Below are 72,089 nucleotides of genomic sequence, written 5' to 3'. Positions count from 1 at the left end.
ACAGTTGTGATATTTGCATTCATTCGATTATGTCCGTCTAGAGAAAAAAAGGAAATGTGTCATTTCTTGACATTTGTGTTATTTGACAGAACATCGAACATTAACCACTGTTTTCGACGTTATTGTTTAAGATGTGTTATTTGTCAGATGGTATGATTATACTGATAAGTTGTTCTGAGATCTTTGGCCATGGACGTCATCACTGTAGAGAACTGGTTTCGTGGCGCTGCTTGACGGTTAGCAGAAAAGTTGCACTTATAGTGTAGCAGAAAATTGTGCAAACCTTAAGCACTATTTGATGCTGTGAATGTGCAAAATTATGCTACATATTGCCCGCGCACGTGAATTTTGATGTGCTTATTGCGAACAGTCTTCACGAAATAGACGAAAACACTGTTTTAGCAGAAAATCATGTACTTAGCAGCGCCTGCAGCTTTGGAGGCTTGGAAGATATGAGAGAAAAGAACACTGTTGTGCAAAAAATGGAAATCGCGGTTGGTACATTGCCACACGGCCAAGTTGACTATATAAACGTGATATTGTGATTTGTGTTATGAAAAGGTTTTTCATTTAAAATCCGAACTTGATTTTAGTTGGTTTCACTTTTATTTTTTCAGGAAACATTCTTGCACGATGGTTTTGATGACGGACGTCGTAAGTCACGACGACTAGATAAATAAATTCTGCTTTCTCGACAATTATGAAATAATTGCCCAATGTATAATATTTAATCGAAAGATGACATAATTCAGGGTATAGGCCTACACGAAATTGCGCAAGGCTGTTTTTATACTAACATTGCCATCTAGGCATTTTTCGGTTATTAACTTGACGTGCGGTTTACAATCAACAAAATCTTCCTTTACATTTTTGTCGACTCCGCTGAAGCCATTTGAGAAAGGAAAGCTGTGGCGGCTAATACTCTAATTTCACCAAGTTGGTCATTTGGGACTGTGCAAGCCTGATTCGTGACTTATCGTCAGCGGTCAAATCGCAGGATTTCAGAGACAAAATCTGAAGCTGTTTCATATCGGTCAGGAGAGACCATAAACGACGTGCTTCCGCAAGGGTGAAATTGCCAGACAGATCCAATTCGACAAGGTTGGGCATGTTACTTAGTGCCGCGGAAATGTACTTTATGTCAAACCTTTTCAATTTGCAGCAACTCAAGACCAGTTTGCCGAGAGCTTTGATTTGAGCTAAGTGTGACCATGAACGGCTCGAACCAGCAAGCATCTCATTGTAAGACAGATCCAATTCTTCAAGGTTGGGCAGATTACTCAGTGCCACGGCAATATGCTCCATATCGCGCGCTATCAAATTGCAGGAACGCAAACACAGTTTACGTATAGTTTTCAATTCTGCTAGGTGAGACCATAAGTCATCTGAGCCTCCAAGGGCCTGATTGCCAGTCAGATCCAATTCATCAAGGTTGGATATTTTACTCAGGGCCATAGTGATGTACCCCATGTCACCCACTGTCAAGTTGCAAGAGATAATTTTCAGTACCTGAATGTTTTTAATTTCCGAAAACTGAGACCATAAACCACCTGACGCAGAGAGAGTCGGATTGTGCGACAGATCCAACTCCACAAAGTCGGACATATTTTTCAGTGCCCTGGCGATGTGCTCAATGTGATCTCCCGTCAACTTGCAGTATCCCAAGTCCAGGTTTTGGAGATTCTTTATTTTCTTCAAATGAGATAATGCCTCACCATCGTAACGAAGCATATTGCTCGACAAGTCCAACGCAAGAAGGTTTGGCATATTACCTAGTGCCATGACAATGTGCTCTATGTTATCTTCTTCTAATGAGCATCCAGACAGGATGAGTTTCTTGATACTTCTCATATTTTCAAACTGGGACCATGAACCACATGAGCCAGTGAGATTCTTGTTGTAAGACAGATCCAATTCAACAAGGTTGGGCATATTACTCAGTGCCGCGGAAATGGGATCCATGTCATCCCACGTCAATTTGCAGGCACTCAAGCAGAGCTGCTGGATATTCTTCATTTTCGCCAGGCTAGACCATGAACTACATGAGCCAGCAAGAGTCTTGTTGCGAGACAGATCCAATTTAACGAGGTTAGTCAGATTACTCACCGCCATGGCAATGTGCTCCACGTCATCCCCTTTCAAATTGCAGGAAGAAAATTTTATTTCCCCGACATTTTTTAATGCCGCCAAGTGAGTCCACGAATCCCCTGAACCAGTAAGAGTCACATTGTCAGACAAATTCAAGTAAAGATTTGGAATGTGACTAAGTGCCCCAACAATGTTCTTCGTGTCGTTACTTGCGAAGTCGAAATTGTATAATTTCACATTCTTCAGCTGCGTTAATTCGTTCATGCGTAGAGAGGAAAATTCTAACACACAGTTCCTTTCAATGCGTTGACCAGTCGGATTTTTTACTAAGAGATCTACATTTAATTCCGAAAGATGTGTCATTTTGTTCACGTAGCATGCAAATTGTGCACCAAATCGCAGTAAGCTACTCTCTCGTGCTACCACGCTATGTATTTCCAGGCTGTGAACCTTTTCAAAGTAAGCGTTCTCGTCAGCCTTTGTGTGGTCAGTAACGTTTTTAAAGAAGTACATCAACGATGTGAAATAATCACTACTGAAATCTCTGATTGTGATTGTGTATGCCAAAACCGAATTGATTAACTGCAACGGTGGTAATGTCTGGGACTGACTCTCAAAGTAACAGTTTAGGGCTAATTGTAAGTTTCCATCGTGAAGAATTCCCGCATGTTCTACTTTATCTAACAAAAATTGCAAAATTGAGTTTGTACGGCGTCCATCTTTGTCACCGCAGCAAAAGCGCAGGAGATAATCAAATCCTACTGACTTACGGGTTTGATGAAAGAACTTTGCAAATTGTTCGTCATCTTTTTCACTAAAGTCTTCACTTTGGAAGAATTTGGCAGCACAGAATTCCTGGAATGTCTTATGAATGAAATAAACACTGTTACTCGTATCGAGGCTTTTTTTCTTCTGTACTCGCTGGCTGGTGAGGATGCCAGCTCGTATAGCCATACGAAGCACATCTGGATCAAAATCTTCCTCCCGAAATGAAAGCGTTTGATCAGATGCAAGAAGGCCACGCAGAGCAACCTTTCCAATCGCAATAATGAGCTTTGATATTTCTTCTGGAGATATCATTTTTATCTTTCGTTTGAATATGTATTTTAGTGCCTCATCGTACAAGCGTGACATTGTATCGGGGAGTTCGGAACTCACTCTCCATAACAAGCACATCAACAACAGTATCATGGGACTCCTTGCCAAATCGTACAGAACCTCCGAGGATTTTATCCTCTCAAGAAGCCCAGAAGCTCGGAAACTTTCTTCAGAGTAAAATTTGTGCACATATTCCTCAATGTCATCTTTGTTAAACCCCAAAACATTCACAAGAACAAAGGGCCTCTCAATCAAAGAGCCCTTTGCCAGTTTGTCATAGTGAGAGGGGCGAGTTGTTACAAGTACACTGCATTTGTCATACTCACCCTTTCGATTAAGCATTTTGAGAAGTGAACCGAATTTCGTCTCATCAAGTTCAGTGGTCTTGAATTCATCAAAACCATCCAACAGAAACAAAACTTCGTCAGGCCGGGTCGTAATGAAGGATTTCAACTCTTCTCTATCTATGTCCTTTTCATCTAATAACTGATCAAACACTGAGTCTATTACATCTGAATCCTGTGTCAGAGAATGCATTTTCAATACGAAAACTAACTTATATTTCTTCAGTACAGCGACAGAGCCACAAGCCCAATCGTAAGCAATTTTATCGAGAAGAGTCGTTTTACCTAGACCAGCCAATCCTCTCAAAATTGCCCGTATAATTGGATGACCATCTCTGGATTTGATTTCGAAAATATCCTCGTATGTTTCTACTTTTCCCTTTAAATCATAATCGCCCTTTTCTAATTGTAACTTAGTGTAGATGTCCATAATATGTTTTTTGTCATCATCCATCCATGGCATCATCTGCACGTAACTACCCGTATTTTGATAGATATATTTTAGCGTCTTCTCGCACTTATCTGCAGCAAGTTGGGCTGGATCAGGTCGAGCCTCGTGTAGTGAACTGAATCCTGATTGTTGTCCTCTCTCTGTGCTTGACTGACCCATTTCTGCAATGTAGAGTAATACAAGAAATTTGAAATATCAGTGACAGAAAGTTCTCGTTCCCTGTTGCAATCAGTTCATTCCGAATCAAATACTGATTTGAATTTTAATATTCTGATTTAAATAAACAAAAGCTGATTTTTGTTACAAAAAAAAAATCGCCAACCCTGTAGATTACTAATGAGCACTGATTACGCCAACGGTTCGGTGTGCCGTTATCTAGTCTTTAAAGGTAGTATCAAATGTTTGTTTACAACGTGCGCATACATAAAAATGTGGATAGTCGTAATTCCCAGGTGAATCCTGCTAAGGATACGAAAGATTATCGGACTCAACAATCGAACTGCGTGGGGATTTACCTTCTGAACCAGTAGGCATGTCAGTAAGCGGTATCCCTTGTTCACTGTCGTCTTCCTGGCTCCTTGATGAGCGACGCCGCCGCTCTACAAATACATTGAAGAAGTGAATTTCTATTTTGGTCAAGTTGCGATTAATTGGCTCCCTTTTAGTGATAAATAGTGAATGGATTTTTTTTGTTCACTTGGTTCTTTTGCTTTTCTGTGTGAGAATCACGTTGTGCTGAGTAACAAAAACACATTACATTTCATACCTTTTGTCTTCTGTTTTCGATGTCTACCAACGACATTATCTCCGATTAATAATCTCACTAGAGAGAGAAAGACAATAAACCATATAATTTAGATCAATGATTAAGGCCGACGTTAAAGTAAAATGTATCGCGTGTACATACCGCGTATTGATAATAAAGTGAAAATGTAAGGGATGGGGCTTTGTTTAATGAAATCGATTGTGATAGAGTTATTTATTCCATTCACTTTTACAGTAAAGAATATAATTCTTGGTTAATGATTTTCACTTTAAGATGACTGTAAAATCTAAACCGATAAACGCTCAGCCTGTTTGCAAATGGTAATCACTCCTGAAAGTCAGGCCCGTCGCCAGCCCTGAGCGTCGGGGGGGGGGGGGGGGGGCAAAGTACCAACTAGGGGGCCCACTACCTTTAAAATTCTAAAATACACACCATGTCTTTTGCCGTTGGCGGAGGGGGGGGGGGCAATTGCTCGCCCAGGCCCCCCTTGACGACGGGCCTGCTGAAAGTAAATATTCCAGCTATACCGGCTTTAAGTGTGGATCAGGGAAGGAGGAGGAGCAGCATTGTTCAACGTTTAAGGCGCTGACTTGGAAGGGTTGTGCCTCTTGGGAGCCTCGTGTTCTGAAGGGGCACTCAATGAGTTTTAACCCAAAACCAAAACCTACTTTTCGCTTCCCCAAAATTCTGACGGGATGGAATTGGCACAGGCCTTGAGCGAAAAGGAAGTTAAGACCATGTATGCGTGACCCTTCAAAATAATCATGACCTTTTTTGCTGGTCTCAGCCTAGTATCCTCTCAGCTCTGACTGACCGACCCAGCCTGACTCTGAGTTGTTACTTGCACTGGTCCTGCTGGACCAGCATTACGTAGCTTGATTAGTCATTGTACAAGCTAATCTTCATAATGTGTATTACACCCACACCGCTTGTTTGATGCTCTTTCATAGTACAGGCAAAATACTTCATTTGCATGATTTGCATAAATCCAAAATGGCCGCATATTTTAGGACTTTCGCACTGATTTGGTCATATTTCATATATTAGATAGCTTTTGAGGTATTTCAAACAACAATTTTAGTCCTTGTACATTGATTTACTCATTATTCTAGACCTTAGTTACTTTCAATATCCCTATGTTTCCCAAATTTGCGATATGCCGATAATAATTTGCGTAAATGCCATTTATTAATTTGCATAGATTAAAGTTAAAATATTGCCGTCCTGTGTGGACATGTCACAATTAAATTGTCCTGATAATCTTAGTTCAGTCATGTACACAGATACATTTCACACCATGGTGCATTGCTATAAGGTTCCTTAAAAAAGGGAAGAAATCCAAGTGGTGGAAATATGCCTAATTTGCATAAATTCAAAATGGCAACTAATTACATGATTTCTGATTTGGCCATAACTCTCGTCCTGAATTGCTTTTTGGGGTACTTTGAACAACCATTTGTCATTTGACATTGATTTCATCATCATTCCAGTTCTGGGTACCTTTTGAGATCCTTTGTTTCCTATGGGGTATAATGTTTTTGTTAGGTTTCTAGCTCTTGTCAAAGTTGGTATAAGTGTTGGAAAATGTGATATCCCTGTGTCGCAGAGCGAACCCTTGCGCCGCTCTACTCAGACCAAAAATCAAGGAAGAACTCAAGACCAGAGGATTCAAAATTAAATTATATATTACGGAAAAGAAATAACCAAAACCCGCAAAACTCAATTCGAAAATACGTGGGCGAGGGTTTTATATGGTCATTTAAAAAAACTCAGAAAATAAAAGGAATAATTTTAACAGTCCTGTGACACCCTGTGCATGAACTCATTTCAGGGACAAAAAAAAATCCCTACTTTAAATCCATTAGTACACTGCATAGGGATATCATATTTTGCAACACGTATGCCAACTTTGAGATGAGCCAAAAACCAAACAAAAAATATTGTACCCTATTTTTTGATATTTTGTAGAAAACATGTTGGGGTTTAATTTTCATCCAAGTTTGTCTCAATGTCGGGTGATCCACTAGATCAAATTCAAGGTCAAAGTAAAGGCCAAAATGTCATTATACTTAAAATAACCCCGACATGAAAAACAATGGTAACTTTCGATTTCTCATGGTGTAACCTTCCAAAAGAAATCAAGATTTTGTAGAAAACATGTTGGGGTTTAATTTTCATCCAAGTTTGTCTCAATGTCGGGTGATCCACTAGATCAAATTCAAGGTCAAAGTAAAGGCCAAAATGTCATTATACTTAAAATAACCCCGACATGAAAAACAATGGTAACTTTCGATTTCTCATGGTGTAACCTTCCAAAAGAAATCAAGATTAACAAATTTGGCTCACAGATTATAGAGATATGGTGATTTAAAAATGGCAGCAATGTCCATTTTTACCAAAATTGCCTGGGCGGTAGCGCGAAAACCGTTTGTCCGATGGCGCTAAAACTTAAAATTTCGGCTTTTTAGCCGAAATTTCCCCATAAACTAAATATGAACCAATTAGAAGAGGTTGGGGTTTAAAATGTAAAAGTTTTTGGGGGTGATTTGGCACTGAATGACCCCAATGTCAAATATCAAAATGTTGTTTAAAGTACCCCGAAAAGCAACTTAGGACGAGAGTTATTAGATAGTATATTATGTCGTATTTTTGGCCATTGCATTTTTCTTTGCTAAAGAAGAAATTTTTCTCATATTTGGATAGAGTTTACCTTCCTAAGCTGGAAATCCATTGGTAACATTTTTTACCCATCTACCATGTGGCGCGGCCGTCTTGGAAATCAAAATGGCCGCCATTTCGGGCCTAATTTGTATCTAACTTCGGACCTGATTGTCATGTGTTCATTTTGATGGCAAACCCCATGTTTTTGATACCAAGGAACCCGAGAAAATCATTGTTGATGGGGTATACTCCCAGTGGAGTACCCCATCAACAATGATTAACTTGGGTTCCTTGGTATCAAGAACATGCAGTTTGCCACCAAAATGGACTTCATACGACATACGCTAATTTTGAATATCCAATATGGCTGCCATCCATTTGGGATGCCTAAATGTGTTAATTGGAGTCCTTGGTATCAAATTAATGGGGTTTGCCAGCAATAGTGACTTCATACGACATTCAAGTCCAAATTTAATATGCAAATTAGTTCAAAATGGCGGCAATTATGAAATATCCAAGATGGCTGCCATCAATTGTGAGTACCCCGTCCACAGTGATTTACTTGAGTTCATTCAAAAACATGGACTTCATGGGACATTCAGGTGCAATGTTAATATAAATGAAATCCAAGATGGCGGCTATTTTGAAAAATCCAAGATGGCTGCCATCCATCTGAGATACATTATCAGCAATGGGTCATTAAGATTACTTGGTATCAAATGTATGGGGTTTGCCACCGAAATTGACTTCGTACGACATTCGAGTCCGAATTTATTATGCAAAAAAGCCGAAAATGGCGGCTATTTTGAAATATCCAAGATGGCTGCCATCTATTTGGAGTACATCGTAAACAATAATGTACTTGGGTTCCTTTGTATCAAAAACATGGGGTTTGCCATCAAAATGAACTTTATGTGACAATCAGGTCCGAAGTTACATGATACATAATTAGGCTCGAAATGGCGGTTATTTTTAAATCCAAGATGGCCGCCACATGGTAGCTGGGAAAAATGTCTCCAATGCATATCCGATCGACTTAGGGAGGTAAACTCTTTCCAAATATGGCAAAAATTCCTTCTTAAACAAAAAAAAATGCAAAAGTACATGAACATCATGTAATTAGCGGCCTTTTTAATTTATGCAAAATTAGGCATATTTCCACCACTTGGTTTTTTCACAACTTTTTAGGGACCTTATAGCAATGCACTGTCCTGTGAAATTTGTCTTGGATTATCAGGGAAAATTCAATTGGTACATGTCCACACATGGCATTCATTATTTTAACTTTAATTTAGGCAAATTGATATACGGCATTTATGCAAATTTATACGGCATTTGGAAAATTTCGGAAACATAGGGATTTGAAATTTACCTAGGACTATAATAATGAGTAAATCAATGTAAAAGGACTAAAACTGTCGTTTAAAGAATCTCCAAAATCTACCTAGTATGAGAAATATGACCAAATCAATGCGAAAGTCCTAACATATGCGGCCATTTTGGATTTATGCAAATAAGGCATATTTCCACCACCTGGATTTCTTAAGACTTTTAGTATGTCATTTTAGGGACCTTATAGAAATGCACTGTGATGAAAAAAAATTCGGTTGCAATTTGTTTGAGGTCAAACCTTATATTGCCTGTACTATCATGATACATGTGTAGGTAATGTCAAGTCTGCATGCAAATGGCTACAATATATATATTGTTTTCAATTATGTTACCACTACAGATTATTCTACAAATATATTTAGCCATTCAGGATCAATTGAATAGAATTCCGTACACACTAAAACTAGCATTACTAGGCTTGTTTCGTCTTGTTTCGTTGTTCGAAGAGAAAAACAGCCTTTCCAATAAACAAAATAAATTGAAACAAATTAAAATGAGTGGCCAGAAAACTTCGGGGCCACTACATTTTCGTATATTTTTTCCGTTGTGGTTTCCTGCCATAAAATATTAAAAGTTTGAGTGGCGATTATCCAGTCATACTCACATATTCCCAGAATTAGGGCCAAGGCAGCAACAATTCCAACGCCAATGCCTGTCCATTCTCCAGCAGTCAAACCAGATTCTGCAGGTGTAGGTTTGGCTTCGGTGGGCGAAGCTGAATCGGTTGTTATGTTGGATGATGTTGCCATTGCTGTTTATTGAGTGGCTCGCCGAACTACCAAAAAGGTTGACAAAATTAAATGAGAAACATTATTAAAATAGAAAAAAAGGAGACACTATGGACAATTCCTCAGAAAAAAAAACGAACACGACGTCACACCAGGACGGAACCGGCCAATTTAAGATCAATATTCTCAGGGAGCATATTCCTTTGCTAATGTACCGTACGAAAATGAAAAGTATGCCAAAACTATGTGGATTTTTTTTATAAAACCACCTTTCGGCCAAAATCATTTCCAGTCCTATCTTAACTTTGAGCTAGGTTTTCTTAATAAATAGGTAGGTACGCTTCGGGTAATCATCAATTAATTCAATTTGGTGCATGTGTTAGATGGAGGGGCAGGGCGGTGTTCCTTTGGCTCGATATCAATGATTTCCTCACTTTGGGTTTAAAATACAAATATCAACGAAATCTAACATTCCAATAATAACACAAATGTATGCGAAAACAAAGCTTATACCCTAAACACAATTCACGATTCCCATATTTAAAACACAACTTCAATAGCATTTCCTCGAACCAAAGCAAAAACCCGTAAACGCCATCAAAATCCGCATACCTTGCTATCATGTCACGTACAATATTAAATTACCACATTATCGACTTTGAAACACATTTCTGGCCAAGAAAGGTGAAAGAATCCATCTGGATCAAAAGGATTAATCCCTCACTGAATAGGGACTCTGGTTACTCATTATCACCTATCTACGCTCCAGTGATCTCGGGACAACAGACAGCAAGAAACTGAGTACACAATCACTTGGCTTGAGAAAGTCCACAGGAGTGGATGAAAGCTTGCCCACTAATCTTCAGGTTGGTAGAAGCTTAAACTACATGTTATGATCACCCCAACCGATGAAAGTTTTCTGTAATATTAAATTATATTCAAATGCACTTTAATAACTGTATCTTACCTTCAACTGACAGTGTATCTAACTTTGGCTGAAGAATCCTCGCCTGCGATGAATCCGTTGCAATTTTGAAAAGGTGCAGATAGAAATCTTGTATTTCGAAATGTGAATGGGAATGTGATGAATGCGAGGTTTTGTTTCCGGCAGTTACAATTTGTCTGAGAAGAATTAGCTGTTGAGGAAATAGGCCTGGTATTCAAGTGGTTATTGTTGGAATGCTTTGCCAGTGCCGTATACCTAGGGTGACCGTAAGGTCAGAGCCAAATTCTTTAAATGCACATCAAAAATCTGTCAGATTTATCAAAAATCTGCCAAATTCCCCAGAATTACTCGAAATACACTATAAACACTTAAAATCACATGCATGCAGATTGGTAGTATTGCTCTAATTAAGATTCATATTACATAATAAACAATCTAGTCACATAAAGATGTTGTGAAAGTATTGGAAAATTTCGGGCAAAACGCGGATCCGGCCACGACGAAGTCCGTTTCCCAGTGAACCTCAGAACCTAGACTAGCCAACCTGTCCCATTATGCAAAGGTTTGTTTGAAAGTATTGAATTTTTTTTTAAAATAAAGGTTCACTTTTTTGTTCAAATTTGCTGTTTTTTCTGTCAAATAACCATTTTTGCAGAATTCTGCAAGAAAGCTGCCAAAAAAAATCCATTCTGTCAAATTTTCTGTCAAACTCGTTTTTTAACAAAAATTCTGTCAAAGTTAGCCGAAAATCGGCTAAAACGGTCACCCTGCGTATACCTAACCGGTTCAGACTGGATTCTGGATTTGATTGTAACGGCGTAAACCAGACTTTGCCCGTCTCGTTCCCATACCAACCAGCGATTGCAGGCGCGGAGTTCAATTTGTGACTATTTAGTCAACAGTGGTGGGAGTTCATGTCCACATGTAGATTCGTGCTTACAACGGCTTTAGCAACGGAAGTGTCTGTTTTCGCGCGCTTTGATCGTAATTTGAAGCATCGTTTTTATTGATAGATTTCAATCAACTTGACTGAGATTTAATTAGTAACATATAAGAAATTCAATATTCTTGAACAAAATGATGTTTCTGTAGCGTTTATTTGATCTTATCTTCCACAACGAAACATTTCCAAGTTTAAAACACTTTCGAAAACAAAATGTTTCGGACTTGACAAAAATGTGTGTTGTGAAATTTAGGCCTATTGAATTTCTCATGAAAGTTATTTCTTCTTGTCATCCAAAGTTGATCCATGTAAGTTTATCGATTGTAAATGAAAAATCCGCCGGATAAAATTATGTGGAAGGCCAATTTCAGTTTCAAACAAGTTTTCGCGCGAAATTGGCAAAATAAGAAATATAATAGCGTGAAAATCCAGAAACACATGATCAAAACAGAAAACCTTGCGTTTTATGTTTGACAAAACTTTGTCTTGCCATCCAGAGCTATTGGTTCCTCCGCATTTCGAAAATTGAAAACTGAAGTCGTCGGACGGATGCTTTCATGATACTTGCGCTGCCCCGAATACATCATGTACATGTAATCGTAAATGCATGTACATGTACATAGTATTCACATGAACATAAACATTTTGTACATTATAGCACACAAGCTTCCTCCAACTGCTACGATTTCGAGCCCAAGATGAAATTATATCTGACTGCAGTAAACCACCCGGATCGACATTTATAATACCGGAGTCTTATATGACCCATGCTCTACCAATAATTAGATACTCAAGGCGCTGGTAATTATGTCTATTTTTAAAGACAGGTAAATGAGGTTCACGAGAAAGATGTGAGACCCATTATGTGGCACCTTTATAAAAGTTGACAAGGTGCTGCGGCGCATATTGCAGCCACTGCCAGAAACACCGGGGCAACTTCCCTTTCTCTTATGGCGATAAGTGTTACTGGGTTATTTAACGTGCATTACACAACACGCGGGACCTGCGGCTTTACGTCCCATCCGAAGGACGGAGCAATAATGGTAAAGTGTCTTGCTCAAGAGCACAAGTACAATGTTCCCACGGTCAGGATTCGAACCCATGTACCACGGCACACAGGTCAAACACCGTAGCCACTGGACCACAGCACTCCACAACAAGAAAGCGGCGGGGACGGCGAGTGTACCTCAGGTATGGCATTGCTGCCGACAAGGCATATTGCTTCCGTAACTCGGCATCAGGCAAACAAAGAAAATGTTCCGGGAGTGGCGGGTTCTATTTTATTTATTTATTACATTTCTTTAACAAGTGTATATCCAAACATTCCTGGGGCATGTTCTTTGTTAATCTTGGCTCAAGACGCTAGTGATCGATAGTGGATCGTACATAGTGCGCCCTCTAATGGCACAACAACTTAGACCAGCACGCCTATACTCGCAATAACGTCTTGGCCATTTCGTGTCAGTGGTTTCACTTTTTCTTTATTTTCTCCCTAGGCTTTCCTATGGAACCAATCAGAGATCGAGAAATGGTTCAATGGCTCGCTTAACGGTTGTAAACATTCGCGCTATACGTGCGGTGATCAACATCACCAATCAGCGACCGAGAAATGGTTCAATGGGGAGGGCGCGACGGGGACGTCTCTATAGTCCGAAGTACCATTGGTCCGAAGTCCCATTGGTCCGACGGCCCCCTTGCTCTATACGTTCCATTGGTATAAACGTCCCATTGGTCCGAAGTCCCATTGGTCTGACGCCCCATAGGATAAGGGTTAGGGTCAGTCAACTTGAACAAGTGGAACTACACAGTATTATGTTTCGAACCAATGGGACTTCGGACAAATGGGACTTCGGACCAATGGGATTCGGACCAATGGGACTTCGGACCAATGGGACTTCGGACCAATGGGACTTCGGACCAATGGGACTTCGGACTATAGAGACGTCGCGACTACTGCGGCAAATGGGAACTGCTGTTTGGTTCGAATCTATACAGACGGTCTGATTTACATAAAATGGCCGCGCCCCCATTGCTACAAAATGACCAAGACGTTAGTGAGAGAAAGTAGAAAATCAATTATTCAAGGGCGCTACACGACGATGCAACTATCGCTATTGATCACTGACGTCTTGGGCCAAAACTAGTTCTTTGTTTGCCTGATGGCGAGTTAGGGAAGCACTTATCGGCAGCATATAAAGCCATATACTTGAGCTAGCCTACATCCACAGCTTTCGTGTGGCGACTCAGACAACTAGAGGGACTCAATTAGTCAGGGTAACTACATGGGCGTCGCGAGGGGGGGGGGGGGGGCAAGGGGGGCTGCTTGCCCCCTGACAATGTTGTAGTCGAGTCACCAACGTCGAGTCCGAGTCCCGAGTCACAAGCCTCTAGTCCGAGTCCGAGTCTCGAGTCACAAGCCTCGAGTCCGAGTCTGAGTCTCGAGTCACAAGCCTCGAGTCCGAGTCCGAGTCCCGAGTCACAAGCCTCGAGTCCGAGTCCGAGTGCGAGTCTCGAGTCACATGCAAGCCTCGAGTCCGTTCTGTCTTTTATGTAAATCCCAGTGTATATATAGTTTACCTTGTGTGTGTAAATGTTGTTTAGACCCAAAAGTGTTTCTTTTTAATTCCCATCCTTTAATAAATCATCCGCCATCCCTAATTCCTTCCATGTGCTCATCGTGCAGGCGCTAGGCGTGCGTGCGCGGCCCCTGGATACGATTTTCCGCGTAAAAAAGAATGCTTCGTTCGTCACACAAATACGTAACGTTATGGTTTTTTTCTTTTGATGAAAATACGTGACTCGAGTCACCAGTCACCAAGCTCGAGTCCGAGTCATCATGGTCGAGTCCGAGTCCGAGTTATATTCCAATGTGACTCGAGTCGAGTCTAAGTCAAGAAAAATGTGACTCGAGTCCAACTCGAGTCCGAGTCCTGGATCGAGTCCTACAACCCTGCCCCCTGGACAAGCCACAAAAAAGGAGGGGGGAAAAGGAAGAAAAAAAAGAGGCGGGAAGTCATATTGTTGTTAATTTAATGGGTTGGTGTGGGGGTTGGAAATGTCCCTGCCCACCCTCGAAACAAATGATACATCGGGAAAATGCTGGAAATTATAGGGTTTTTTTTGGGGGGGGGTTGCTTTGCTCCCCTTTAGAAAAAAATCCTGGCGACGCCCATGGGTATATAGCAGGCACGAGATCCATTAACAGTACATGTACATGTACCCCCACTTGTTGCGAATCTAGTTTGAGTGTCGTAAATCCCTTTGTGTTTTTATTCCTCCGTGGTGAAACATATCACGTGATTGAAGCAACATATGAATTGATTTGGGATGACCTCAAAATACTTAGACTGCCAAGGTCAATCGAAGCGACATCGCAGACTAAAATTTTTCATAAACTGGATGCGGTGCAGTTTATTTAAGGAAGCTGAACTACACTGAATAATTATGCGCATTTTGATCAGTGACTATACTTGATTGCCAAAAAACAGTTACTTAAAAATCTTCACCGAAGAGTCCAGTCAACTGGAGGCAATTGAATCAGTGTGATCTGAGTTTACTTGGTTCATGCTTGGTTGGACAACAGACAATACGAATCGCCCACGACTGGATCCGAAAAGCCTTTTGGGTTATAATAGCCCTATTGTGTTTGAAGCTGAAGGCCAGGCTTCTTCATTGCGTACTCATTGTGCAAAACGCCTAAGACTTTTGGCGAAGGCTTTGGACAGTACAGAGTACGGCGAAGAAACTTTCCGGAAAGGTATTTTGCACTTCCTTTAATCTTTGTGTATCTTAAAAACGATTATTGGCGAGAATTTGAGACTGAAAGTTGCATGAACCAGTTGCAGTTTTAACTTAAACCTTTCCACCGGTGGTGACTTCTTGGAAGTCGGTCACGATGCTAATGGAGGAACAAACATCTTCTTTTTTTACGGATTCATAGGACACCCTGGAATGTCTATGCATTGAACCTCGGTAGTTAAACGTATACCAACAACGTGGCGGTGTTATTGATGTTGCAAGGTCATTTTGTGAAGATGGTACATGTGATGCGATCGAGCTTAATGAGTTGTTTGTCGGGAATTTTTATTTGGAGATACAGGCCGAAATAGCGCCACGTCATCACTTCATCACAACTCTTGGTGTTCTGACTTCCATAATTTTTTAACTAAAGATAGTATCAGCATGCAGTTTTCATAGCAGTAATGCTGAGATTGTGCTCTTTTCAAATCTGTAATAAAATTTGTTTTGAACAGGGTCGACAAAATGACTCATTTAGTTTGATCGCATCACATATGATCGTGTGATTTGACCTATCGCCATTTCAGCTATGATGTTGTCTTATTTTAGGAAATGTCATCTAGCCTATTGTGTGAATGGTGAAGCCATAATTGTAATAAGTCAGGTCATTTTGTGTGTTTGAACCCTCTTCTGATATGTTCGACCATAGAACAAGATTAAGAGACAGTGCACCGTCACTTGTAAATACCGCTAAGTCAAGTTGTTGGTGCTACGTATCGTATGAATCGAGTATTGCTTATTTTAATAAGCAATACTCGATTCAATACTCGCCAACAAGTGTTTAAAAACACTTGTTGGCGAGTAATGAGCGATAACCAACAAGCTATATCTTACTATGAACTATAGGGAAACTAAGAAAAAAATCGTAGATCATTTACGGGCCAATGGATATTTGACGCCCACATATTGGATTTGGATAAAGCAGAGGTAGGTAAGGGCATGGACTGACCGAATTTAGTGGCAGTGTTGGAGTTGAGAATTTTCCCGAGACCTGTCGAGCCCTCATTAATATTTTCATCAGTTTTGAGACAACCAATTCTATCAATTAGCCCATTTGCGCCATACATAATTATGATCAAAGAATACTGATAGTTTTAAAGACAACACTGACTGACTTCTGGTGAAAATGTTCGATTTTTGACTCAGAATCTCACCAAGATCTTGCGAGACCACTTTGAGATGCAGATTTCTCACTTACTTTTGATTTAAAGTCCAACTTTCACTGAAATGAAGCTAACTGTTTTCTGTGTCAAAGCCAAAATATTGTGAGATTTTTTTCCCATTTTATATTATCATAGCACTGTTTAGTGGGACATTCCTGGCCCGTTTGTTGCCATCGATTATGACAATAATTCGCCGAAGCCCTTTGCAAATATCTCCTTTTCACACCATTCAAAAAGCCGTGTCCGCACTGGACTTTTTTTTTTGGAAGGTTTTACCGAGACGATGGTAAAATGAGAAATGGTCAAATGTGACCACTGTCCGCACTTGGACTTTCGACACGGGAAAATTTACCCACACCGCGTGGGAGAAGTAACCGAGCTGTTACAGTGTCAGTATAATGACTCACCGTACACAGAAAACAAATTGCCGATCACATTTTCAGCCGCCGATACGCACAGTAATATTACACACGCCATTTTCATGCACAACATAATCGTTTACACGATATTATTTCATCTTGACACGCTAAATCTTGACGAAAAGGCCTATAATTCTGATGCATTTGTGATGCACGTCGTCGAAGCCTTCCCGCTGTACGATGTTCCGTGCGGCAGCAGTGCCATCAGTATTCGTTGGTTCCCATCGCATGCTTACAGAATCGACTACGGCCTACGTACGGTACCGGACCATGATGTTCTGTGCATGACTACAGTAGCGTATCAGGACGAATTTGGATCGTAGAAAATAACATACATCGGTGGAGAAAGAGAATTTCCGCAAATTAATTCTCAGAACGTGATCTCTCTTCTCTGTGTATATATTTGTCCGTTGAAATATATATTTTAACGAGATTTTACCGCTCGGACTTGATGATACACCGCAGCGTGTTTCTACAAAATGTTCGGCCACTGCACGTGCAGGTTCGTGCGGTCTCTGTATGCATAACAGGGCGCTCGGGCCGGATGTACGCTTTCCTGAGCCGCTTTTACCGACTCGCACTGTCCGCACTGGACTTATCGTCTCGGGAAAAGTGACCTGGTCAGTTTTCCTGGGCGCGTGGGAAGTTTTCCTGGGCAGCAGTTGGCCAGTAAAAGTAACCGCTGGACTCAGGAAAAGTAACCGAGAGGAAAACGTCCTATGCTGTCCGCGCTGGACTTAAAATGGGAAAAGTACCCATAGTCTCGGTTAGTTTGACCAAAAAAAGTCCAGTGCGGACAGGGTTTTTAAAAATTTGTCGTTTGAAAAGTCTTCATTGAGCGCATCGCTCAGATTTTGATCGTGTTAAACGGCACGAGTGGAGTGGGCAGGCACCTATTATTAACCCATCCATATATATAATTGGTCTCGTCATGCATGTCATGTGGATATCTGCGAGCCCGTAGAATCTGAAAAGCCATTTAAGTAAAAATCTACCTTGAAAATCATTTTAGCTGTCCGTGTCGTTGTACAGGAATAAAAGTACATGTATATTTCCTCATGCGAAATACTTTATGGAAACGACTGTTTGATACAAACATTTTAGATACTCCTAAATATGAACAGTTTATAGTTCTTAAAAATTGACGTGATTTAATAAGCACTGAATACTCAGTGATGCTGTACGAGGGCTTGTGATCGAGCTACACAGGCGCTCGGGTTGGACTCGAACCCACGACCACCTCCTGCTTACAAGTGCAGACGTCTTTCCTCTCGATCACCGCCGGAATTTATGCCAGCATGTGCTGGTTGGTTCGAACCCGATATGGCAACGGGGACCACAGTCAATCACTATTTGTGGCTTCACTTATCGGACAAGGATGTTAAGGGAAATGGGACCATGGATACTTTGACTACACAGTTTACTGATAGCTGACTCATTATTTCAAGAGCCACCTGAATATATATATTCTTTTCTTTTTTCACTCTCAACTTGTTTTCGCCAAACTTCAAGTAAACTATATCTAAACTCCACACAGTCGTTCTCTACACATAATTGAGCAAACTTATTATCATGTGAGATTGTTCTTATTATGCAAATATTTATCATAAAATGGCATTGTTAAGAATTCTGCTTTTTCAATTCTCTGAGTAGAAGCGTGTACAGTGATCCTGTTCGGTATTGATAGGTTATATTTTTTTAATGTCACAAAAAAAGCATTGCCTAAAATCCCATGCATTTTCATAGTCCAGCCTATTGTGAGAAAACCTTGAAATCAAATCGTTTAATCATTGGGTCCTCCTTCCATGCGATGGGAATACTTTGTGTAGGACTGTAGTCAGGATCATCCATCATTGTTGCAAGACGTACGGTAAAATACTCTTCAATAGATACTCTTTTCCGCGGAGCTCTCTGTCACAAGAAAGACATAAGTGGTGTGGATCGCGTGGGAACCACTCTGAGATTTGAATGGATATAAATAATTTTTCTTTTGTCCTCATTGTGTACACATCGATGGAAACGCCACGAATCGCTCCGTAGCCTGTAGGGGCCAGGGTCGGGGAGCGGGGGGAGGGGGGGGGGGTCGAACAACAACTCCAAATTTATTAGATCACGGTCCGTTTTTTAGCTTTCTATTTCTAATTATAGAACATAAAATAAAACAAAGTTATGATTGACTTTCACTGGTTCAATCCGTGTTTTATGCGAGCGTTTATATTTCGAGCAGTTGCGGCATTAGTGGCACACATTTAATGGTAAGAGTCCATTTTGACTTAAATTATCAATTCTTTCGTAAAACGACCAACCTCTTACACCAGGCTGGCCACGGATCTGACATTTAATCACCAAATTTCCAGTGATCTCATAAGAGTTTAATCAGACTCTAATTGCAGCCTAAAACACTTTGGAACCTGTCATTACAACCTGACGATTTCCGTGCCAGTTCAACCAATGGGTCCTTGTTGGCGTGAAAAGGAACATTATTATTTTATTTTTTTACTGATCTAGGGACACCGTCGACGTTGCACAGTCGACGCCAAACATTTCCCCGTGTAATAAAACTGTTTCACACCACCAGCAATAATAAACGTTTACCAAATCATTGGTAAACGTAGGGACGGCAATCCGATCACAAATTTCAGCAGTCCACACCTCATCATTTACCGTTCTCCGTACTGAAGAATACCCATTAAATACTACGAAACGCGGACGTTTTTCCACCTCGATCAATGATCGAAAACTTGCAACAGAGAGATGAGATTTGAAGGTTTGCGTGGTGGAAAGATACTAAGACAAGATAAGTTTGCGGTAGCACCATGTGGATAAATCTCTTTTGTGAGTATGTGTAGTTCTGAAAAGTACCGGAGGGACTCAACGTTTCGAACAGTATGCTCTGCCCGTCGTCAGGAGAATGAGGGATTCCAACGAAGATGCGATGTTATAAGGATGGGTGCGGTGAGGCGTGAGAAGGATGCAAACTGCAACAGACAAAAATCGCCATCAATTTCAGGGGGAAAAAAAGAGTTGACTTGTTCCTCATATTCAAGACAAAACAAATTTTGACTAAAAATAATGTGTCAGGCTTTACTCAAATGATTGAAATCTCATTTGTATTTGAATGCATGTGTGTAATCTGTAATTCTTACTCAGCTCAATAGCTCCCTATATCATGATCAGCTAGCTATAAACTTAGATGTGTTTTTTTTTTGTAAAAGACACCGATCTTCTGACAGCATGAAACAATTTCCGGGGTTTTTTTTGCTTTTTTTCCAGATGAGTGGAAGAACATGCTCTTTTAAGAAATACTTCATTGGTGTGTCAAATTTGATTGCTTTTTAAGAAAAAAATCATGGATCCAGGTCACTTTCTTTATGACTCACCCAGCCTGTATGTATTGAAGGTTGAGCGCGCAAAATGTACATTAATTTTGTAGCATGAGCAGCGTCCCTATAGAGTCACGTGGTGTCCAGCACTCCCTCATACTACCCTTCCCCTGCTTTTCGAATTTCCACCGCTGGGCAATTTTAAAATGTTGCCGTATGGTCATCCCCCCACTCGCCCACACGGATTTACGATAACAATTCATTTCAAAGTGTTTTATTTTACTAACAAGTTACCGGTACAACTTCTGGGCTATCGTACGTGACACTAAGCGGAACAAATAATAAGAAGGTCAAGCGAGTTCACGTACACGACAACAAAATATTAAGTAATTGTCTATCTGATTACAACGTATGAACATGATTGATCGTTTTGTTCAAGACAAGAGTTATAGATGAAAAAACACCAGATGACGTCATCATGATGTCAGAGTAATATACACTATTCGGGATGTGATTCGATTATGTTGAAAGTTCATACCATAAATCGTTTAGGAGAAAACCCGCGGAGAATTATTGTCCGGAAAAAAAGAGAGATTTATCAGACCGATTTCAAACAGTGGCCGGGTTGTATGTGCCCGACTCCACTCAACAAAGAAGATTTATCAGAACAATTCCCGACCACTCAATAATAATCCTGGCACGGTCATTGATGCTCAGTAAAAAGGCTTCAAGCTCGTGGAAATCGAAGGGTTTACGTATCGTAGCCTAAATGTTCTCATTTTTCCAATTCAGGTAAGTTGACGACATGGGGCCGGGGACGCGTTCTGAGGCCGCTCGCACAGTCATGGAGTCGTTGCATGTAGTGACGGTAGAACCTATTATGTTCGTCCTGTCAATGACGAACTACATGCGGACGCCCGCCAGCCAACTTCTAGTCCTGCACAAAGTCTGTATCCAGAGCTACAACGACACGGTTTGTGGAGATGTAGACGAGAAATCGGCTGCTGTTGAGAACGACGTTCAGGCAAACGCAGCGCACTGGAATTTCCTCCTCAAGATGGCCCTGTTCATCCCAGGGGCCATAGTGTCGTCCTTGTACGGTCCCTTGAGCGATCGTTTGGGAAGGCGCATGTTCCTGATCATCCCATCCTTGGGCAGCATTCTGGGAGCTGTGAGCTTCCTCTTCCAGACTTACTTCCCAATGATGCCGCTGGATTATCTGATCGCCAGCGAAATCGCTGTGGGGCTGTCTGGGAACGTCGTCACCGCTTACATCATTGCCAAGAGCTACCTGTGTGACGTGACGGATGGCACTAACCGAACCAAGCGACTTGGAGTGATGAAGGCTATGTCTCACATCGGAGGTCCTATCGGGGCATTCCTCTCCGGTGTCCTGATTGACATGAAAGGCTTCGCCCCTGTCTACTTCATACTCGCTGGTATCCACGTCCTCGTTGTGCTCTACGTTGTGTTCTGGCTGGAGGAGACCGTGGATTATGAGTCGGACCAGGAGCTGAGCAGTGGGGGCGACGAAGATGACACTAGTGAGGACGAGGAGAGGGCTGAAGATGAAGAAATCGAGACGAAAGGGAAAGAGGAGCCTCAAGCTGGACAGGAAAAAGTGGAGAAAGAGGGAGAGGCAGACGACGGCAAAAGAGAAAGATTTTGGGGTGAAACCCGTGACTCCATCAGGCAATCTTTCAGGGAGGTGTGGAAGAGCTTGAGAAGCATGCTTCTGGTCTGCTTCCGAGAGAGACTTGGATGCAGACGCAAATACCTCCTGCTGGCTATGCTCATTGGTATCATCCATAACATTTGCTCTACAGGTTAGTGCTGCGCCCACTTTTCTTTTAAGTGGTGTAGTTTCAAAGCAAGGCGTATGTCGTAGGCACATGGTCTCGAAAGGTTTAAATGGTGGGGCCAAGTCACACTAAGCAATTATTTTCACATGCAAACAATATGGAGGCAAGCCAAAGAAACCTCCGGGAAAAACGAAGTAGATTCTAACAGTTTCTTGAAATACAAGCTCAAGTTCTGGAAACAAAACAAAGGGAGGGGGTTGATCTTTCGCACTTTTTTTTTATTGAAGGGGGTACTGCCTTTAAAATGGAAGATGGAGGTTCTCGATACACATTGCATCAGAGATATAGATTGGAAATGAACAGTAATTCTGCCCATGGGCTTAGCTGATTAAAGTTTAAAACCGCAAGCGAATAAGCACAGTTGTACACTCTTTCTCTTTTATGACCTCAGCCAAGACCGTACCAGGTAGCCCATAGTAGATGATGTGGCCTCAGTAATCCCCAAAAAAGGTCTACACCTCTAAATTGTGTCCAGTGTCTTGGAACTTTGAGAACGTGTGGAGAACGCAAAGGGGAGGTTAATAATTAACCCCAAATTCCTATCACTTAATGCAATTATATGTTGGATGTGTTTCCTTTACTAAAGGACTTTTCGAGAAAAAAAATAAAGTAGCTTTTATGTGTCAGTTCATAATACGATGTAAACTCAGTGCCAGGAAACGTGGTACACATCTTTCCATGTCTCGTTTGGCCTATTCATCAGAATAAACACAGGCTATATATATTTTCATCATTCTTTTTTGATGAGAAAAACATCAGAGTGTTTATGTTGTATTTTTCGTTCTCCTTTCACTTTGATCGTGCACAGCCGAAATGGACCTGATTGTCTTATACACGAAGCATTCTCCGCTGAATTGGACCGCCACGACCATCGGTGTTTTCATCAGCGTTCGAACCGCTCTGAAAGCAGCCACCTTGGTCTTGGGGTTACCTGCAATCTTTAAGGTAATACCCAGTCCACAGGGCATCAGAATAAAAATACCGCCCAAGATTAACAAGTCCCATTAGAAAAAGAAAAGAACGGAACTGAGACATTGAAAACACAAGGTATTTTTTAACTTGCATGATTTATTTAGTATCTTTTCAGGATTCAAAATAAAAATTCAAATTAAAAAAAAAAAGCTGTTGAGTTACTACGCAGTGCCTATTTTCGCTCTTGCTGGTGTAACTTACAGGTTGCCTAAATTTGTTTTGATAAATGGGTTGTAATTTGTTAACACGGTATTAAAACAAACTACAAAAGATATCATTTTGAATATGTAAAAATAATGTGATCGTCTTATTTGACCCTTTCTTTTAGATTGTGAAAAACCACTCGATGCAGTTAGATCTAGGTCTGACTTCCATAGGGATTATATCAACCTCAGCAGCTCTGACCATGATTGCATTCGCAAAATCCACTACGGTCATGATGATAGGTAAGCATTTGGTTTGATTTTGTTTTTCACATAGATTTTTGTCTTGCTGTTAAATAAAGGTATTTAAATAATTCAATATAAAGTCAGGTTTGACAAAATGTCTTCAATAATTTATCAGACCGAAAGAACAGACTAAATACACAAACGATAAAGCTTTTTTTGAAAATTAGAGTTCTTCCAAAAGTTTGGGACAGTGCCGCTGTACAGTTGGTCACCACTGGAAGCATCGTTCCAGCTATTGTTTATGGCACGGTTGTATTTAACAATGTTACCGCCATCACTGGGGGCCATCATGTATGTACAGGGACATTTGTGCTCAGACTGGTCTAGGCCCACACATAGAGCAAACTGAAGTTATGGTTTCATAATGAGGCCTATCATTCCTGCTATTCTGATCCATGAATCCAAGGGCTACGTATTAAACATGACTGAACATGAAAACCCACGTCTGAAACTAAAATACACGTCATGTGTTTCATTTTGTGTTTTGGCAATGTTCGTTTTGTAGCTGCCGCTGTTGGGATGTTAGTGAGCTTCCCTAGTGTTACCATAACGTCCATCAAATCCAAGTTAGTGGAACCTCAAGAATATGGTAAGTCAATCCCACTTCCCACGAGGGCTTTTTGTAATTAATGAAATGAAATTTCCATAAACACTTTATTCTCAATGTTGCCGAGTGATTGTGAGAAAAAAATCACTCAGATGGGACACGAACCCACGTCCTCCTGCTTACTAGCGCAGACGTCTAACCACTGCACCTGCGAGCTTGCTGGGGTCAGCTGGTTGAATTATATGGATCATAGAGCAAGGAACAGATTTTTTATCCACCTGACGCAAATTCCGTCTAATGATTAGAACTGAAATTTGCAATATTGATTTTTTTTAAAGCTCTGACAGGAGCTTGTACTTGTCACTAGGTGGTCGGTCTGTCTGTCTGTCCCCGGAAAAAAATTACCAAAAGTATGGTGTTCCATATGTGCCATCGGCGTCACATTTTTCGGCGTCGTATTTTTCAGCTCTGGCAGGGATCATTTTGATCGATTTCATGCATGACTTTCTTGCCAGACTTCTTGCAACACGGCCAGAGCGTATTGTGCTCTCGCACAAGATTCCCGTAGATGGATCTGGAATTTGTCCTGTTATAAAAAAAACCCATTAAATGGGACTGGAGAGGTGGTTTCTGTTTAAAAAAAACCACCACACCTCCCAGTTCAATCTACCTTTCGGATGACCGACTGACAATTTATTTCCGGTAAAACCATAAACGATAAATTGAGTTGTGGGTCATTAGTTTGGCAAAACTCTAAACTAAGCTATCTTCGGTCGTGACAAACGACAAACTATAGTATCGTCAAATGAAGACAAACGCAATAAAGGAAAGTGCTAAAACTGTGACTTTTTGTGTTTTCATCTCAGTAGTATGATAACTCACTCTTAACTTGTCTTCATTGAATTCTTATCACCACGCATGCAGGGTCGCTCTTTGCAGTAACAGCTTTGATTCAGACGCTTACCTCCGTAGCCAGTTCTGGTCTTTTCAACAATCTTTATGCTGCCTTGCTGCCAATCTGGCCCGGTCTGCCGTTCCTCGTAACAGTCGGTTTCTACGCATTGTCGCTTCTCCTCGTACTGTGAGTAACGTGTTCCTAACAGTATAGGCCTAACTATTTTAGACTGGCGTTCCAAATCGCGCCTAACTAAAATGTATTCTTGTAGAACGGCTAGAATTCGGTTTTAGAGTTGCCTCAGAATAAATTAGTTCGGTGCTACCCTGGAACGTCAGTCTGACGGATATGGTAGAGAACCAAGTTTTATTTGCCGCAAAACCAACCATCCTACAGTAATGGACATGCGGAGTTCCGTGGACTAATTTGAGGGCAACCAAAGTTCAATGGCCGTTAGAGCATAAAGGTGTGGAGGCTGGAAGGCTTACGTTAAATCAACCGTAACACCAGTCAACAGCTAGTCTACGTCTGTTTGTGAACAGAACTAATATTTATAGGTTTTTCCCGCTGTTTAGATGTTTAGGTTATTGTGCCTAGTCTAAACAGCGTGGTGTTACCTATAACCTTGATTTGTTTGAAAGTAAAGTAGTGCAGTTAAAACGTCAGCACCGTCAATAAGATTTAGGCCTATGTCGGTAAAAAAGCTTATATTTTGTTCATCTAAATTTGCATGTGTATGTATTTTGATCCCACAGACTTTACCAATGTGAATAACAAATCTAATAACACCCCCCGCCATTCAGGTACATATGGTACGACGTGAAAGTGCAATCTAAAGAAGAGGAATTGATGACTGGTAAGTACGACGTTAATGCCAGTGTGAATAAAGTAAGTCTGTCATGAGCCAATGTGGCTCATCAGGCGGGTGTTTATCTCTGGTTTCCTTGACATGAAACGACCAAGAACATTTCCATTCCTCCTGGGTGGGATGCCAGTCCATCGCAGGTTACTTCCCAGCTCCCGAGCTATTTATACTCCTGAGTGGAGAGAGACAAGTGGGGTGGAGTGGCTTGCCCAAGGACACAACATAATTAGGATTTGAGCCCCTGACCCTTGGAACACGAGTCCGAGCCCTAACCATGCACTAAGCATGCAACACTCCATTTTTGGACTGGCTACATAGTCATAGGACCATCATTCCCTTTCGAACATACAAAAAACCCATAAAATATCAATCAAAGTGACCACATAACGAAGTAAAAAGGAGTTATGGATAAAGAAGAGCACCCAGAAATTCTTAGATTGCCTGGGTTTGATTCCGCAGACCTTTGGGGACCGTATGGGACTCGAGGAATTGTCCTTTTCACAAATTTGCGGGCACGTAGGCCTACACGCTATCGGCAATCATGCATTGCACAACAAAATGTTGAGATGTAGATAATGTTGGCCAACAATGGTGGTGAAGACCCTCATCCGCAAATTTCCATGGACTTTTATTTTCGGGGAAATACGGCTACATTTTTGGAAACAGTGAATATCACCAATTTTTAGAGAGAACACATAATTGAACGTCTGTAAATAGATAAAAATGTAACTTGTGTTGTAAAGTGATATCACCCAAAAAGCTGCCACCGCTGCAATACTACAGGGGTGCATACCTTGCCAAAAATCACAATGAGCATTGTTCTCCTCATTTCATACCGACCAAACCCCCAGGCTGATGGCCTATAGATGAATATGCATCTAAACCAGAAATACAGTAACTGATTTATATTTCACAACCCCCCAAAAACCAGATGTTCAAGGTCGGGGGCCTAGGATGTAGAGGTAGTCTCCGAGTCCAGTGGTGGTAGTCAATAACTCTGGTGAATAAACTTGGCAACCAAGCGTTACCGCTAAACTGTCTGGGTTTTACCGACAATTGTGCTTTCCCTTTTGTGTTGTTACAGATCGTCACGGGCCCAAATACAAAGAACTAAAGAATATTGAAGATGGGAAGACGGATTAGCCACCTCGGGAAAATACCCAGTTGAGACCGCGGAGACAGAACATCATTGAGCTGCCCACTTTTGAGCAGTTCAAGGGAGCCATCACCGCCTAGATCATAGGAGCTGACTTATGACTTGCACCAACTACTATGTATATACCAGAGCGCCTTGCACATGTGAGACTAGCACACCACATGCAGTCCTCGTTAAGCTGCCGAAAAGGCTGTAAACGAGTAGCTGATGCATAGAAATAGAAGTAGAAGATGGGTTTCATAGACGATCGTCTTGAAAAGAAATGTCACGATTGTCTAGATGTTAAAAAACTCAGTTGATGGAAAAAGCCAGGTTGTTTAGATCCAATTGTTGACGAAATCGTGACCGACTGGTCCAAAGCACCAACCTTGACAGATAGATTCTTTTAGCCATAGAAAAGACATTTAGAAGGGGTGACACCTGAAATTGCTTTGGAAAAGGTGCCTACTTTGCATCAATATTTATTCACGTATTTGGGTACTATATTAGGGTTAACTCTATCAGAAATAATGATATCTCTTTTTTTTTTTGATTAACTGTTAAATTTGCACTCTATACCTACCGAAGCTATCGAACAATGCGTGCATGGCCGGCTTGGGCCATTCCAATGCAAACTTCTTCCAAACGCACGCACGCGGACATCCGGGAATTTTTTTTACATTGGCTTATCCAGCTCCCAGACCTTTGTTCTTGAAACTTCTTACGGGGTGCTGTGTGGTAACAAATAGCAACGGATGAAAACACACATACTGAAATGTGTATTCTTGTGGAGACATTTCTTTGATCTCGTGTAGTACAGTTTTCGAGTTTGAAAGTGAAGTTACAAAATGCTCTTATTTTAACCAGAATTAATTTCCTTAGCTGAAATTCGGACTTAATATCCCTTTTCTAAAACTCTTCCATTTGCAACAGATCAACCCACCTTGGAAATTTCTAGTTTTTGAGTAACTGAATCCATATCTATTTCGTGAAAATCTATAGAAATTGCCCTTTGGAGACGTATTCAATCTTTTTGTTCCCTATTGTGTGCACGTCTCCAGAGGGCACGGTGTATCAGATCTGGTGTACAAATGAATACATGTACATGTTTTCATCAGATGACGTCAGCCCGCCCCTACCTATAGGCCAGTTCGAGTAAGCCATCAATTCTATCACGAAGGCCCCTTCAATGGCGAAAGCATTGTGCTAGCTGCTCAGATAAATAATCCGTCGCGTGATAGCCTTGCTTTCTGAAATAGCGTGAACAATGGTTTCTCCATTTAACGGGGCCTCGTTAGTGCACACACGGATCCTACTACATCCGTGGTGTACATCACGTGCCCAGATTCGCCTGCACCGATTCCACTGTTGCGGATAAAAGTGGACTTTTGAAAATGTTGCCTGAAATTTGAGGTATAAAGGAAAAGTGTACAGATGTATGGTGCCAAATGTTATTAACGATTTTTAAACAAACATTACATTAAGCAATTGTACTTACATCGCTGCACTGTCTAGTTATTTTAAAATCTGAATTGTTATAGCTACAATTTCTTTTCTCAAGTATTAAGATTATTTTTCTAGATCATAATATAATCATATAATTGTATATGGCAACCTGAATGACAAAATATTGGGATTTCGTTGTTTTTAAAGATAAGTTCCAAATGATCAAGTTATGGCGAATAAGCTCCATTCATGTCACGGCCCAATTGTGTAAGTACAGCTACATGTGCAGGTTATTGGGTGTAAACTTTGTCCGCCTGTTTTAATGTAAGAAACTGGTCATAATAACAGATTTTCTTCTTGAATCGCTCGTTTAATTGTCAAGACACAATTTTGAGCAATTAACAAAATACAAAGAATGTACCAAAGTTCAATTATGGTACGTGAAATTTCAATTTAATGCGACTGTTTTTAAAACAAATTCGGAAAACACATCGTACGATCTTGGTCACATACAACATCGGTAAGCCCTGTCAAAAAGACAACGAAATTTCTAACGAAAAACACAAACAATATAAATTTTCAAAGAAATAGATACAGAACATGTCAAAGTTGTACCATTAACGAGAACAATATCACACTATATTGTCCTTTTTAATTCCAGTGGTCGTGTTGAAACTTGGCGTTTTAGCTTTTTTTCACTATCTCCCTCATCCGTCAATCGATTCAACTATAGTGATTTTTATGTTATAATTTTTCAGTTTACTGTGTTGTTTTTTTCTACTTCTTTCTCCTGTACTTTATTTTGAGTGGTGTAGTTTGTAATTTTCTGTTTTAACTTCTTTTTTTTTCGATACTATTTTAAATCTTTTAGATATTGTCCCTTTTATATATCTACATGTAATACCTGTAAATTGCATTCAATTTAATGCCTATTTTAACTGTAAATCACGTACAATTTGGCCTTTGGGCCATCACACGTGAGTTTTTTTTTTTTTTTTTTTTTTAAATAAACCAACATTATATATATTGAGGGAAAGCTACATTGTAATCTCATATTGATTTATTCTGGTCCTTTTTTGGCAACAAAGCAGGTTATCACTTGTTTCAGAGTTTATTAACATTTAAATGATTCTATGGTAAAGAGTAGGGATCATCATACTTTGTAGTTTTGCTCGTCAAAAATGAAGTCACTGCATAATTACATCGCTATATATAGAAACCTAATCAACATGTGAATAATATTTTGAACTGTACAACTGAAAAGTAATTTCACAACACAGCTGAGTAGCACAAGTACTTTTTGCAACAGAATCCTGTACATGGATACGAGAATAATTTTCAATTGGGTTTTCAGTCCCTGCCTGATTCCGTGGGTTTTCCATAAAATATCTTTCTGGGATTTTCCTCCCACCACTAAAACTGTAATTTCATTCTATATCTTCTATCAAGGAGCCCCACTGGAAACAAATCAAAAGACTTTTGTGGACTACCCAGCCAACAGCTGAATGATAACAAACAAGCCGTAGTAAAGTGATTCATCCAGGCATACCGATTGGCAATAACATCTGCTTAATCAGGTTAAAGCGCAACAACACAACATAAATAACTTCAGTATACTACAATCCATTCAATTCCTATGGTATTTTCAAGTTCATAAATAAGTTGGCAAATTGTATTACAGGTAGAGCTCATCTGTTTTTAATCACCGAATTGAGTGCTTTAACAGTATGGTTGCTGAAATTGTACAGATTTCATTTCAACCAGCTGTCAGTTACTGAATACCTATCAATTAATGAATCTTTCTTCCATCTTTCAAATACTTTTCACTATTAACCAGTGCTGTCACAACTGTTAATTTTCAAGCATTTGAAAAATTGAGACCCAACTTTAAAACTTTAAAACTAAATTGAAATATACTGCAAGTTAAACTTGCGTGATCCCCTGGCATGCTGGCAGTATATATACAGTCAGGTAGCAGGCACACTTTTCAGTTGACCCAACCAAAACAACGACCTCATTTGACCCCTAGATGACCTTTGACCTCAAATTTCTCAAGTCATCTGAAGTCCTCCTACCCAAGATTATTTTAAGACTTTTCATATGACAGCACTAAACAGTTAACCTAACCAACATGGAACACACGGACAGAAGGAATACACTATCGCAAGATCCCCTTCTCTTGCCTACAGCCAGGGGGATAAAAACAAAACAATAAATTGATTGTTACACTGTCTACCTTTTCCATGATGACCTTTTCATCTATAAACAAAACTGTCCTATAATGAAGCAGTTTAGACTGGTACCCTGAAATATTGTATGTTCTTGACTACAGGACAGGAACCAGTCCAGAAGTGGCTGATCATTCAACCTTGGCATAACATTACACCTTCATAAGTTATGAATTTTAGACACATATGTGCAACAATTTATACCGGCTTGAAGTGATCTTGACAAAGTAAAAGTTTTTCAGTCTTGACACTGTTATTCACACTTTTCCAACCCCGCTTCCACTTCTTACTTCAAGCGGTACAGCATCTTACGTTGCATGCGGTACTGAATTTCCCCTCTTCGCATCATCAGATGCAGAACCTTGTAGATGGAACGCTCGGGATATTTCTGTAAAATAACAGAGAGACAAGTGAGGACAAAATTTAGCATGCGAACAAGATCTGATAATTTTACTTCGGGATAATTGCTTACAGATGCCACACACAAGTATTTGCAAGACGTGGTAACCGTATAAAATTGTAATACTCCATGCAATCAAAAAGGAAGATTTAAACCGTTTCTACAAAAGTTGGAGCATACAAAACATGGTGCTGTCCAAATATTTTGACATTGAGTACTTACTTCAGAACAAGATCCCTTGCGTACAGAATTTTTGATCTCAAAAGGAAATCATCACATTAGACACGTGGAAGTGCAATTGAAATACCTAACTGGCCACTGACAACAGATTTTGACTTATATTGCGTGCCCACAAAGAAGCTACTGTCCATTGTGTCCATTACCCTAACCCTACATAAAGCTACAAAATACTACTAGTAGTAAACTGAGATACAGTATTTCAGTTTACAAGTGGGCACAGCACTCATAGTATTTTCTGTTGTTTGGTACCTGCATACATAATTTTTTTTGTAGCACTTTGTAGTATGTGTTACTTAACCCCAAAGTTCATTTGGGGTAGGGTTAACTTCGATTGTGTCCAGTAACTACCAAAGATCGTGGGAAGGGTCGGGAAAACATGTCTCTTCTCCCCTAGGAAGCAAAGACCCACCTGGCGCAGGAAGTCTTGAATGATGCAGTGTTCCGAGACCTGTGAGCCGATAGCAAAGCGGCGTTTCAGTTGTTTCTCAATCCTGTTCAGTTCTTCTTGATCCTCCTGGGTTGTGAATCCTTCAACACCTAAAAAAAAAAAAAAAAAATTTAAAATAATTTAAAAAAAATATTTATAATAATATCTGCACGATATCTGTCTATTATAACCTTTTAAGGAAATATCACGGTCAAGGTATACCTTGCATTGCATTGTGGGACAGTTTGTGCTAAAATTGTGGAACGCTGTGGTCCAATGGTTACGGCGTTCGACTCGCGTGCCGTGGTGCGTGGGTTCGAATCCTGATGGGGAAACATGCATGGTACTTGTGTTCTTGGGCAAGGCACTTTACTACAATTGTCTCTCTCCACCCAGGAGTATAAATGGGTACCTGTGAAGGTCGAGACCAGAATGCGCTCATCTCGAGCTGCTGCAAAAAAAGGTGTAATGGCCTGACAAAAAGGGGGTAATAATTGTAAAGTGCTTTTAGACTGTTGGTATAATGCGCCTATCAACTGTCCCCCCCCCCCCCCCCCCCCCCCCCCCCCCCGGCTGCCCCACCCAAGACCGGGATTGTCTTGAAGGTATCTTTTGAAGTGACAAAATCCCCACCCCTCAGGCAAAATGTAAGTGACAATCTCCGACATTGTCTTTCCATGTACTACGCCAATGGGAACATGTTTTTAAGTGACAAAAATCCCCACCCTGGGGCATGAAAAACGTGACCGAATCCCAACATTTGATAGGTGCATAAAGCGTTATATAAGCACATTATTATTATTATTATTAATATAAAATTGGGATTTTATGCAGCACAAACTGACCCACAACACACTGCAACACATACTGCGCATTTTTGGTCTAATGGTTTCCATAAAACTGTCTAAACTGCATCGTTGGAGTCCCTGAGTGACTCACCTGATAGGTTGCCTGTCCTGGCTGCATCCAGGGTGGATACTTGGAAGAGACGCAGCGCCTCATCCACATGGGCCTCTGAGGCAAAAGGCTTCAACTGCATCTTGGCCAGGGACTCAGTGATGCGGATAATAGCCTCAAGTTGCCTGTTGGAGAAGACAAACATCTAACATTATTCTGTACTTGGGATTTTGTACTAACACTGTGAACATCCTTTACTTTCTTGCAAAGGTGAATGTTTGCTTTGAAGTTAAACCTCAACAGATGTTTTATGGATAGTTACCTGGGGTAGGCAGTAGAGAGGGCCAGGTGTTTTCTCATAGTTTACCTAGACCAGTGGTGGGTACATAATCTTTCAAATTTCATGAGTAACATCAACAAAGAGCAAAAACCCCACACCAAATTAACATCTCCCCAACTAGAAAACTTTTATGAACGCAGGATGTAACTTGTAAACTTTAAGAGATATACAATGTATACCCATGGAAAAAATGGCTTTCCCATGAAGGACTGCCATGGAAACTGACCTGACAGTGATTGGAATGTTGGTCTTCTTGTCTGTCTCCCTCTCGTGTTCTCGCGCTCCGCTGCGCATCAAAACGTAGCGGTTCTTCAGTTTCTCGGCTGCCCCTTCGGAGATGCGAGGTCCACACTTACTGCATGGGTCAGATATGTATAAAGTTAATTCAGACAATGACAATAAAAAGGAAATCTTCAATATCAAACTTAAGCTCACTTCACTGGCGGAAAGATTTCATTAATGCAAGCCAAATTTTTGTTGCAAAGCTAAAAAGGTATCCCATCAAAACATCATGTAGTGATTTTGTTTTATCAAAGCAGCGTTTTAATCATCAGCAAATATTAGTTCAAACAATTTAATATATGCTTAGCAGCTTCAAGAAACTGTAAACTGTTTAGCCAGATTTTAGAGTCAACCATAGAGCTATATCAAATTATTAGAGTGCTAGCCTCATTCCCGTGCGGAGATACTTTGAAGCCATCCTCGGCGCAGACATGTTGAGTTCATGTGCGGCATGTTTGTAGAACATAATAAAATCACACAGAATGGATTTCGGATAATGTACTCTAAATGTAGCGCGCAAGTACAACATACGCGGACAATGTAAGCGTGTTTTCTGTGAGTATGACCGTTAAAAAATGTCACGGCAAAACTCATCTGCAGCGCCTACGCGCATGCATTTATATAAGTTTGTGCAGAACAAAATCAAATGCTCATTTACAAATTGCGCATTTCAGTTTTGGGTGTAACGATCCACTTCGATAACGCACTGCCTGGTATAGAATACAAACGCAGAAATGCAATAGCCGTACTAAATTTCAAGTTTTCCATAGCACTCAGCAAGCTTCATTTGTACAGCGAGTTAGCAGTAATTTAATATAGCTCTGTTGAGTCAACACACAGTTGCAAAATTCAGGAAGGTATGGTCGATGTCTTTTAAGAAAACACACTGGCATGTCTACTGGCAATCTGACAGTATTTGTCCCGCCCCCTACTTTGACGACATTTTGTCCTTACTTTCTGACGTAGGAGATAAACTTCTTGAGGAAGTTGAGGGGAAGTTCTCCTTCCTGTGAAGGGCCTTGTTGAGCCATGCCTTGCGCTGTCATGTGGACGTTCATTACGTGCTTTGCGAGCCTCTGTATAAAAAAAGTAATTAATAATGTCAAGATCAGTGAAAAGGCATCTCCCGTTACCTACACCGTTTAAGACGGGAATTCAAGAGTTGCACCAAACCCAATTATTCTGAAGATCTCAATTAAGAACATCAAAAAGTTTGCCATTTGAAACAATTTGGAGCGACTGCGTCAAAGTATCGATTGTACCAGCCGTTTTAAAATTACTTCAGTGTCTAGTCAATAGAAAATGAAGACTAGTCACTAGAAAATTGTCACAAAACCAGTAACAAGTGGACTTTTTGAAAGTTGACAATTCGTCGCATTTTTTTCCATAATGGACGAACAGGTAGCACCGCGCCTTTTCCATACTGGGGAACAGGTATACACAATTGTATACCTGTTCGCCGGTTTGGAAAAAGGCGCGGTGGTACCTGTTCGCCAGTATGGAAAAACGTGACGAATTGATATGAGAGAAAAAAAAAAATCTTTCATATCACAGCTATCTCATCTGTAACCACATTTGAAAAACATTAAATCCCTCCACCAATATTGTTGTGTCAGTGCAGATCTTTGTCCTCCACATTAAACTATGTCTTACCATGTCTTTTTCCTCATCATGCTCATCCTTGACAATGAAGATCATATCAAAACGCGACAGAATGGTAGGCATGAAGTCAATGTTCTGAGGGAAAAAAAAGGTCAAGGCAAATTTTAAAATCATGTGGAAGATCGACCACCCAACTTCCCATTAGATTCATGCACAACTAACCCTCGAGTAAATTCCTGATAGACATTGATTTTCACGGGAATTGGAGGACCAGCCTGTTGCTCTCTGACCGAGTGAGTCACTAGAAGACTGCGTCGCTGACTAATGCCTAGTTTCCATATCGACGTATGAAATGCAGAGAGCAACGCAAACAAGACCCAAACTGCAACGCAGACATATGGAAACATTTCATGTGGAAATATCAATGAAAACCCAGACAGATGCAAACTATCTTGCAGACGACCGGTTGCATACAGTTCCGCGCAGTCTGCATAAGCTTAACATCAATATGGAAACTAGGCTTACATAACTCATGAGTATATGTAATGTTCTAAACTGAGGCATTCAGTTCAAACTTGAGGTGATTCTAAATTGTGTCAACCAGCGAAATATGTTCTCTCTAGCCTGGTCGCTTTCCCTTTTTTTTGATGTAAAAAAAAGGAAAAAGAATATGTATAGGGTACAGTAATAGTAAAAAAGATTACTTGTAGCTTATTGGCACAAATAAACACATGCTTACATCGTCTCCCTTAGTGTCATCCCAGCGTCCGAACACCGAATTGGCCGCGGCCAGGACCGAAGCCCTCGAGTTGAGCGTGGTAGTGATGCCTGCCTTGGCAATGGAGATGGTCTGTTGCTCCATGGCCTCATGGATAGCCACGCGATCGTCCTCTCGCATCTTGTCAAATTCGTCGATGCAGACCACGCCCCCGTCAGCCAAGACCATGGCCCCGCCCTCCATTATGAAATTCCGCTGTCATAAAAAAAATAATAATACTTTTTTTAAAAAGGATATTAAAAGAAATGGTCCACAATACACTTTCTTTTCCCCAAGTCATAAAAGATGACGTGTTTCATGCATTAGAAGACCTCAGAGATTTGTTTCTAGATGCGTCAGTTGGTAACTGGGGTAGTTGAGTGCATCGTAAGTTAGGTCACAAGTAAAGTCCATTCACAAGTTAAGCCACAAGAACGACAGATTAAAAGTATACAAGACATGTCATTGACACACTTCATCTCTATAGCGGATCTTCAAAAAATATTCAGAATTGATTTCTCCTCAAAACATTTTTTTCTTCTTGCATTTTGTAACAGGTTGATGACGTTGTCACTACCTTTGGTGAAGAACAAAAGTGGTTTTCAAAATTCTCGCCAACCATTGGCAATGTTGCTGTCCGTTTTCAAAATTACTTAGATTAGGCCAGATTGGGAGGGGGCAGGTGCGCCATCAGACTAGGGCTGTGCATTTACGGGGAGAACGGGAATCGGGTATGCAATTGAAAAAACTTGGGAACTTCAAAATATAAATTTCGGCAGTTGCTTTTCAGATTGTTCAGAAAGGTCCTGACAATACTGCAACATCGGTGCGTCAATACAGCAAGATACAAGTGTGTACAGTGAGCCCTTTAGCTTTACGGTGTAAATTTCATTTTAGCAAGCATCATAAATGTGAATCTGTTTTGTTTTTCCATGTATAGTAGCCTGGTTTTCATTTTATTTCCCATTCATAAATACCTCAGACAGTTTAGCTATTCCTATTGGTCGAGAGCCCGTCACGTGGCCGGTCTTAAACGGATGATAAAGACATGGCTAGCTGGTCTTAAACACTTTTCCAGTGTCACAATAAAATGTGGACTCCTAAAAATCCAGTGCCTCTTAACGTTTCATTGGTTGAACGTTCACAATCCTCACGTAGGCATGCGCAACACTACCCGTGAGTCAGAATTTTACAGTTCAAAACGCATTCAAAACGCAACGCCCCAGGTGCGTTCTGCGCGACATTGCGCAGAACATGCTACGCGCGCGCGCGTCAATCTCCATAAAAGGGTTGTTTACATCTTACTCGCCAGCTGAACACTCCATTATTTTGCTAGAGGGATGTTTCAAAAAGCATGAAGTGAACTAGTTGAACAAAATCGGGATTTTTCAACGAATTATTTGATATTTTTTTACCGAAAAGGTATTTATGAATGGGAATAAATATGTGCTCGGTCGGTTTTTATCACTCTGTTTAAGACCGCTTAGAGTCTGGGTGCTGATAGCACCCAGACTCTCAGCGGTCTTAAACAGAGTGATAAAAACCTCCAGAGCACACATTTATTCCCTTATAAATGACATTTATAAATGACATTTAAACCTTTCTTCTTTCATTGTCTGAGAAGTTACTAACTAAATTGTAAAGTTGGTTAAGGGTACCGATCTCATAATCTGGAACCAGTTCCTGACATCAGCGGTCGGGTACTCAGGTACCCAGTTCCTATGCACAGTCCTACGTCAGACACGACTTTCCCTGACTTGTTAATTTTAATAACTGATCTCTTGTTTTGCTTTTATTGCAGTATTGTGTGGTATGTTTGAGTCCACTGGGTAGTTCATTGACAACTTTGAAAGAAAAAAATGAATTGAATTTGCCTTTGGAACGATATGCAACTGAACTCATTTTGTAAGTTCTATGACATTACAAAGACACAAAGTTTGATGCAAAACTATTTACAGAAATTAAAACAAAATCTTTCAAAAGTCAAGTACTTACAGATTGTGGATCTCTGATAACAGAGGCCGTCAGACCAGCTGCACTGCTTCCTTTACCTGATGTATAAACCTAAAGAAAAACCACCACAATTGAAACAAACAAATCAATTCATCTTGGAAACCTCCCTGAACCTTCACAATCAACCAGGAAGTTTTGGATGGTTTTTGTAGGAGTGTGGAAGGCAGTGTGTTGGGCATGATCCCCTTGAAAGCTTAGTTTGAGAAATGTCGTATTAACTTATTATTTCCTGCTTTTCCAAGGATTTGCTTTTCACCGACCTGGATATTTTTTGTCTTTCTTCTGGCATAAATGTCTCCGGATCCAACAAAATGAGGCTTAACCCTACTCCTTGAGTGATTTACTAGGAACCTTCCTCACTCTTGCAAAATCCAACACCATATGGTAAACCCATCACCCAAACTGTTGGACTCCGATTATGGTGGTATGCCTGACCCCATGTAAAGCATAATCAGAGCCATAAAATTGGGCCCAGAAATGTTGCAATACTATCCCCTTTAAAAATAATTTTTGACCATGTAATGAAAACTGGCTGAAGATATATTCCTTACCCCAATTGGCGAAACTTTCTCCACAAATTTCAGCAGCTGACTCTTGGCCGTTCCGGGGTCGCCAAGCAACAAGAGATTGATGTCCCCACGGCGCGTCAAACCGTCGGGCATACGCTTACGGGATCCACCAATCAGGAGACAGGCAATGGCCTTCTTTATATCTGTGAAGTGGACCCAAATTTATCACAATCAGGGACAACCTTCTTGCACTACTAAGAAGAAATCTAATCGAGTGAAATCTAATCAAAACGTATTTGAATAATATCAAGGGCATGCTTCAAAGTTTGAAGAAATGCCAATGGCTGCTCTATTTTGGAAAACCTTTGGTGTATCATTCCTGGAAAGCACGCATGCAATGTGGTAAATGCTCACCGATGCTGCCGTAGATAGAGGGCGCTATGCTCTTTGCAATGAGCTCGTAGACGTTGGGATTGGCGGCCAGTTGACGGAATTCCTCTTCTTCCTCCGATAAGAGGGGAACACCAGAGCTACGGCCCGGACCCTCCGTGTCTACCTCAAAGCCCACCACGCGGATGTAAGGGCTACGAATGCCCACGGCCACCTTGTCTGAACGTGACCTCTGTAAATGAAATAATTGGCATCCCATCAGTCACTATGTCAAATTGCACATTGTTTGCAGATTCTGTGCCAAAGTATATCAGTTTTTTTATACCTTAACCAGTTCACGCCGTGATTATTTTGACAAGAACGGAACGAAGCGCAGGATTACTTTTCACTTGACCTTAAGCCAGGCGGGTTGAGCCACCGCCCTCGGGCAGCACAATCATATTACCCCTCCCTCTCTGGCTAGTAATTTCAACAAAGCCAATGCAGTAGTCAAAACTAATCGAGTGACTGTTTTTAAAGGTTAAGAGCTCCCTGTTTACACAAAGCAGCATTAATTGACTGGCTGTGACTGTTTATGTAACTTGCTACAGCTATACTTTGACTGTAGGTGATTGATATTAAAGACAGCAGTGCCTACCAGTTGCCTGCTTTTGTCTGTTGATGGAATTTGACTAGTCACATTGTTTACAGGAAATAATTATGATCTGACTGTTGGTGACTAGCCTGTGTATAGAGGGGAGGCCAGGGAACAGAATTGATATGTGGACTGTGACTGTTTGGACAGGACGAGGGTTTTAATCTTATGCATGTGTGATGTCTCCTAGGAATTGGTTTTCATGTATTTACTTGACTGATGCCATTGTGAAAGGGACATCAGCCAAAGTTTGAATTTGTAAAGTAGGAATTCACGTGCAAGATTGGATTGGAGAAAAAGAGAGAATACATTGCACCAGAAACTCACACAACCATTTCCAACTGTTAAACTTTGGTGGAATTGGATACATGTATTAGATTTTGATACAAAAGACAGGATAATTACACTAACACTGTTTAATACCAAACTAACAATGTGAAAGTTTTGGGAAAAAAATGTTTTCGTCAGTCATTCAGATTGGTGCATTAAATTTGCATGACGAACATTTTGTGTAATGCTCTGTTGCCAATGGCAACCATTCCTTACCTTTGAAACTGGTCCCATCTTTTTGATAGCGTACACGCCCATGATGGTGACACGGTTACCGGGGACAACACGCTCACACAAATATCTGGAGGTTTCATTCCAAACAGACGGAAAAGAAGTCATCATTTAAAGTTCTCATGTTGCCCTGTTATTTAAATACAATCTGAGGTTTTGTAATTTAGCCAAATGGTTTTGCTGGATGTGATGCATTTGTAGGCTTGAGATGCATAATACACCCCGATATATGTGACAAGTCAAAAACAATGGGTGCAGAATCCTGCAGAGTCCTGACAAGTCAATCACACAAGTCTGCCAGTCCCGTGTCAAGTCACAAGCTATTCAAATGAACTGCGACGAAAGCCTTCCTTGCTATTGTTCATCTCTGGCTACTTGTTGGCGTAGCGGTACTTTCCTTCCATTGCTGTGACCCGGGTTCGAATCCCGCCCGGGCCAACATGTGGATTGGGTTTTCAGTCCCTACCTGATTCCATGGGTTTCCCCCAGAATATTCTTCTTGGGTTTTCTTCCCACCTCTAAAACTTGAATTTCTTCTCATTGTCTCCTCTTTACAGGTTTTTTCAGGCTTGCGAGCTACAGTGCCTGGGCACGTAAGAGGAATATTTGGTTTCATTGCCAAATATGCATAAAAAAAAAAAAAAATAAAAAAAATAAGTAACTTGACTTGTGATTTACTTGGAACCAGACCTGCGATAGTATACAAATAATGAATGTTTGTGAGTGCAATGGAAAGAATAATTTCATGAGGTGACAGATGAAATGTTCCATTTCACGAGGCGAAGCCGAGTGGAATGGAACATTTCATCTGTCACCTCATGAAATTATTCTTTCTATTGCACGAACGTAAAATATTCATTATTTGTTTTATATAACACCTGAATAAATCCTCGTCATCTGATTGGTTGACTTTTAATAGCCAATTTATTCAGGTTAAAAATTGTTTACAAGTTTGACAAGTTCAGAGTTATCATATTATGCAAACTGTTCAACAGGTTGAGAACTATAATATTCAATTTATCTCACCTTAAAACTTTAAAAGTTTAGAACTCAAACAGTTCAATAAGTTCAGAACTTTTATTGCCAATTTAAACACCACAGCGCCACCATCGGCAACATGTGCAGTGACAGTGCAATGGTACTTCTAATCACAGTGCAATAGTACTACCATTGCACTGCGCGTTGCGCGCCACGCGCGCGCCGTGCATTGGTACGAATAATTCAAGACATGTGATCAACGATCCACCAATCAGATGACGGGGATTTATTCAGGTGTTGTATAAACTTGACTACAACCATGGAATCCTAATTGTGGATAAAAATACACGTGTACATAACACGTGTTTATGAAAACTACACAATAATAGACATGCTTACCTGTCGCAGTACAACTGGATGTGCCTGGGCAATTCACCATTGGGTACATCCTCGGGACACTCCTGTAACTTCAGGACTTGGTAGTCCACACACTTGCACTTATCTGGGACAATGAAGTATGGATCCAAGGGGCATGAGGGTCGGCCTGCTTGATCCCTGTCAAGGAAACATGAAAAGAAGACTTAGTTGTGGTCATCTTTTATGAAATGCCATGGCTATATAGCTATGGCAGTCGACCGTCCGATTCCCTGACCGGACAATACTCGACATCAGGATCTTTTGGTCTCGGAGCCGGACTATCAACCGAATGGTTCTCAGACTTTACTTCCCTTAAAACCAAAATCCTCCAAAGCCATGGATCACTAAAACAAAAAAAGAAATCTACTGCAATATAAAGAAGGATTTGATTGAAAACATAAAACTAAAGGAACTATCAAAAAATAAAAAATAAACAATCCAAAAATCCCAGATTCGATCCTAGTACCTTCAGCATGGTACATGTAGTTAAACTTTTTAAAGCGCTCTGGTTGGAAGTGCACTAAAACATGTGATATAGATTTGCAAAAAAAAGGGGAAAAAAAACCCATACAACTAATGTAAAATACCTCAGAGAAAAAAAAACAGACTTAAAACCCTTTATTAAGTAACCCTAACTTACCTGAATCCATCAAAATCCACACCCCTGTTTTGGGCTCCAGTCCATATTGAAAAAGATGGTGGTTTTGATGGATTCAGGACAGTAAGCCTAGTGGTACTGCAGGATGGATTCAGGATATCTCCATATTGAGCAGTTGGGGGACTTTGATGGATTCAGGATCTCAACAGTTTAACTCCTTGGCTGTACATTTGGTGTGTACAAGTTAGATGTACTACACTGGTGGATTCTGATGGACTCGCTGGTGGATTCTGATGGATATCAATATTTTTTTTGCATGACAAATTGGTGGATTTTGGCGGATTCAGGACACTTTCTGGTAAAAGTGCTCAAGGGGTTAGGGTTAAGGTACATTGTAACCTTTTGAACTTGAAGGAATTCAGACAATGCATGATAAACATTGAGCCATTTGTTGAAAGAGGCTGTCGGCTTGCTGTATATCTTAACCCTAACCCCCAGGCCCTTGTTGCTTACAACCATCCTCAATCCTCCAAAATCCTCCAAAATTTTTTAACTCCGCCTAAATTTTTCAAAATTGTCAGACAGTCCTGCCTCAAAATGCATTCATCCTCAATCCTCCAAAATCCTCCTCATCCCAAAATTTTGCACTCGTGTTTAAATGAAGGATAACCCAACGCCAAATCCTTCAAAATCATCAGACAGTCCTGCCTCAAAATGCATTCATCCTCAATCCTCCAAAATCCTCTTGTGCTTCAATCACCATTCATCCTCAATCCTCCAAAATCCTCATGTGCTTCAATCACCATTCATCCTCAATCCTCCAGAATCCTCATTTGATTCAATCACCATTCATCCTCAATCCTCTAGAATCCTCCAAAACCGCCAGGAGGATTTTGGAGGAGTGAGGTGGGTTAGGGTTAATGCACTTACGCGTTACACTTGCGTGGCATGGTGTACCCCTCCAGTCCTGGTTTAACAGACAGCTTGGGGATGAAGTTACGACATCCTCGGCACTGAATGGTGATCTTGGTTGCCTTAGCCCTGATGGCCGACGCAGCGATTACAATGCCCGGTATCTTGATCAGTCGAGACACCTGGTCCGACTGCAATGTGGACAACAAATAGTCATAAAATTAACTTTATTTTGACAGGAAGGTGACTTCACTAGTGACGCCACGAGTAAATGCTCAGTCAGTGTTAAAAATATGCAACACTTGTTGACAGATTATTAAAAGGGGTTCATGCTTAGCACAAAAGTGAATGCAATTTTCAATGTAAATGTTTATGATATGTCAAAAGTTGCTCTGCATTTGCGTGAACAATGGTCTTTAAGTACCATTTCTGTCAAATGCCCAGTCACATCAGGCACATTCCTCTATTAAAGAAAGACACTAAAATGTTTCTACTTTCAATCTCAAGCTTTTGTGTCTACATTCAAACCACTTTTGCCCATTCATAGAGTTATATTTTTAAAAAAAGTAAATAGAGAACACACTCGGCATATTACGCGCACCCATGGACGTGCCGACATGGACGCGCTGCCGCCATACTGTAGATGGAACAATGACCGATCAGGATTGGTCATAAGCCCCGCCAATCTTAGCAATGGCTTGGAAACGTCATAAGCTCGGTCAACTGCGCCAGTGCACTCAGTCTTTACGCATAGTTTGGCATTACACCAATACAACTGCGGCATTGCGATGGACTATGGGCTCCGTGCGCCAACAAAGAGGGTGCATTTTTACTTCTTTTGAGAGCCCCGTGACAGGACACACAGCGAGTGCATACTGTACTGGTTTGCGCAAAATACGCACGACTTCTTGAATGTGCCAAAGCTATTAGCCACAGCATCTTCCCGTGAGCATTAGGCGTCGTCGGCGCGCGAATACATTCAAATTTAACTTGTGATGGTATCTCAGCCCTCAATAACTTTGGATCATTTGAAATATGCAGTGGATGGACCGGGAACCAGTCTAGGTCTCCCCCAATTAACTCTCCTTCTCTGGCCGTTGAAGGAGGCCATAGATAGTGCTCTCACTAAAACTGGCCAAGGAGTACAGGTATGACTTGGGTCTCATTACCTTCAGGTTTCTGATGGAGATCGGGTTAGCCTCGGAGTTCAACATAATTTGAATATCCTCGACTTCCTCCTGGACTCCCTCCTCCCCTTCTGGGCGTGGCCTGGTGACCTCGTCCGCCATCTCTTTAGCCGCATCCTCAAACTGAAGATAAAGCAATCGAAAAGAAAGACCAGTCATTTTAGAGATATGCAAATGAAATAACTGGAATCTAAAAACCTACATTTCTATCATCGTTCAAAGCGGTTGGGGGTGTCACCCGCATTAGCGAGTTACTATGGTTACAGGTTTGTATCAAGTAATTCTTATATGTCCTCTGAGGAAACAGAAATACTGTTTGTTCTGGTAATCTTTCACGTTCAAAGAAGATAATGTTAGGAATAGATTCAAACCGATGTCCTTTCCCAATAGCTGTTTATTGTATTTCTCCTATTTAAAAGTAGTACTTGTGTATACATCAACAGAGATTGTCTCTCAACAAATACAAAGTCTTGGAAGTAATCACCACTTTTAATGTCTTCCATATAACCTGTTGTGTTACAAAAACAGGTCAGCCAAATTGACCAATCAAAAGCTTAGTCCACACTTCTGATCGAAATGACGTCACAAGTCTAAAATCCACTCCGATTGGCTGGCGCGGGTGTTGCATAAAATGTGCATTGCTCATATCAGATGTTGGATACGGAGAAGGCTCCGTTGGACAACGAGTGACATTAAGACTATGTGAAGGGATGTTGTTTTTCCAAATCATGAAAAGGCCTTAATTCAGGCCAAGCCTGAAAATTGGCATCCCTGTACTAATGCATTTTTATGCAATCAAATGATGGCGCAAATTTACCAATCGCTCCTAACATTACAATTACATATAGGTGTACTAGAAATACTGTTAGCCTTCAAGTCATTTTCATCCTTCTTCAGAATACATTTAGGGCCAAGGCATAACAAAAAGCAGCCACCAAAAAACCCAAAACTGTAACAAATTGAAACTGGTGCATACTGTGGACATTTCTTTACAACTTACAAATGGCAAAAATTCTGCAGGATTTTTCTTGAGTTTATCAGCCAGATCTTCATCAAAGCTGGCCACATCGTCAAGATTTACATCCAGCCAGAACTGGCCCAGATTGTAGTGTCGCTTTAGCTCATCTCTGAATGAAAAAAAAATCCAAGATTATAATAACAAGGAAAGAATTCCACACCCGGCCACCACTCATATTTATTTTATGACCTGAAAAGTACCAAAAGTTGTAAATCTGATGAACACACCAAGGGCGAACCCCTCTCTTCTTAGCGATAAGTGTTTGCTGCAATGTTGATTCTTTTACGTGCATTTATACAACACACGGGACCCACAGCTTTACGTCCCATCCTAAGGACAAAGCAATAATGGTTCAGTGCCTTGCTCAAGGGCACGTGTCCGGGCGCGGGCTTGAACCCACGCCACTGTCATGACTGTTGCCTCTGAAACACCAGAGAATGAGTCCAGTGTTCTTACCCACAAGGCCATCTCCATAAAGCTAGCTAACTGTTATTTATTTATTTTATTTATTTATTTTAAATCTTTAGACAGTTCAAAAATACAATCTAAAATGTAAGCAGGGGCTGTCATGGAATAAACAAAAGTATAAAAACTGTCATCAAATGATGTGCTCATCCATAGGCCTACCATGCCTACCCCTGATTCATGTGATTAAAATTAAGGTAATAAACTAATATACAACCGTACAGATAAAAATCGATATTGATAACTGACATGACTGAAATGAAAAAACAAAACCCCAAAACTCGAAAATATCGAGAAGACCCCCTCCACACCAAAACAATGGCCACCCACAGAACTGTATAAACAGGACTAACAATCATTATGTAACATGACTAAAGACAATAGGAATTACCATCCAAGTAAAAAGATCCGAAAAAAGGGGCTGATAAAAAGGGCTGGTAACATGGGAAAAGAACTGATAAAACATGGAAAAAGGGATGAAAAAAGGCTGATAAAAATGACAAAACCCTATATGTGTTAATAAAACTTAAAAGAAACAAAAGAAACTTTAAGTTTTAGGTAGCCAAACATTCATTCGAAGACACCAGATGAGATTTAACCCTACCTGTATTTGTACGTGAAGTTTGCATCGTGAAATTTTCGAAGAAAATCTTTAAATCGACGCTGCACAGCCATGCGATTAACTTGCCCATCTTCCTGAATTCCCTCCGATCCAAAATTATCGGAGTAAAAGACCCCTTGATTATCAAAACCAGACATCTTTCTTTTCAAAACAGGAAAATTTCTCCCTCAGCCAACTTTACTTTCAGTCCACTGCTGGTTCGCCGATTTAAATGCCTGTGCCCTTGTCACATAGACCTGTATGTGTGCGCGCGTCGGACAGTGTGTTTCCCGGGAAAATTCTTCACGTGTCGAATTCGGCGCGAAAATAGAAAACAGCGCCCTCTTGAGCCTATTGCGTTCAGAAAATAGTCGGCTCCCGTGTCATACAGGCTGTATCATTCATGTCGTTTAACGTTTGGGCATCCGACCTGATTCTAAAAATAATTTCAAAACAATAAACATCACAGTCGTGATGTCACGCCCCAACTATCGCATCGGTCCCAACTATAGTTGGGACTGTCCCAACTATAGTGCGGCAGTTGGGTCGGCCCAACTATAGTTAGGACTGGAGTTGCGCCGGATGCTTCATGCTTGATAGATCTTGTTGGATTAAATGTTCCGCGGCGCTGGCACCGTGTATTCGTCGTGCATGCATGCCGCAAGGCTGACCGGTCACGTGGTACTGCCTAGTTGGATGAGTTGTCCAGCTGCTGGGTTGATTGTCCAGCAACATTTTGCAAAATTCAAAGATTGCCATGGCCGGCCAACTATAGATTGGCCCCACCCATAGCTAATGTCAAAGGTCCCAAGTGAAGTCGGACAGTATGTAACAGAGCTGTAGGGAATGTTTTATAGTCGTCGTAAATCAATGTAAACTATAGTTGGGACCGCCAAATAAAAATATTGCGGTGGCCCAACTACAGATGGTCCCCACCCATAGATAATTTCATTGGTCCCAAGTAAAGTCAGATGTGTATTAGAGTTGTAGGGAATGTTTTATAATCGTACAACAATGTACACTATAGTTGGGACCGCAAAATAAAAAGATTGGAGTGGCCCAACTATAGATTCGCCCCATCAATAGCTAATTTCAGTGGTCCCCAGTAAAGTCAGACGTGTATCAGAGCTGTAGGGAACGTTTTACAGTTGTACATCAATGTAAACTATAGTTGGGACACCGCAAAATAAAAAGATCGGAGTGGCCCAACTATAGATGGGCCAGCCCAACAGTGGAACTTACAGTTGGGACCGTCCTAACTATAGTTGGGACAGGCCCAACTATAGTTCGGCCAGCCCAACTGTGGAACTACAGTTGGGACAGGCCCAACTATAGTTGGGACAGGCCCAACTATAGTTGGGACCGATGCGATAGTTGGGGCGTGACAGCGACAGTCAGAAGCCGTGTCGAATGGGCTACAGCCTGCGGCTACAGCTTCATTGTTAATGCACTACATGGTGAATAGTCATAGCCAGTATTATTAGCGCACAATCTGAACGTCCTTCCGGGTTCCACCTACCTACCTCATGTCCCAAACACGGTGACCGTTTTAGCCGATTTTCGGCTAACTTTGACAGATCTTTTGTTAAAAAACGACAGAATATTTGACAGAATGGATTTTTTGGCAGATTTCTGGCAGAATTCTGCAAATGGTTGTTTGACAGAAAAACATAGTAAATTTGAAAAAAAAAATGGTACATTTGTTTAAAAAAGCTTAAATCTTTTCAAACAAACATTTGCATAATCAGTGGCACAACTTGGCTGGATCATGGAGGTAGAATGCCAAGGTTCACTCACTGGGGACTTCATCGTGACGCAACAGTTTTGTCAAAAATTTGCGCAATTTCATAACATCTTTATGTGACTATAGATTGTTTATAATTAATTTGAACCTTAATTAAGGCAATACTACAACATCTGCACGCGATTTTAAGTGTTTATAGTGTATTTCGAGTAATTCTTGGGAATTTGGCAGATTGTTATCATTCTGACAGATTTTTGAAGTCCATTTAGCAGAATTTGGCCACGACCTACGTTCACCCTGGTCCCAAATTGCATTTGTACAGCTCGAACTTCGAAGGAAGAAACTAGGATGGTGTGTATCATTGCAACATTTCATGTTATTGTTATGTTAAGCCTATGCTTATGTGTTTGCTAGTGCTACTGACGCTAGATCATTTCCGAATGTTTAAAAAGGCGATAAGTAGGGTCAAGTTACTTGCACTTTGCAGTTGCACGAACAAGGCAATGCCGCGTGTGATGGGCATGTTGGGCATGCCATGGGGGGCGGTGACCCAGTCGTTCCAGTCCAACTCCAAGGGCGGATCCAGATTTTTTTTTGGGGGGGGGGGGTAGCTGGAGTTACCCAGCCCTAAATTTTATCATTGGGTTGTCATTTAGGAACCCAATGATAAAATTTAGGGCTGGGTAACTCCAGCTGGGGGGGGGGGGGGGGGCAAAAAAAATTGGTTCCCTAAATCCTAATTATAAATTAAAAAAGTGGTCCCAAAAATTATGGCGTGGGGTTTTCGGCGCTTAAGTTAATGGCCCCCCAAATTTTTCGGATTCTAATGAGTAATGTTAGATGCTTGTCATGGTGGCGCGATCTGAAGCAATTTCTGACCACTTCAAATCTTTTTGAGGAAAAGATGGTGGGTGTGCACAGTGCATGCCTGCCTTTTTTTTATTGCGACGTCACTTAAAAAAAATAAATTGGCGAGTTTTTTTTGGGGGGGGGGGGGTGCCCCCATATTGTTCTCCTAAATTATTACAATTATAGTTACTACCTATTGATATTGTCTGCACCTGATTTCAAGAAATGTTTACCCCCCAAATTAAAATGACCTTGCTACGTAGTCCGAGTAACTTGGACCCAACTTATCGCCTTTTTAAAAATTTGGACATGGTCTGGCGATAGTAGGGTCCAAGCCCATTCCTCGACCTAGACAACACAGTCACTGACAGTCCCAAAAACCAACATTTTCCAACCAAAAACATCAGATTTCACCTTCAAAACGGCCTCCAAATTACTAGATATGTCACCTGAGGTACAAGTAGACATAGATGATTAAGATGGTTGTACTTAAGTTTACTTACGATCCGGAAAAAAGTGAAATTTTCCGTTCAATTCTGGAGACCCCCTCTGCCTAGGTTGTCGTTGTTGTGCTCACGTTCAAAACTGCATGATAATGGCGTCTGACCTCGACCTCATGCAAATGTGGTGCGGTGCGCTTGCGCATAGTGCACTGCATGCATACACGGCAGATTCCCCTGCGCCGCGCCGACGACTGTTTCCTGATGTAGAGCGCTGTGTAAGTTCGCGGTACGCCTGGGAGTCGCGCTGGCTAGCCAGGCGTACCGCGAACTTACACAGCGCTCTACATCAGGAAACAGTCGTCGGCGCGGCGCAGGGGAATCTGCCGTGTATGCTGCATTATGTGCATTATGCGCAAGCGCGCCGCACCACATTTGCATGAGGTCGAGGTCAGACGCCATTATCATGCAGTTTTGAACGTGAGCACAACGACGACAACCTAGGCAGAGGGGGTCTCCAGAATTGAACGGAAAATTTCACTTTTTTTCCGGATCGTAAGTAAACTTAAGTACAACCATCTTAATCATCTATGTCTACTTGTACCTCAGGTGACATATCTAGTAATTTGGAGGCCGTTTTGAAGGTGAAATCTGATGTTTTTTGTTGGAAAATGTTGGTTTTTGGGACTGTCAGTGACTGTGTTGTCTAGGTCGAGGAATGGGCTTGGACCCTACTATCGCCAGACCATGTCCAAATTTTTAAAAAGGCGATAAGTTGGGTCCAAGTTACTCGGACTACTTGCTACGCCACTGTTGGGGGGCATTTAAATGTGCTTTTCTTGTTTTGTTTGTGATCAAACTGCAGGCGCAAAATTTAAAAGTGTGTGAATTGGGTGAAGGCGTCGCAGACAAATTGAAGAAGCTACGATTCAGAAAGGAAAAGACAAATAGTGCATTGATTTGTAAGTAGTGCGTTTAATAATTTTTATGAGTAAATAGTTCTTGCAAAGTTGGGGATAACTCCCTAACCCTGCTGAATCCAACAGGATCCAACTGTGTCACATATCCGATGGAACCCGTTGGATTGAGCAGTTAACCCCTTGTGTACATTCCTCATGCAAAATGTTGGATTCAGCAGGCAACTGAAAATGAGGCACAGTGGATTGAGCAGGAAAGTCCGGTTGGATTCTATTGGATTTAGCAGGGTAGACCTGAGGAAGTACTAGGGGGTTAGGGTTACACTGGCAACATTTTTCTTTTCCTTTTTTTTACCCCCCTCCCCTTGTTAGAAAAAAACCCCAAAAGCTGAAGTAAATGTCAAGGGCATTTTCAGAACATGCTTCTATTTTATCCCTTTCCCCCCTCAACCTCAAATCTGGATAAAAGGCCAAGTAAAACAGCTTTTCGCCCCGCCCACTTCTTTTTTTCCCAACCGCCCCCTTTTTTTTTTGCAATACTTTTTACCACTATTTTGTAAATTTATAGTACATTGTCTTTTTATAGTTTCGAACAAAAGAGTAGAAAGGGTCACGGCTGATTTGCACACAATTTTGTATCGGCAAAGAGTCAAGAAATCAGAAGCTATCTTGGAAAATCCGCCATCTTGGGGAATCTTGGGGAGGGGGGGGGGAATTCAGTTTGCATGCCTGTTGATTGGGACGGTGCTAGACTGATGCATTCCAATCCTCACTTTCATTTTTCCTAAAATGTGGCTTAAAACATTAGGCCCAAAAAAAAAAGTCTCCGGTTTCTGGTATGCGCGCGCGTCACCGTAGCCATGCGCGTCGGCAAAATGAAAAAGTTTTTTTTTCAATGAAAGATGATGTCTCAAAACCGCCAAACTCACTGGTTTGACTGGAATTCTGCTGCTGCACAATTTTAACGTGTTTTTAGGTGGGGTTATGGTCGAGAATAAGCTTTATGTGGCCTCTCTGGACTCCCAATCCCATATAGGCCTACATGTATTTGTACTAAGTTTAGTCGGGCACCATTTGCAGTCATCAGCCGACATTTGAAGCAAAAAAATCGGGTAAAAAAAACCAAAAAGCCGCGTCGCCGCACCACTTTTGAGGCAAGCTCCATACCAGAAACCGGAGACTTTTTTTTTTGGCCTTAGGGTAGGTTTAATCACAATTTTTAAATTGGAGCAGACTGGTACAAATTTGTAATTAACTTGATGTCATTGCTTTCATTTCTATTCGCACAGTTTCCAAAAACGAAGATTATACCTTGCTTTCAATTTGATATGGTTGACTCGTGAATATAGCCTGTAGAAACTAGATCAGCTGCACATATGTGCTTAAAGGGAATGTACATCATTGGCTTTTGCTGTAACTTTCAGAAAGGAACTATTTGAGGGGTTAGTATAATACAATGTAGATCAAATATTGTAAGTTGTAACACTGACATTTTTGAAGTTTTGTGTTTTCGAAAAGGTTGGAAAAACCAAGAAAAACAAAAAAATTTCAAGTAGTCTGGTTCCCTGACTCCACAAAAGATAAAATGGATCAATTTATAGATGATGGAAAATTGTAAGGCAAGGGAACCAGTCTAGCTGGCCTGCACCCGTTCATGAACATGTAACCAATAGCAAACAAAATTTGGACTGAAAAAATGGTAAATTTGGAGCAGTAGTTGAAAAATAGTTAGGTTTTTCCAACGCTGGTCGGCTGACCACCGTTGGAAATGTATACAAAAATACCATTTTCTTGAAAATAACTTCATACCAGGTGCCATAATTTTACAAGATGCTTGAGACTGTCATTTTCCAACATCCTAGTAAGGTATTTCGTAAAAACTTGGTAGTTTTATTTTTCGATGTTTGCAAATGTTGTATATTCCCTTTAAATAAACAGTCGATGGCATAATAAACAGTAGTTTGTGCACAAACCCCTGGCACATTCATGTGCACATATAAGGCCAAATAAAAAAAAACATCTTTAACGTCCTGCCTTTTTGAAAAAAAAGCAAAGAGGAGGCCTTTTTTTTTCCTTCCAAAATGGCCGCCTGATGCTGCCAGCTATTTTTTATTAAATGGCCGCCACTTGGACTGAGGAATGACATACGTTATACCAGCTTTATATGGGCTAGATGCAACAGACAAAGAGGCCAGAATGATGTCACATTTCAAATGTATCATTTTTTCGTGATTTAAAAAAAAGAAGAAAAAAAAGGAGGGGCCTCCAAAAAGGAAGCGGGCGGGGACGCTAAACATCTTTTTTTGTTTGGCTATATCAGTGTCCGGCATCTTCCAAATTTGATCACAATTAAATGATTTCAACAAATCTGCTATGATTGGACTAGGGCAGATAAAAATGCCATATATATCAATTTTGCAAATTAAATAACTTTTTTTTTACCTTTGATTTTGTTTCAGTTAAAATCAAAGACGAGGTGATAGTCCTGGAGGATGAACTTGAAGTAAGCCTTTAATATTTTTGAATGATTGAAAACAAATTAAAAGTCAGACTGAAAAGAATTATGGCCACATCTAAATGTGTAAACTTCTCCATCTTCCAAAAAAACCCCAGAACAAAGCTTTATTAAATGCTATCTTTTTGAAAGGGGGTAGGGTAGTTTCAGGTTTTTAGTAGTGTTACAAGCTTTTTATTGGTATATTGGTGGCATCTCTGTCGGTTTTAAACGGATGATAAAGACATGGCTGGCTGGTCTTAAACACTTTTGCAGTGTTACATGAAATTTGGACTCCTTTGAACTCCAGTGCCTTTTACCGTTTTATTAGTCGAATGTTCACAATCCTCACGTAGGCATGCGCAATACTACCAGTGAGTCAGTATTTTATAGTCCTAAATTCACAACGCACTCACCACAGCTGCATCTGCGAGTCATCGCACAGTGCGTGCTCTCCATAAAAAGAGTTGTTTATGTCTTACTCTTGAGCTGGACACTCCATTATAGGGGTGTTTCGAAAAACACGAAGTAAACTTGTTGAACAAAATCATTTGAAATTTTTTAATTTGTGACTTGTTTTGGACTGAAAAGGTTTTTTTTTTTACCGAAAAGGTCGGGTGATTAGCAGCATCTGGGCTCCAACCAGTCTTAAACATACTATGTAACACCTCCCAAGCACACATTTATTCCCTTATTTATCTTCAATGTTCCTTAATTCAATTTCCCACAATATTATCAGGACATGTCAGTTGATGAGTTGCAGGCAGAGTTACCCACCAGCCAGCCGCGCTACGTCGTCCTCAGCTATTGTTATAAACACGACGATGGACGAACCTCCTACCCACTCCTCTTCATCTTTTTGTCTCCATCAGGTACTGCATTCGCCTTTATGTTTTTCATTTTTTTGTTGTAATCCAGCACCAATTGTTTTCGTTGTGAATGACGGATCCCTGTAATTCCTGAAAACCAAATCCTCATCAAAAGTTATATTATGTTACAAATCCTCATATAAACCACAGAGAGGAAGAAGATCAGGTTTAACCCTAAAAGGGCCGGGTTATTTTGGCCATCGCTCAGCTGGGGGTGGGGGGGGGGGATTCTGCCCCCCCCCCCCCTCTAAGATCTCGGCCATCGAGTGACGGAAATTTTTGAAACTCGGTACATGCATAGAACAACTCATCATGAACATACCCAAGAAATTTCATGTCTATAGGTCAAAGGGTTTTGGAATTATGGGTAATTAATTTTTGATATGTGCGAATGGTAATCGTGCTCGGTGTACACGACGTATATCGGAAAGTTCGGTTTTCATGGCGCGTAGCGCTGGAAAAATTTTTATGGTCCGAATTTTATGTTTTTAGTATGAAAAGATGCACAATGCTCGAGGCTAAAAAGTCATAACAGCTCGGGTCGCGGAAAAACCAAATTCAAGGCTGTCTCGGAAATGATAACGAGGTGGATTCTGCCCCCCCCCCCCGCCCTTTTAGGGTTAAATGAAAGCAACGTCAGAGTATATAGATTCTACCGAGTGTCCAATGAACAAAGATATTGACTAACTGGCAGATTGCCAACAAAAGGGTTTGAGAATTCAATAGACAGAGTGCCCTTATGGTGTGCAGGAGGTCACAGGTGGAAATTTCTTTGTCTATTTTTTTAATTGATATTTCGACAACATTAACACCGTGAATTTATTTTTTCTCTCTTTCCAGGATGTAAACCAGAGCAGCAGATGATGTACGCTGGAAGCAAACTAAATTTTGTCAAGGCGTCTGGCCTTACAAAGGTACATCATTGTGTGGGACCATATTCATCATAAACACCGCAAAAAAAAAGAAAAGAAAAAAAAAGAAAGTCCACACTCATTGGTGGGGTCACAATTTTGAATCTGATTGTCTTATGATAACGTCATTTATATCTATAGACCTACGGGGAATGTTGTTAGCTACATGTTGATACCCTGTTTGCTACCAAAGACTGTAAATCGTCCGACACTGACAACGGTTTATGAAAAATGATGCGATTTGAAAAGTTGCAAATTTAAAGAGTATGCGTGGAAATTGCTGCATGACAATGTGACACTGCCCAAAACAAACGGCAAGGAATATCAATCGCACCGTGACATACAGACACAAATACACCGTGTATGCACACTGCACATGTGGATCTAGGTTCCCGCAATTCAGGATTTTATGTTGTTCATGCACCATTTTCAATGATTTAAAGTAATAATAGATGGTTTCATTACTTGATAAAAACAAATATTACATTGGTTGTTAATTTTGAAAATGCACATTGTGTTTAAAAAGATATAGTCATGCCTCACAAGTCGTTTAGTCAAGGATACTAATTGTTCCCTGCTGGCGTTGGGCATTCATCCGTGACTCTTGCAAAGTTACAGGAGATTGACAATCTTATAGCATAGCTAAAATTCCCCCAAAACATCAATCAGTATTCTAGGTAGGTCATGTCTCATTGCATTTTGAAGAAGGATAATAAATAAGCCTAAAACAGTGGCTGAACTGAAGTTTCCGTGTAGCAGTTAACGCTGCAGCACCACCACCAACCGTACAGACTTTCTTTTTCCACTTTTCCATCCGTGGCGTTTTCTGAGCTGAAATTGCATTTGTTTGGTTGGAAGCACGTACATTATCAGGCTATCTAGCTGTGCCATACTCACCGGAGTGACAGGGCCCATCATTTCCCAGAAAAAAAAGAGGAACTGGAGCCCAAAATGAACTTTTGAAAAAATTCTCTTACATAAAGAAATTTCTCAACTTTCCTGCACTGTAGGCCTATCATACCCCGGCTCATTTGGGTGCAAAATTATCCAGGCCTTTTAGACACCTGTCTATTTGTAGAGCAGATGGGTGTCTCAAAGGCCCGTGTCTTTTTGCATGTAAACAAGTCAGGGTGCAGTGCACAATCGTTCAGATATTTCTGCATGGAGGACAAATGTTACATGTTTGTATTGGCCTCCAGTTTCTCTTTTTTCCTCTGGAAAACGACATGTCCTCTTCGAATGACAATTCTTGGATAGCCTTATAATGTAGGCACTTCTTACCAAACAAATGTAATTTCAACTCAGAAAATGCCACAGATGGAAAGTGCAAATAGGAAATCTGTACGGTCGCAGTTGACGGCGGTGCTGCGGCGTTAACTAGCCTAGCCTACTACACAGAAACTTCAGTTCGGACACAGTTGTAGGCTTATTTATGATAAGATCCTTTTTCAGATTGCAATGACACATGATCTAATTTCAACTAGCCGTCAATTCATCAGGTTGTCAATCTGCTGTAACTTTGCAAGAGCCAGTTCGTCGTGTAACAAGAAAAAGGACGTAAGCAGCCCAGGCACGCAAAAAGCACTTTTGGAGATAATCGAGCTGAAAGGTTTTGTGCTGCCATTTCTAGATTAAAAATCACATAAGGTTGAAATGTTTACTGATGACATTCGTTAATGATTTAAATAATATGGTGCATTTTTAGGTCAAAATATTACTTAATTTTGAAGTTATTTCAATTTTTATGCTAACGACCTTTTACCGGGAACTTCCCAAGCCTTAAACGTACGCTTAAGTGGCATGTTAAATCCTTGTGTCCTTTTGCCGGGAACAAATTTGGCTTTGCGTACCCACTTGAGTGGGACATTAGGGCGCTTCGAACATTGTTTGTGTAACCCAGAAAAATGGAACAAAGGAATTGGACCTAGGATCTCTAGAAAATCGCGAGGAAAATTAAGTTGGCAAAGAGACAGAGATTCAAGAGCTATCACTGGAACGCATTTATTTCTCCTGAACGACAATTAAAAAAAACAAACTAAACCAAAAATAAAATTATGAGACTCGAAGAACAACCGATATTGTACCTGACACTCGACCAACCTTGATGTTCTCCTAACCAAGCAAATGTAAATGACCTTTTACTTTCCCTACAGATAAAAAAACTGCTATGAACCAAAAAAACTCAGTATAATGATCACAACTGAAACTAAATAAATGAAGCAAAAATAGACTAAACAAATCTAAAATGACACGAACCAATAGACAAAAAAAACAACTCAATCACTTCAAACCATAAACCAACCAAAAACCATAAACCAGATAAAAAATAAAGACACCAACAACTAAAACCTAGAACGAAGATTTAAAATTAAAACCAACAATAAAAACCTAAGATTTAAAACCAACTAAAATTAAAACCAATACAGCATCAAAAGAAGGTCATAAATCGAAAACAACAGCTTAAACAACCGAATCCAGCAGCAGACAAAACTTTCAGGGTAGAAAAGCCATAGATTTTCAAGGGAATCTGCAGAGCAAAACTAAATGATGCTGCCCTGCCTTCTACCAGTCTGCAAAATGAGGCATGGACCACATGGTCTCACAGATAAGGGGGTCTCTGTTCTGGACAGGATGTTTACTCTATCCAGGGGGCGTACACTACTATCCTCCTACAGCACTGCTATTATTTTACTGTGTCATAAACTTCTACTTAATTAACTTAAGAGGGCTACAACACAAACTAAGCGTATGCAAGTCAGGGGGAGGGACTCCTATGTTGAAAACCAAAAGCTAATGCAAGTTAACTATGTGGCCCTGCCACACACTCGCCAACTAAAATACATTGCTATCCTTAGCAATGGCGCAAGGAGAGTGTCAAGACTTATTACTAGAATCCTCGAAAATTGTGTGACCACTATGGGCATAATTCATTAACTATTCACTGCCAGTCTCCAAACCTGCGAGGCGGACGGATGCTTCTCTTTGGTCGTCGGCTGGTCCTCACCTCCAATACACTGTCAGAACTAGCGGAGCTATCAGTGGACACTTCAGACTCATCAGCTGTACTGCTACCATAGGATGACTCTGGTTCTTCATCCTGCAACTGATGTAGGGGTGGGGGTAGATGGAGATGCGGAGGATAATCTTCATCCTGGAACTGTGGAGGGGGTTGAAGTAGATAAACCTGAGGTCCGTCCACATCTTGGGACTGCGGAAGGGGTGGAAGTAGACCCTCATCTGTTTCATCCTCTACCTCGAAAGGACAAATGGCCAGTAGGTTTCGATGTAGATTTCTCGTTTTCGTAGATCCACGTTGCTGAATGGTATACACTGGCAAGTCTCCCAGTTGCCTAAGGACGATGTAAGGTATTTCCTCCCATTTGTCTCTCAGCTTACCTCTGCCTCTTGGTGTTTTGTTGGCGACAAGGACTCGATCTCCTGGCTGAAGTTCTCTCTCGGTTCCACGAATCTTTTTGTCATAGTTCAACTTTTGCTTGTGCTGTGCCTTCGTGGTTGCGAGCTTCACCTTTTCGCTGGCATTCCGGAGGTGTTTCTGCATCTGCTGGACGTACAGGGACTGGGGACGGCTCTCCTCTGACTCTGGCTCCCCTGGAGTTACAAGGTCCACGGGTAGCCTAGGTTCCCTCAAGAACATCAGATAGAATGGACTATAGCCTGTTGTCTCATGTCTCGTACTATTGTAGGCATAAGTCATCGACTGCAAGTGCATCGCCCAGTTAGGCTTCTGGTCAGGTTCAAGGGTTCCCATCATAGACAATAGCGTCCGGTTGAAACGTTCCGTCATCCCGTTGCCTTGGGGGTGGTAGGGAGACGTTTTACTTTTCACAGTACCGAGGAGATTACACAGCTCCTTCACTATAGCTGATTCAAAACATCTCCCCTGATCAGAGTGAATACGTTCAGGGATGCCGTAGTTCTTGATATACTTCTCCCATAAGACTCGTGCCACTGTATTAGCAGTCTCATCTCTCGTCGCGTACGCCTGTGCATACCGGGTGTAGTGGTCTGTCACTACCAGGATGTGTTCGAAACCACCTTTCGACCTCTCCAGTGACAAGAAGTCTATACAGACCAACTCTAATGGTCGGGTTGTCTGGATGCTCTGAAGGGGTGCTTGTCGCCGAGTGTCCAGTAGTTTCCTTAGGGCACATCGCTTGCACTTCCCGACATATGCCTTCGTTTCAGAATATAAGCCGGGCCAGAAGTAACGGTCTCGTACTAGCTGGACTGTCTTCTCGAATCCAAGATGTCCCATCTTGTCATGGAGATGTTTCAGGACCTGGGGTCGCAGTGACTTCGAGGGGATGGGCAGATAGTTGTCTCTATCTTCTGTGATATGGACGTAGAACAGTGCACCGTCTTTCACGTGAAGGTTATCCCATGACCTCAACAATCTGCGGACTGCAGGAGCTTCAGCCTTCATCTGCCTCTTACTTGGCCTAGACTTTCGTGTCAACTTAAGAGTTGTCACACGACTGATGTCCAAGTCCTGCTGTGTCATTGCTACACCTGGTATCTGTTCAAGTACAGTTCCCACTGTTGCATGCTCCCTGGCCTCAGGCCCTTCAGACACGTCACATGACCCAGAGGAAGCGCATTCTTCAGAGTACGTACGCTCCGCCATTGAAGTGCTCGGGTCTCCTTCCTGAGGAACCATCTGCTGAGCTGCTATTGGATGTTGAGTAGTCTCCTTGTCTACCTCATCAACTGCATTCAGGATCTGTTGTACATCATTCCTGGGGATTCTGGACAATGCATCGGCATTTGCATTCAGTTTGCCTGGTCTATACACAATGCTGAGGTTGTACTGGGCGAGGTCACTAATCCAACGATGACTATGGGCATCTAACTTGGCCTTCTTCAACACATACGTGAGCGGATTGTTGTCCGTCATAGCAGTCACCTCGTTACCATACAGATAGTCCTTGAACTTATCTGTCACCGCCCAGTGAAGTGCCTTGAACTCCATCTTGTGTGCTGGATATTTCCTTTCGGCGGCGGACAGAGAGCGGCTAGCATATGCAAGCACTCGCTCCTTGCCTTCTTGTGTCTGCGTCAGAACTGCTCCTAGACCGTCTCTGGAGGCATCAGTCTGCACTGTAAATGGGAGGCTGTAATCAGCGTACGCCAAGATGGGTGCAGAGATCAGCTTAGACATCAGTGTGGTGAAGGCCTCTTGACACTCAGTGGTCCAGACAAAAGTTGGCTCCTTGCCACCTCGTTTTCCCCCAGTTAAGGCGAAGAGAGGAGCTGCTATATTGGCATAGTGTTGGATGAACTTCCGATAATAGCCAGTCATCCCCAAGAAGCTCCTCACACCTCTCCTACACGTGGGTACAGGCCAACTCTTCATGATGGAGACCTTTTCAGGATCCGTGGCAATCCCCTTGGCAGACACTATATGGCCTAAGTATCGAACCTCGGTCCTGAACAGTTGGCACTTAGAGGGTTTCAACTTTAGTCCATGTTCTCTCAGCCGAGCAAAGACCTTGCCTAGACGTTCCATGTGTTCCTCTATGGTGCTGCTGAAAACCACTATATCATCAAGGTATATGAGGAGACTCTCGAAAGTCATGTCACCAAATACAGTGGACATTAACCTTTGGAACGTAGCTGGAGCATTAACAAGGCCAAAGGGCATGCGGGTATACTCATACAACCCCATGGGAGACGTGAATGCTGTCTTCTGCTGATCCTTTGGTGCCATTTTCACCTGGTGGTAGCCGGACGTGAGGTCTAGGCATGAAAAGTACCTTGCCTTCCCAAGGGCATCAAGGGCCTCGTCAATCCTTGGGAGTGGGAATGCATCCCTGGTGGTTCTGGAATTCAGCTTCCGATAATCTCCACACACAGGCGAATCGTTCCATCCTTCTTCTCTACCACAACTATGGGGGACGCAAAAGGGCTCTGGCTATGTCGAACTATTCCCGCCTCCTTAAGCTCTTCGATGTGGCTTCTTACCGCTTGGTACTGGGCTGGGGGAATTCTCCGGTAGGGGAGCCTGAATGGAGTTGGGTCACTCAGTGGTATTTCATGTTCCACTGTGGTAGTCGAACCCACATCTAAGTGCCCCTTGGAGAACACATCTGCATTCTGAGATAGAAGCATGTCGACAGCCTTCTTCTGAGATGGGGTCAAGTCAGCACCCTGCAGATCAACCTCTGGCACTGGACTGGTGTCGACAGCAACTTGTTCCATGATGACTGTCTCTTTCTCATTTTGCACTGCCGCTGGACTGACCAACTTGAAGCAGGAGAGGGTCGCTACCTTTGAGTTTCTCCGGAGAGTCATCCGGTGATCAGACAATTTGCAGAGTTGGACTGACACCCTGGAGCCCTGCACCTGAACCAGTGTGCGGCCTACTGCCAGCTCCTTAGTGAGGCTGTTGTCTAACATGGCAGTGATACTTCTTTTGCGCACAGACTTTGGTAGCCATGCCTGAACAGCAACTTTCTCTCCAGGTGACAAGTCCAGCGCATGTCTGCCTGCATATCTACAAATGCCAATGTCTCCATTCTCCTTAGCAAGGTCTGCCCCATCTTCATTGACAACCTGGAAAGCCTGGAACCACTTGGGGGACAACCGTTGCGTTTTCTCCATGAACTTCGACCCATGAGAGCCCTTCATCCTGTCCCGACTGGCACGTATGACATTGGTGCCAATGAGTACAGGGGTGTCAAGGCGGAACGAAGTTGCCGGAACAACAAAGGCCGGAACCCCTCGGATATGTTGACCCATAACATGTACATCGACCGTTATGACTCCTAGGTGTTGGACAACTTGTCCTCCGGCTCCTAAAATGGACACGTCGGAGGTACGAAGTGGTTGGAGTCTGAGCTCAGGATATCTCTGGATGAATTCATTGGTCACCGTGGTTACTTGCGAACCTGTATCTATTAATGCGAAACAATGAATTCCAGAGAACCCAATCTCTGTTCTGTTGACAGGCCCAGCTTCTGGTATCTCAGCTGTCCTCTCCACACCACTCGTTCGGTCCTCTTTCACATGGCTATTGATGGATGTATATGTATTAGTGTTAAGTGGGCTCTTCCCTGTTAAACCCGCCGACTGCCCTACATCCGCAGGTTTTGTCCGTTTAACATAGGCTGAGTGGTGGGGGCCTGCTGCTGCTGTGGTTGCTCACTGTGGTTAAGCTGGGGGCAATTTCTTGCTAGATGTCGGCGATCTCCACAGTTGAAACATCCAGTATATGGGGGTTTGCCCGATTGGGGCTGACGGGTGGGCTGATGTTGGAAAACAGCACCCTCTAGTCGTGCAAGGCGTTGACCATGTTGGCGTTGCTCCTGGAGAACTCTGTCCAAGGCCTCCATCTGACCACGATGCATCCCCTTCATCTCCTCCAGTTGTTGCGTCATGAGTTGCTGGATTATCGGAGTGTTGGGGTCGTTTGGCCCGAGTGGGACCGGGACGACCTCCTTCACGGGTTGGGCTGGCCCCTTTACGTCTTTACCCAGGGCCTTAACTTGGGGTAAGCTTTGAGCAGCCTCGCTCATTGAGAAGGACGTCTGCTGTCGTCTTAGGTCTGCTGCCTGTCTCTCCTCTTCATCAATAATGTGAAGTTCCCGGCGCACGTCCCGGAAGGCCATAAACCTCGGTTGCATCGGCGCCAACCTCTGCTTGTAGTGTAGGTTCTTCAAACCCACCATGAATTGGGTCGCCAACATCTTGTCTCGGCTCTCTTCCTCGGACTTCTGTCCCCGGCGCCGCCTCGTCTCTTCAACCTCCCTCAAGGTGGATTCCAATGCAATGGCGAACTCCATTGGGGTTTCGTTTCCCCGCTGCACCCTGGCATAGAATTTGGCCACAGGAGACAGGGCACTTTTGTCTTCCCCGTATTCTTCTAGCAGCTCGACGAAGGCTTTCTCCGCGTCTAGACCCTCTGGTGTCCTACTCTCAAGGTTCAGCAGCACATCTCTCGCTTTTCCTCCTGTGTGTCTGACAGCCTCATGAAACTGGAGGATCCCTGGGGCTGTTCCCTTGCATCCAAGGAGGAACCGTATATCCCGGATCCAGTCCTCCAGTCGGGGGCCGTGTCGCTCCTTCCCGCTAAATGTTGGCACGCTCTTGACCTGATGCGTGGTCAACATCCTTGGAGCTCCCTGTCCTCTCTGCTCTGCCGCGGTGTGGAGTGGATCTAGACCAGCAAGACGTAGAGGGGACACTCCTTCTGATGGAGGAACCAAATGTGGGAACTGACGGTGTGCTCCTTCCATGTTCGGTGATTGACCAAGCCCAGGAGTAACTGCGTATGTTGTCTGGGGCGTCAGTTGCGGAGGGGTATCCGATATCAGGTGAGCTGTTCGGTGCTGGTTCGGCGTCTGCGTCATCGCAATCAATATACTCCCAACTCTCGACACTGTATTGGTTTTCCCTAACTATGACCTGTCTCTATGTCCTACCTTAAAAATTCCTGGCTAAGTTATATAAAAAAACAGTGCACTAGTACCCGGATTCTCCACCTAAAAGAAAAAAATGTAACCCAGAAAAATGGAACAAAGGAATTGGACCTACGATCTCTAGAAAATCGCGAGAAAAATTAAGTTGGCAAAGAGACAGAGATTCAAGAGCTATCACTGGAACGCATTTATTTCTCCTGAACGACAATTAAAAAAAAAAAACTAAACCAAAAATAAAATTATGAGACTCGAAGAACAACCGATTTTGTACCTGACACTCGACCAACCTTGATGTTCTCCTAACCAAGCAAATGTAAATGACCTTTTACTTTCCCTACAGATAAAAAAACTGCTATGAACCAAAAAAACTCAGTATAATGATCACAACTGAAACTAAATAAATGAAGCAAAAATAGACTAAACAAATCTAAAATGACACGAACCAATAGACAAAAAAAACAACTCAATCACTTCAAACCATAAACCAACCAAAAACCATAAACCAGATAAAAAATAAAGACACCAACAACTAAAACCTAGAACGAAGATTTAAAATTAAAACCAACAATAAAAACCTAAGATTTAAAACCAACTAAAATTAAAACCAATACAGCATCAAAAGAAGGTCATAAATCGAAAACAACAGCTTAAACAACCGAATCCAGCAGCAGACAAAACTTTCAGGGTAGAAAAGCCATAGATTTTCAAGGGAATCTGCAGAGCAAAACTAAATGATGCTGCCCTGCCTTCTACCAGTCTGCAAAATGAGGCATGGACCACATGGTCTCACAGATAAGGGGGTCTCTGTTCTGGACAGGATGTTTACTCTATCCAGGGGGCGTACACTACTATCCTCCTACAGCACTGCTATTATTTTACTGTGTCATAAACTTCTACTTAATTAACTTAAGAGGGCTACAACACAAACTAAGCGTATGCAAGTCAGGGGGAGGGACTCCTATGTTGAAAACCAAAAGCTAATGCAAGTTAACTATGTGGCCCTGCCACATTTGTTAAATTAGAATAACATCCTTACGACCTTTTGTCGGGCACAACTAATGAAAAACCCTCTTCCGTCCTTTGTTTACTGTTAATTACGTCAGAATGACGTAGCCGATTGAGACAATATGTATATCAAATGAAAGATATTTCTAAGCTCTATCGATTACCCGAAAAATCTCAATTTGACATTTTGACCCATTTATCGCCCTCACGCCCTTCTTCAAGGAACCCGACGAGTTGTTCACCGCACACACTATTTACGCCACCATGTTTGTTGGCGTTATATGCCTCGCTTTGATTTTAAGATGGCGACCCTGCCAAAGGTCTATCATAAACAATACATGCACAATTTTTCTTAACAGGTTTTTGAGATTCGGAATGTAGAAGAGTTGACGGAGGAGTACATTAAGGAAAAGCTTTCATTCTTCCGTTAGTGCAGTCCTCATCATCAAGTCCATATCAGCTTGTCATCTCACAGAAGCAACCCCTGAATACTGAACTGGCTTATTCAGTAACAGAAGATGAACAAGAGGTATACTACAAGTTATCCCGCGAGCGCGAGTGGAACACGGAATAATGTAGTGCGTCTGTTTCGTCCGAGTGGTATGTGAACACAGACGCACTACATTTTCCGTGTTCAACGAGCGCGAGCGTGATAACGAATTTATCTTCAAGCAAACTTGACGCACAGTACAGTTGGATGACGCAGTTTAGCGCATGCAGCTGGAATGTCGCTCGCATTTTGGAATAGCGCACTACGCAGGGTGCGATATGGACCGTGCAATACAGTATAATAGCACACTGTTGTTGCCATGGATCGACCAATCAGAATCGAGGATACAATTTTACTTGAAGATAACAATGCGTATCCCCGTGCAATAAATTGCCACACCTCAAAGATGGCTGTAATGCAAAAGATCTATTGTTTTGCTTTGTAAAATTTCTTCAATATAATTAAGGCACAGATCTACGTGCATGAGTATACTTTAGTTTGTGTGGGTTGGCTCAGGTGCCACATAGTGGGAGAGCTTTTCTCGCAGGGTAGAAATGGACGGAGTTGGGGGACTTTCGATTCCGTCTCCCCGCAGCAACTTTGGTCCCCACAATAACTATTGCTTACCGTGTGTGGTCCCCAAACTACGCAACAAAGATGCATGGGTTTGTTTATGGTGTAAATTGAGGACACACATCGAGGACCACCTCGATGAGAAAACGTGTACAAAATGAATGAGAGCTGTTGCTAAAAATTACAAACAAAGGAATAGGGTAGAGGAACAAAAGAATATGCTCGACTTACACCATCAACAAACGTGGTAGGATTTGACTTCTTTCATTCTTTATTTTTATAGTACCATTACTTAATCAAAAGGGGTGAATACCTATGTTCCCCAATACCTATGATCCCCAGTACCGATGTTCCCCATCCCTATACCCTAAGAATTTTGGGGAACATCGGTATTTGGGAACATCGGGTAGACCCCAATCAAAAGTGGACTTGTGTAGTAGACTATTAGGGACTAGCCTACCAAGGTTGATTGCATCAGTGGTTACCAATATCCGTACACACCACAGTGCACATGTATAGCAGTCAGGAAGGACCAAGAACTTTTGTGATCCTTCAACCCTAACCACCCCAACTCCATCAAAATCCATCACCCCATTTTGGTGGATTTTGGGGGACTTGGTCCAGAAGGCCTAGCGTGACTAAATATTGATGGAGTATGATGGACTTGGGCCTAATTCTGGCCTGAAGCAGTGTTAGGGGGGAATCCGATTGATTTTGCCTAGCTTCCAGTACTGCTATTGTGATAAAAGCCATGTTTAGCAAGTCCATGAATGTCAACCAGTGCGTCAGTGGTGGATTCCATTATGCATGTTATGTCATGTACAGTTTTGTTTTGGACACACAGTGATTGATGGATTTTGATGGACTTGGTCCATTTCCTAGTAAAAGACGCTGGAGAGTTATAGGGTTAACATTACGACACAAGCACGACATACGTCATCCATCTACCAGTAGGCAACCAATTCAGTCCAACTTGCTCTCGGGTCATCAAGGCATGAAAGGGGGTGGGGGTTAATGGTTTTCATTGAGTCCCTTAAAGGGAATGTACATCATTGGCTTTTGCTGTAATTTTCAGAAATGAACTATTTGGGGGGTTAGTATAATAGATCAAATATTGTTACACTGACATGTTTGAAGTTTTGTGTTCGAAAATGCTGGAAAAACCAAGAAAAACAAAAATATTCAAGTAGTCTGGTTCCCTGACTCCACTAAAGATGAAATGGATCAAACATACCAGAAAATTGTAAGGTAAGGGAACCAGTCTAGCTGGCCTGCACCCGTTCGTGAGCATGGAACCAATAGCTAGCAAAACAAAATTTAGACTAAAAAAAAATGGTAAATTTGGTGCAGTAATTGAAAAATAGTTAGGTTTTTCCAATGGTGGTCGGCCGACCAGCGTTGGAAATGTAGACAAATATATACCATTTTCTTGAAAATGGCTTCACACCAGGTGCCATAATTTTACAGGATGCTTAAGCATGTCATTTACCAACATCCTAGTAAGGTATTTCGTAGCAACTAACTTGGTAGTTTTATTTGTCGATGTTTGCAAATGTTGTATTTTCCCTTTAAAAGGCTTTGAATCAGTTTGAACTAGTTATGACCATACCGTCCCTAAAGCTTGACATAAAATGGACGCTACATGCAAAGATACATGCAAATCATACATGTATCTGTTCATTTATGAAAGTGCAAAGATACCTGGGCGACTTCAAGCGATTTTATGTCCAAATGAGGTTCATAATTTGTATTATCAGGTTAATGGTTTATTAATTGTTTGAATGTATCCATTTCATAATATCGTAAAGTTTTTAAAGATGCATTATGTATACGTATTATAAGATTATTTACTCTTAAAAGATTATATGGTGTGCTGTGGCCTCGTGGTTAAGGGCACTGGATTCGTGGTCTGTGGGTAAAGCTGCGGGCTGTGGGTTCGAGTCCTGGCGGGGTCATGGTGCGTGTGCCCTTGAGCAAGGCACTTTGTCACTCATTGCTTCTCTCCACCCAGAAGTAAATGGGTACCTGTGAGGGCAGAGATGGTTATTGTGATTGAATTAGCTTCCTTGCGCCTAACAGGCTGCATCGAGCTGTATACTCCCCAGGGAGCTGAGATGGTATTTGGAATGTTTAATTGGCCCAATGATCAGGGGTAATAATAATACTGTAAGCGCTGTGATTTAGTTTACTAACATGACTAATAAGAGTGTTCTTAAATGCCGATTATTATTATTATTATTATTATTATAAGATTAGGCTATCTGTACTCTATTTGGTTACAGAAAAGTAACCCTGGAAACCAATATGGAAGTTTACATTACAGTGGAACGTCGCTATACTGAACACCGCTATACCGAACATTCAGCTACACCGAACATCGTCCTTGGCTTCCAAATTTTGTGTACAAACCTTGTTAAAAATATTAACGGCAGAGCGACAAGTGGCTATTATTTCCCCCAAGAAATAGAAGGCAAAAGCCACCCATTGCTGTAGGTAGTAAGCTAATTTTTTTTTTTACATAATTCATTCAATAGTCGGCTTTTGTTCAAACTACGGTATACCAGGGCTGGTGTGCAGGGTGAAGTTCATGGCACTATTCATTGAAAAGTGAGTACCGGAGCACCGGTAGCTTAAAATCGCTACACCGATCGCTATTATGAACAATTTCTGTGGATCCTGCGATGTTTGTTATAGTGGCGTTGCACTGTACTTTACGTATTCCTAACATGGCAATAAACCATTCTTAGATTGGAGATGTGCTTTCAGGAGACACATGTTGAAGAGCACAGATTGTACATCTGTAATTGTAACAAAAGACTGAAGAACAGTGCAGTGATTAGACTTTTGTGTGCAAGCATTTGCTTAATGCCGATCAAAATTTGACGTCACGAAACTTTGTCTACGATCCAGAATCATGACACTGCTTACCATATGAAGCGAAGTATCCATGATTGTACAGGGTGTTTCAATAAAAAGGAAACCCAACTTTGAAGAACCAGTATGGACAGACTAAATGTTTACTGGCTATAAAACTGGTATCATCTGAAAGTGTAATCTCTATGCTTTTCAATGATACCTTGTTTACATTTCCAGGGTCCTGCATCACTGAGCACCATTGTCATGAGATTTTGATGCAAAATTGCAGTTAGTTCACTTTCATGTCAAACACAATAGGCATGGTTTGCATGAGAATTGGTATTCAAGAAGAATACACGAGTGCATAAAAAGAAACCAAAACACAAGTCGGGTTGGTTTCAAAACTGATTTTATTGTTACGGTCATGAATTTCTAGTTTTGACCAAGCCACGTTCAAAACAATGTGCCATTTCCCCAAGGATTAGCATTCAAGCCATTTCACAGACATTTCCGTAACAATAGGCACACCGTGTCCAGTGTGTTTTTTTTTTTATGAAAGTGAACCAACTGCATTTTTGCATCCAGTTTTCAAGACAATGATGCTCAGTGATGCATGACTCAGAAAACCTAAACACGGTATCATTGAAAAGCATAGAGATTACGCTTTCAGATGATACCAGTTTTATAGTCAGTAAACATATCGTCTGTCCATACTCATTCTTTGAAGTTGGGTTTCCTTTTTTTTTTAAACACCCTCTATAGCAGAAAATGTTATGCCAATGACAAGCTTGCTCTATTTCTTGGTTGCATGCATGCGTGCATTTGGGAAACCTACTTGCATAATACTGCAGGGGAGTTTAACAGAGCACAGTTGTAAGGTGTTTCACACAAAACCAAATAGTATACAGTGAAATCTCGATAAGTCAAACCTCAAGGGAACAGGTTCAAAATTTGACTTAAGAAGAGTTTTGAGTTAAGTAGGGTTGTATGTCATTGTTATATTACTGAAGGCAATAGATTCTTTGTTTGACTTAACAGTTGTTTTGAGTTATCAGAGTTTGACTTTTAAATCGAGATATCAAGATTTCACTGTATATGGAATAGACGCTTGCACATGTAGCAAGCGTTAACTGCCTCTTGGCCTCCAGATTCTGACCATTCAGCGGGCGCAACTTCCATCGGGTCTTCAGTAACCTGTTGTTGTATTACAAACATATGGCAGCATACTGACCAGTCAACAGCTTTGGCTGAATTTCTGACTGAGTGACATCACAACTTTTAAGGGAGGCTCTGATTAGCTGGTGCGCGGGGTCGCATCCAATTTACATGCACAGATATATCAGACATTCGTAGTGTGGTTCTGCACACGCGAACGTCAGATCCTTAGACAAACAACCAAATGGCAGTAGCTGAAATCGCACATGTAGAAAATGCACTTGTAATGTTTCTCACAAATGTGCCTTCACATTTGGCAGCTTTTCTGTAATTTTTGTGAAAAGATGTTTTCTGGGGGAAAAATATCTTGCCTCTGAAGAATAGGGCTATTATTATACGACAATTTTATCCATTTGATCCTGTCGTTTGAAAGATGGCAAATTTTCCTGGCTTTTTGACAATTTGATGTGGAGTCTTCTTAGAGTTGACTAAGTGAACTTTCTGCAATTTAATGACTTTATTTTGTCACTTAAGGCCCCAAAACTGGAGTTCTTGTTTCTGGTACATTGATTAGGGCTGTCCCGGCCAAATATGCCGAATATTTGAATATTCAAGTATCAACCAAATATTAGAATAGCCTTTTGCTGCTTTGAATATTCAAAAACAAAAAATAACTATATAGATCTCATCGATCAATGCACACAGCTGGCAGTTTTGAATATCCCAATATTCGGTCACACAAAGTTTGAAGTAATAAAATACTAACTTATTCAACATAGACAGCCCTAACGTTGATCTAGCTAGAAATCGGTGCAATGACGTCTTTTCTATAATAAACATATTCTGGAATGCACATATCAAAAGGGGCGATATCTCATTCTCTAGCGTACCAGATTTGTTAAATACAAAAAGTGTGGAGAATGGAACAAAACAAAGTATGATTCCAGTTGATCTATCAGTATTTGCCGTAGTTGAACAATCTGTTATCATAGTTGGGGGGGGGGGGGGGGAAATAAAATGCAGTCAAAAATGAGATGCACTGACTAGAAAGTAGTGGGCCTAAGATAAAATTGTAAATTGTATTATTTGTTCTATTATGTGATGTGCTCTATTGAATACTTATAAGACTTGCAGACTGTATAGGAACAAATTTCAGGATGACATGTACAACAGTGTACTCGTGTTTTTAAATGAGGTAATGTGGAATTTCATGAACATGACTGAAAAGAAATAAATTTTATAGAAGGAAACAACAGGAGCACACTTGTCATTATTTTTTTGTCCTGTTTGGATGTGAATATTGCATACTGGTACACAGAATAACAAAAACGAATCAGTGAATTCAGCTGTATGATTTATTTTGTCAATTCATAATTAGAATTCTTTAATAGCGCATCTTTGGTTTTTTTTACATGTGTAGCTTTATAACTGCAGTGGACAGTGGAAATTCAAGTGTGTAAACATATATTTTCACAAGCAGTGGCGTTTGTAGGATTTTGCCTTGGGGGTGGGGGGGGGGGCAAGCTGGAAGGCAGCCGGGAAATTTGTTCAGGTCATCAGCTGGCCGTTGAGAAATCAAAAAGTGGGACATCATTGGACAATAGGGGGTATTGCACCATGTCCATGCCCCCCCCCCCAACCAAAAAACCCCCAAATATGCCACTGTTCATTTCAACATCCTTATCTTGTAACTTCTACTACGTGTCCAAAACACATGTCCAACTTTTGATCCCAAATAACTCTGTTGTTTACCAATGGAATTAAACCAAAATTTCAGATCACGTGAACCAACCATGGCAAGTTTTCTGGAGCGAGTTTATCATCAGCTTTGTGCAAGAGAGTAAGATTTAAATGCCATATGAAAAAATAGTCACTTTCAGAATGTTGATACAGCACTGGAGATGGTGGCAGAAGGCGCGTGCGGCGGCCGGAAGTTGAAGAATGCAGGATCACCCCTGGTGTTATTGCACACCTTGATCGTGTTGTAGGCGCGCTGAAGCGCTCTAGGGGGCTGGTCGTGAATGATGCAACGGATTCTTACTGATGATTACAGTCATTTATTGAATCACCGTGAAAACTGAAAGAAGATAGATACAGATATAGAGTTCAATGAGCACCAATTAATTAGAGAATTACAATGAAATCAATTGACTATATAAACAACCACTCGTATGAAATGAATAAATGTGAGCGCATATACTCTCTTAACCCGTACGACGTGTCTGCGCTCTAACAAAATACCGAGATAGGCATTAATATAAAGTAGCTAATATAACGTTATTGAAATAGCAAATGTCATACCGTTTACGCCTTCAGACCAGCTTTACTATATGAGGTTGTGGTAATTCGGCAGAATACTCTGTGGCCCAAGCTGAATGAGAATACAAATAACAAAACTCTTAAGTGTCGTAGATCTATAAATATTATGATAGCAAGGGACTAAGAAATAATAAGAAATAACGTAAGGTATATGGCTCATTTGTATAACATAACAGAAAAGAGCATTTTCTTACCTAAAGCAGTCGATTGGATGAAGAAATAAGTAGCTAGCGATTATGTAACACTCTGTAGGATCATGAAGTGAAAGTGAAAAGTGAAAATAACGTACACGAACGCGCATCATATAGAATGTTCAGTGTGCGCATCGTAAAACAACCTGCGCGCATATTTGGAGGCAAGCCTGCGCGCGCATGCTTAAAGGTAAGCCCGCGCGCACTCAACCTGTCACTTACACGTGTGTTGCGGCAAACGATTGAGTTGTGCAACTTGAAAGTCTCCAGCACTGTATCGACATTGGAGGACGCCAAGTCAAAAGGGGCAGATTCTGAAAGGGAGCATTTTTTTTGCATGGCGTTTAAATTGCTCCTTAAATTTGTCATGTCTTGTTTTATCTGAAATTTGGTTTTCCATTCGGGTAAACAACAGAGTTATTTAGGATCAAAAGTAAGATGATTTTTTTTACATGTAGTACAAGCGTTGTTTACGTTTGTGTTTCCAAACTTTGAAAAAGTTATTTTTAACAAGTACAGTGCGTAAAATGCATGTCAAGTAACTGGGGGATAGGCTGGGCTGATTCAACCACAGACGCCTGAAAAATGAGAAAAGGATGCACCAAGAGCTGAACCTGACTAACATGACTAAAAGGAACCGATTTGAATACAGAAACATGTAAATGTTTATGGAAATTACATCAGTATATTTTGCAATCTATGATGATATTTTGACAAAAATATTTAAGTACCAGTTATGAAAGGAATGATTTCAAATTTCAAATTGCTTGATAAATTACAAAAATAACGCCACCCACTTAAATGTGCTTTGGCAGTTTGATATAAAAAAATTGATGACATGTGCATAAAGCATGTGAAAATATAACATTATTTAAATTCACAACTTTTAAAATGTGTTTTTTACAAAATAACAACATAGCAAAATGGAATGCACAGTTTAAATGGAATGATTTTGAAATTTTAGCAAAAAAATATCTCAAAGAAATTTTGTGCAAAAATATTACAGGACCAAATGAAAGAGCTAAACTTCCGTGTATCAGATTTGCTTTGGTAACAAAATTACAAAAATTGCTGCATTGTTGTTTGTGCAT

At 41.2% G+C, this 72,089-nt stretch overlaps 4 protein-coding genes across 4 annotated transcripts; 2 read left to right on the top strand and 2 right to left on the bottom strand.

Annotated features, from left to right (window-relative positions):
* Positions 1-382: 382 nt before the first annotated feature.
* LOC119740334 (NLR family CARD domain-containing protein 4-like) lies at positions 383-4,019 on the bottom strand. The gene has a single exon (XM_038215598.1). It carries the CDS (start codon positions 3,994-3,996, stop codon positions 916-918), a length of 3,081 nt encoding a protein of 1,026 aa, XP_038071526.1. The 5' UTR covers positions 3,997-4,019; the 3' UTR covers positions 383-915.
* Positions 4,020-15,075: 11,056 nt separating this feature from the next.
* LOC119742145 (proton-coupled folate transporter-like) lies at positions 15,076-26,881 on the top strand. The gene is made up of 8 exons (XM_038218187.1): positions 15,076-15,174; positions 20,913-21,946; positions 22,791-22,927; positions 23,283-23,400; positions 23,909-23,992; positions 24,875-25,031; positions 25,649-25,701; positions 26,795-26,881. The coding sequence occupies exons 2-8, from the start codon at positions 20,926-20,928 to the stop codon at positions 26,851-26,853; spliced, it is 1,629 nt and encodes a 542-aa protein (XP_038074115.1). The 5' UTR covers positions 15,076-15,174; positions 20,913-20,925; the 3' UTR covers positions 26,854-26,881.
* Positions 26,882-30,522: 3,641 nt separating this feature from the next.
* LOC119741227 (DNA replication licensing factor mcm5-like) lies at positions 30,523-46,078 on the bottom strand. The gene is made up of 16 exons (XM_038216966.1): positions 45,751-46,078; positions 44,664-44,790; positions 43,646-43,786; positions 42,495-42,667; positions 40,949-41,104; positions 39,557-39,641; positions 38,401-38,608; positions 38,029-38,189; positions 37,460-37,528; positions 35,447-35,680; positions 34,759-34,842; positions 34,060-34,181; positions 33,050-33,178; positions 32,526-32,668; positions 31,569-31,696; positions 30,523-30,907 (listed from the first exon to the last, which is right to left on the bottom strand). The coding sequence occupies exons 1-16, from the start codon at positions 45,903-45,905 to the stop codon at positions 30,806-30,808; spliced, it is 2,217 nt and encodes a 738-aa protein (XP_038072894.1). The 5' UTR covers positions 45,906-46,078; the 3' UTR covers positions 30,523-30,805.
* A 1,668-nt stretch (positions 46,079-47,746) lies between these two features.
* On the top strand, positions 47,747-63,926 carry LOC119741011 (glia maturation factor beta-like). The gene is made up of 6 exons (XM_038216570.1): positions 47,747-47,842; positions 49,646-49,742; positions 52,157-52,200; positions 52,931-53,063; positions 53,901-53,974; positions 63,774-63,926. Exons 1-6 carry the CDS (start codon positions 47,840-47,842, stop codon positions 63,843-63,845), a joined length of 423 nt encoding a protein of 140 aa, XP_038072498.1. The 5' UTR covers positions 47,747-47,839; the 3' UTR covers positions 63,846-63,926.
* The last annotated feature ends 8,163 nt before the right edge of the window (positions 63,927-72,089 follow it).

The sequence above is a fragment of the Patiria miniata genome, unplaced genomic scaffold (assembly GCF_015706575.1).
Source record: "Patiria miniata isolate m_02_andy unplaced genomic scaffold, ASM1570657v1 HiC_scaffold_5, whole genome shotgun sequence".
In the NCBI taxonomy this organism is placed as follows: Eukaryota; Metazoa; Echinodermata; class Asteroidea; order Valvatida; family Asterinidae; genus Patiria; species Patiria miniata.
This window is presented reverse-complemented; position numbering and strand designations above follow the sequence as displayed.

Excerpts from the sequence above, each read along its gene's own strand:
- LOC119741011 (XM_038216570.1), top strand. Across the intron at positions 52,201-52,930 it reads TCCTGGAGGATGAACTTGAA|GACATGTCAGTTGATGAGTT; the intron begins GTAAGCCTTTAA and ends CAATATTATCAG. Across the intron at positions 53,064-53,900 it reads CATCTTTTTGTCTCCATCAG|GATGTAAACCAGAGCAGCAG; the intron begins GTACTGCATTCG and ends CTCTCTTTCCAG.
- LOC119740334 (XM_038215598.1), bottom strand. The coding sequence starts at position 3,996 with ATGATGCCATGGATGGATGATGACAAAAAACATATTATGGACATCTAC.
- LOC119741227 (XM_038216966.1), bottom strand. The coding sequence starts at position 45,905 with ATGTCTGGTTTTGATAATCAAGGGGTCTTTTACTCCGATAATTTTGGA. Across the intron at positions 43,787-44,663 it reads CTGCAGAATTTTTGCCATTT|TTTGAGGATGCGGCTAAAGA; the intron begins GTAAGTTGTAAA and ends CTTTATCTTCAG. Across the intron at positions 41,105-42,494 it reads ATGCCACGCAAGTGTAACGC|GGATCAAGCAGGCCGACCCT; the intron begins GTAAGTGCATTA and ends TTTCCTTGACAG.
- LOC119742145 (XM_038218187.1), top strand. The coding sequence starts at position 20,926 with ATGGGGCCGGGGACGCGTTCTGAGGCCGCTCGCACAGTCATGGAGTCG. Across the intron at positions 21,947-22,790 it reads CCATAACATTTGCTCTACAG|CCGAAATGGACCTGATTGTC; the intron begins GTTAGTGCTGCG and ends GATCGTGCACAG. Across the intron at positions 22,928-23,282 it reads GGTTACCTGCAATCTTTAAG|ATTGTGAAAAACCACTCGAT; the intron begins GTAATACCCAGT and ends CCTTTCTTTTAG.